Below are 72,089 nucleotides of genomic sequence, written 5' to 3'. Positions count from 1 at the left end.
AAAGTTGATTACAAGATTAAAGAGAGATTTGATTGATATTAACTACACTAAATATTGCTAATAAGAACATGCTAATCTAATTAGACTAATGGGGTATTTATAGTGGGGATTAGGTACATAAATTAGGGTTTACTAAGGGCTTAAATGACGATTAAGTCCTTGAGGAATCGTCGGTCTCGAGGGAGACTCCGGTCTCCTTTTCGCCGGTCCTTGAAAAATATGCGCATCCTTCTTTGAACGAGTAGAAGACGGATTAGCTGTCACACAATCCGAGCGTCCAGGGCACGGGACGGGCGGATTGTGGAGGTTCTGGCCGAGCGGATTGTTGAGGTGGACGGGCGGATTGTGGTGGTTCTGGACGGGCGTCCAGCTGAGGAAGACGCTCGGATTGCATGTGCTGGACGGGCGGATTGTGGGCAATCCGCTCGGATTGTCTGTCAGCTTCTTCCTTTCTTCTTTTCTTTCTTTCTCTTCATAAAATCCTTGAGGATTTCCTCGGAGATGCAAGGATCTTTTCTCATCATTGCCCATCTACTATAGTATGTACAAAGGCCTTCTAGTCTTGTCTTCTCTTTGATGCTTGGTCATTGAATTCAATCAATTTAGCTCTATTTTGCCATGAAAATGCAAGGTTTGCACTCCTTTCCTACCAAGGGATCAAAACCTCAAAGAATATGCAAAACAAAGGACTAGAGACAATAAATGACCCAAATATGCACTAAAAAGCATGGGAACAAGGCTAATTCGGGGACTAAATATGCTCAAATTATGGTCACATCAAATATCCCCGAACCGAACCTTTGCTCGTCCCGAGTAAAGAGGTGACAAAGACTAGGACCGTTATTTAAACTAACCTAATAGCATAGCCGATATGAGACAATTAGCGGGTCTCACTCCGCCCCTTCAACTCACAACAAGACAACCATGAGGTAGGATGCCTTCTTGCAAGGCAAGGTGGGTGTTGCCAAAATGGCGACACATCCAAGCATTAAAGCACACAAAACAAGTAATGGATGCATCTACAAAAACGAATAGCCACTTTCCTCATCTAAGTGGCGGAAATTATCTAAAGGGGAAGCAATTCAAGGGTACACACTCCTTCATAGATGCAATTTCTTCAAACTACTAAGCCTAGAAGGATACCAATAAATCACCTCCAAGTTGTGTCAAGCTAGGGTACCTTTTGTCCTCAATCGTTAAATGCTTTTGTCAAGAATAGACTCCCTATGGTGTTAGAAACACTGGAGGATCGCGGAATTCCCCCTCTTGCCTAGACAAGAAGAAGGGTCGTCCCCTCTCTACCATGCACAAAAATGGATACGGATGATAAAGGGATCGATAGTATTTGAGTTTCATTTGGGAGTTTGCTTTTGTTGATTGTTTTTCCCCCCAATTTCTTGTGGCATATAACATTTGAGAACACTTTCTTTTTGCCATTTCTTCGATGTTTGGCATTTCAATACTTGACAACTTTCAACTTTTCTTTGCATTTCTTTTGAACATTTTCAAAGCTACCCCATATGTAGTGAGGGTGCTTATATTTGAAGCATTAGGAGTCTATTTTTGCTCCTTTTTTTCATTTGATGCAATTTTGCAAACTTTTTCTTTTCATTTCTTGAACTCAAATTTTTGAACAAATTCTTTTTGTGTCCATTCCCTTTGATGACAAAATGTATGGTAGAACATGGATGAATGATGGTTGCATGGTTTCAAGGGTCACCTTGGAATAAACGGTAGCCAAGGAGTTATCACACCACAAGGTACTCTTGACTAGGCCTTAATCCATGGGTCAAAGGATACTAGCATGACACATCCTAGGGTGTTTTACAAGTATTCTAACAAGCAAAGTCTTAAGAAGAAAAAGCATCTACTAGGGCCTATATACACTTGTCAAGCTTCCCAAGTAGACGGTTTCACAAAATTTTTCTAACATGCAACTATATGCCATGATGCAACTAGCATTTATATATCCTAATGCATATGCTTCTACCAACTAGTATGCCAAATAATCTAAATGCAAGTCCTAAATTCACATTGTTTATACCGCATCAATCAAAATAAAGCCACATAGTCATTAACATAAAGAGGAAAAAGGAGATTGGAAAGATCATACCATGCGGTCTTCAATATCCTCATGTCTCGGATGTGGAGTAGTCGATCAATGTGAACAAGGATAGGCAAACACAATATATACAAGTCTACACTACAAAGGAAATGAACTTGTTTTTGGATTTTCAATTTTTTTGATTTTTTCGAAATTTTTTGATTTTTTTTTTGGATTTTTGAATAAAAGTTAAGTTAGAATTTCCCATCCCCACACTAATATGGGCATTGTCCTCAATGGCCAATATGATAGGAAATTATGCAAGTATGATGCATGAATTATATTCTAAATGCAAGCTATACTAATCTACACTACATGGTGCATGGGTTTTTGTTTATGACGGAGAGCATAATTTAGATTAACTCCCGTTGCGTATGCATGTACTTCCCCAAACCAAAATAGACATTATTTCTAATGTCTTAAATTTGGGGTAGTTCATGCACACAAGATGCAATGCATGAAACTATACATTGTCATTTTGGATTTTTCATGTGGGAACAATAAAAGAACACCTTAATGGAGCCAAGGTGTTAGTCATCATGTTGCTAGTGAAGGAAATGTAGATTCATATACAAACTTAACATACTCATATATGTCTAAATAATTTGTCATAAAATTAAAACGGATTTTATGCATGCAAACAATATATCAAAAGAGGAGAAATCATATCCTTACATTGATGTTACGGTTTTATAGGGCACAAAAGAAATCTCCTTTTCTTTTGTTCTTGAGCTTTCCCTTATGGATGAACAAGATCTAAGTGTAAGATCTCTCCCTAAGCTTTATACCCAAGGCTTTCTCTTAATCTAATTAATATTATTTGATCTAGTATAATATTTATCTTGTGAAAAATTGAACCAAAATAGTTGGTATTTTAGCTCCTAAAACCGGGTAGAGGAGAAGAGATTTTGGAGTAAATAATCTCTCTAATTTATCATAAAATGTAGAGAGGTAATTATCTTTCTAACACTAGAAATTATGAATGTAATTGAATGAATAATTTTAGAGAAGAAAAACTCTCTAAAATCTAAAGGAAAACCGGTGGGGAGGGGCTTTTAGGGGAGCCAATGCATGCCCATATTTGTCTTCACAAGGTGAGTAGGCTTGCATGGCTACTTTAGCTTTTCATCATTATGTTTTCTATTTAAAATATAAACACAATTTAACCCTAAAACTCCTCTAATATTTCGGCACTTATAGCTAATATGGAGTCCATATTATTTTTGTCAATTGTCAATATGTCACATGTCACATGTCACATAAATTTGTTATGTATTTTTAACACATTAAAAATCAACGTATTAATAAAAATACGTCACATACAAAAATCGACTTAGTAATTTCATAATTACTAGTGCCAAAATATTTTACCATTTATAAATCACAACGGATTGTATTTATAATAATTCATTCAAATTTAATTGTTACATTAAACAATTTATTTCATCCGAGTAATTATACAATTTGATTACTCAGACCGTATCTCATTTAATCACATTTCAATTCGATACGTAAATTATACTTCCAAAATCGTCCGTCAATTTTCAAGTAATTTAATTAACTCGTAACATTATACGATTAATTAAATAATCAATTAAGAGTATTGCCCTTTAGGTATGACCTAGGGGGTCAACTGATCACCACCGTCACACGACAGTAATGTCAAACTCTAGTCAGCCAATCATTACCGATATATGTTGACCAGTTGACAGTAACAATATTACTTCCCAATTGTATTCATTTTAATGAGACTTAAACATGTGATCATCATGATCAACAGTCGTGATCGCATTATTGTCGGAGGACACATATTCCAACAATCTCCCACTTGTCCTCGACAAGTGTGCGTCACCAATTCTCTTGTCCTATTACTATCTCCCACTCAATGCAAGGTGTCTTTCAGGTCGTACTTGCAAGTGATCATATCGAGAGTGGTTTCCTCGATCTGGAGAATAACTGATTGACCGGATTTATCCACTCTGGATACCTTCCGAGCGTGGCCACGCATTTCCAGTTCATTACTCCTCGAGTGGCCCTGAGATATTGTTATAACCCTGACTAGGGGTGGACAATTCCTATTGCACTCATTCCCTTCGACTAGCCACAGCCATCATAACCCAAAATATGCCCATTTGACCCCATTTACGAAGGTCGTAGTAACACAAATCAAAGTTAATCTGAAACTGTGCCATCTTAGGTGAATAGTCTTTAGTCAAAAGAATCGACTCATTTGAATACTATAGTAGCTCTCGCCACGACCAGGCTATATAAATTTGCCAGAACTCTATAAGCGGTCATTAGGCCCGACATAATGTTCCTAACAGTCTGCCTATGTGATCGACTAGTCATCTCACATGACTCTATGGCACTTGAACTTGCCATCAATCGCCTCACACTCTAGTCACTTCGAGACGTCACCTCATATAAGCGACTATGGGCAAATACTATGTTAATCCGTGTTCACTTTAACGGGGTTCAATTGTCACTACAACCCGTTTGGATATAACAATGTATAAATTAAAGATAAAAGACAAATGTGATTATGAACATGAACAAAAACAACACTTTTATTTCATTTCAAAATCTAACAAAAATTTGGTACACGTTTAAGTCCCATGGAGGTAACATGTCCATCATGCTTAGCTTGCGATAAAGGCTTGGTGAGCGGATCGGCAATGTTGTCATCCGTCCCAACCTTACATAACGCAATTTCCTTTCTATCAATAAAATCTCTTATTACATGATACTTTCTAAGTACGTGTCTAGATCTATTACTAGACTTTGGCTCTTTAGCTTGGAAGATCGTCCCACTATTATCACAATAGAGAGTGATGGGATCATCGGCGGTAGGTACTACTTTTAGACCTTCCGTGAATTGCTTGATCCACATAGCTTCCTTGGCGACTTCCGATCTTTGCTATGTACTCACCTCCGTTGTAGAATCCGCGATTCTGACTTCCTTGAAGCTTCTCCAGCTTACGGCACCACCATTGAGCATGAAAACAAAACCAGCTTGTGATTTCATGTCATCTCTATCTGTTTGAAAACTTGAGTCCGTGTATCCATTAACACGCAACTCATTGTCTCCTCCAAACACAAGGATAGAGTCCTTAGTTCTTCTCAAGTACTTAAGGATATTCTTGACAAAGATCCAGTGACTCTCACCCGGATTTCCTTGATATCTACTCGTCATGCTCAAGGCATACGATACATCGAGCGTGTGCATATCATGGCATACATGATTGATCCGACAGCGGAAGCGTAAGGGATTTCACTCATGCGTTCAACATCATGGGGTTTAGAGGGACATTGAGTCTTGCTCAATATCGTCCCGGTTACCATAGGTACCAAACCCCTTTTGGATTTTTCCATGCTGAAGCGTCGAAGAATCTTATCAACATAAGATTCTTGACTTAGTGCCAATATCCTCTTGGATCTATCTCTATAGATCCGGATACCTAATATGCGTTGTGCCTCTCCTAAATCCTTCATTTGGAAGTGGTTACCTAACCACTTCTTAACAGAAGACAACATTGGAATATCATTTCCAATGAGTAGTATGTCATCAACATACAAGATTAGGAACACAACTTTGCTCCCACTAAATTTCATGTATAAACATGGTTCCTCAACATTTCGAGTGAAACCATTTTCCTTTATTACATCATTGAATCGATGATTCCAACTTCTTGATGCTTGCTTAAGACCATAAATGGATCTCTTAAGCTTGCACACTTTGTTAGGATTTTCAGAATCAACAAAACCGTCGGGTTGTATCATGTACACCTCCTCTTCTAAATGCCCATTTAGAAAAGCGGTTTTGACATCCATTTGCCATATTTCATAATCATGAAATGCGGCGATCGCTAACAAAATCCGTATGGATCTTAGCATGGCTACGGGGGCGAAGGTCTCATCATAATGGAGACCTTGGACTTGGGTAAATCCCTTTGCCACTAGCCTAGCTTTGTAGACATCGTCATGTCCTTCTATGCCATTCTTGATTTTGAATATCCATTTGCATTGGAGGGGTCTTGCCCCTTTCGGCAAATCTACCAAGTCCCAAACTTGGTTTTCAAGCATAGAATCCATTTCGGACTTCATGGCCTCAAGCCATAAGGTGGAATTAGGACTAGAGATTGCGGCCTTGTAGGTGGCGGGCTCGTCACTTTCCATAAGCAACACATCGAGTGTTCCATCTTCCTCGATAAGTCCCACATATCGATCGGGATGGCGAATTACTCGGCCCGTCCTTCTTAGTGGAGGAGGTACAACCGCGTTAGACGACGAAGGAACATCTTCTTGCGTCTCTACCTCGGTTTGTGGCTCTTGAACTTCGTCAAGTTCAAAATTTATCCCACTCTGTCGATTAGAAATGAATTGACTTTCTAAGAAGACAGCCTCACTAGACACAAACACTTTGTTTTCTTGAGGTTTGTAGAAGTAGTATCCTCGACAATGCGAGGGGTAACCCACAAAAGTGCATTTTTCGGATCTTGGGGCAAGCTTATTGTCGGGCTTAGTCTTGACGTAAGCATCACATCCCCAAATCCTCATGTAGGATATATTGGGAACCTTTCCCGTCCACATCTCATATGGAGTCTTTTCGGTGGATTTAGTGGGACTATTGTTCAAAGATCTAATTGCGGTTTGAAGCGCAAATCCCCAAAACGAGTTCGGTAACTCGGTTTGGCTCATCATGGATCGAACCATATCAAGTAGGGTTCGATTCCTCCTTTCGGCAACACCATTGAGTTGTGGTGTTCCGGGTGGAGAAAGTTGTGATATAATACCACAACCTTTCAAGTGTGAATCAAATTCAAGGCTAAGGTATTCACCACCACGATCGGAACGTAGTGCTTTTATCCTTTTGTTCAATTGGTTCTCTACTTTGTTTTGAAATTCCTTGAATTTCTCAAACGCTTCACTCTTATGTTTCATTAAATAGACATACCCATGTCTACTTAAATCGTCGGTGAAGGTTATAAAGTAGTCATAATTACCACGAGCGGTGATACTCATTGGTCCACATACATCGGTGTGTATGAGTCCTAATAGCTCACTAGCTCGTGTCCCTTTACCACTAAAAGGATTACGAGTCATTTTGCCAAGTAGGCAATATTCGCATGTACCAAATGATTGATAATCAAATGGTGTAATCACATTAGTAGAAATTAATCTTTTGATGCGATTCTCGTTTATGTGACCTAATCGACAATGCCAAATGAACGCTTCACTTGGGTCACTTGTTTTGAGTTTCTTTGAATGAATGTTATAAATATCATTTGTCGGATTTGAGGTCTCTAAAATGTATATGCCATTTATGGAAGAAGCTTGGCCAATAACCAAATCATTCCTAGAAATAGAGCAACGATTGTTCTTAATGACAAAACAAAAACCATCCATGTCTAGCATGGCGATTGAAATAATGTTTTTAGAGAGTGTAGGAACATAAAAACAATTATGCAAATACAACTCAAAACCGTTTGGCAAAGCTAGAACATAAGTTCCTTTGGATTCGGCCGCTACCCGAGCTCCATTTCCAAGGCGTAGATCCACATCTCCCTTGCTAAGCCTCTCCACATCTCTTAAACCCTGTAAATGATTACAAAGGTGAGAACCACAACCGGTATCTAGTACCCATGTCGTAGTGGAAGTATAATTTATATCAATAACATAAATTTCTTTAGGAATTGTACCTTTTGGAGTAATGAGTCCCTCCCTTATATTTCGCAAATACATGGGACAATTCCTAAGCCAATGTCCCATGCCATAGCAATAATGGCATTCATCATTAACTTGCTTGAAGTTCTTGATTTTCTTTCCCTTCTTCTTGAACCTCTTGCCCTTTGTAGCAAGAACTTGATTGCTAGAGCTCCCACTAGCTTTGGCATCTTTATCTTCCAGAGACAAAGACCCTATAGATTGTGTGAGGTAGTCTTCCTGAGACGGACTCACACGAGGTCTAGTAGTAGGTGGTTTAGAAGAAGTGATGAAATTAAGGTTTCCATCCGAACCTATCCCGAAATGAAGTTCTCTAGTTGTATCGAAATCGTTGTTGGAGCAAATGTCGTCAAGAACATTGTGATATGAATCAATAGTGATAGGTGCGGTAGCATATGATGGATTCATTGTAAAGAACTACAAATATGGAGGAAAAGGAAATATTAACATTTGTCTTTTAAAATCATACTTGTAAAATATTAACAAGATATGAACATTTATATAGTGACCTCTACCCAACTATAATAAATGATTCCAAGACCCAAATTCATATCGACTTAGGCACGGTATGGCCGATGAAACCCTTGTCAATATAACTCGGTGGATTAACGTTTTAATCGATTCTACTTTTAGAACTCTTGGTCGATAAAATTACTCTAATATTTATCTATAGCCCGGAACACATGCAACTACGGTCGCGAATACTTCCGTTGAGCTCAATCCAAATTTCGAATAAATGTGTCCATGATCCAAATCCATATCAACTTGGGCACGGTATGGCCGATGAAACCCTTATTAACATGAACTCGGTGGATTAACACTCATCACCCACTTCCCCTACGTAACAAGGTTTGTACCCCGGTAGGGCCGAGTGCACTCCCTCGCGAAATAGGTTTTCATGGTTTCTACTATTTGGTAAGGCTATGTCTCAATTAATTGTTTTAGCGAGAGGTCATGTCAATTTATTATCTATCACGTTTTAAGTGAACTAAAGCGGTGAACTACGATAATTCTAATTGACACGGTCGATAAACTCGATAAAAAGGACAATGCATGTTTAGTTATGGCGATTTAGCAATGCATGTGACATAAAATAAAATGCAAGCATAAAAATAAATAAATCCTAGTATGGCCTTTCCTAAAATAGAAAAACTCTTTAACTATTACAAATTCGGAAACCAACTCCATTGGTCCCTTGAACTTCGGTTGAGGCACGCATCTCGAGGTAACACCGTCTTTATGTATCGTCATTCTTGAAGAAATCCATCTTTGGGAACTCCGGAATGAATAAAATTACATAATTTCCTATTATACATTTGTAACTAAAATAAAATAAATCTATTAAATTACAAAACGGTGATACGAGATCACAATAAAATTACAACCGAATCGATATTCCCATACATTTCGGGAAATACCAATTAAAATCTAAGGCCATACTAAGTAAAATTACATAATTCAAAATTACATAAATTAAAATTATGACAATCATAAAGAAAAATGCAGCATTATAATATGTATGAACATGCTTCATTTTATGCTAAATCGCCTTTAAATTGCCAATATCGTATATTACTCGGTTTTTACGGATTTGCGTGATTTCAACATTTTATAATCACAAGAATACATAAACTCATATTTATGCATAAGTTAATTACCCTAACCCTCTTAGGACTCAAAATTTAGTCTTCACTAATAAATTGACCATAATTAACTTAAAAATATAAAATTGTTCATTAATAGTCCAAAATTACAAAATAAGCTATTAAACTTCAAATAAATCAAAAACTTCAAATAAATTTGAAATTTGAAATTTAAATTCATGAACATTCTGGAAAAATATCATGACACTCATAATGTTCAAAATCTTAGGTTAAAAATTTCGAAATTTTCCCGGAAAAACAATGTTGCGGTTTTATCGATTTTAACTAAAATAATCATAAAACATGAAGAAAAATTATATTCATTAACTTTTCAATTTTAGATCTGAAAAAGATAATAAAATGCAACATTAGACGTTTTTCTTGAGTCATAGATTATGTTTTATTAATTTTTCACTAATAATGTCACTATTTATGCTATTTTTCTTCAAAAATCCATAAATCATGCATAAGGACTTCTTTATGGCCAATTATTTTACACACATCTTGTAAAATTGCATGTGACAACATATAAAATTTCTATGACCAGATTCGAAACTTAACTCATATTAACCTATTTTTCACTTTAAATCCGAATTAAAAATGAAAAAAAATCCATTTTTCGAGCATAACAAGTCCAAAAATTATGAAAATTTACAGGTTATCTCAAAATAATATGTGTGACAACATATCCAAAAATTACCTAAAAATTCGAAGTATAGCAAATTTTAGACCAAAAATGACATTTTACTCATAAAATCACATTTAAATGCCATTATTGTAAATTATGAACAATAAAAATCCGAAAAATAACCAAAATATCCTAAAACACTTTAGGACCAGAAATATTAACATGCATGTAATAATTTCGTGATATATCATAATAACACAAATTTTACAAGTTTTATTTGTTATTCTTATAACTCGGAAAAACTTTTAACCAATTTGCATGCAAACAACCGTGGCTCTTGATACCGATTGAAGGAAATGTAGATTCATATACAAACTTAACATACTCATATATGTCTAAATAATTTGTCATAAAATTAAAACGGATTTTATGCATGCAAACAATATATCAAAAGAGGAGAAATCATATCCTTACATTGATGTTACGGTTTTATAGGGCACAAAAGAAATCTCCTTTTCTTTTGTTCTTGAGCTTTCCCTTATGGATGAACAAGATCTAAGTGTAAGATCTCTCCCTAAGCTTTATACCCAAGGCTTTCTCTTAATCTAATTAATATTATTTGATCTAGTATAATATTAATCTTGTGAAAAATTGAACCAAAATAGTTGGTATTTTAGCTCCTAAAACCGGGTAGAGGAGAAGAGATTTTGGAGTAAATAATCTCTCTAATTTATCATAAAATGTAGAGAGGTAATTATCTTTCTAACACTAGAAATTATGAATGTAATTGAATGAATAATTTTAGAGAAGAAAAACTCTCTAAAATCTAAAGGAAAACCGGTGGGGAGGGGCTTTTAGGGGAGCCAATGCATGCCCATATTTGTCTTCACAAGGTGAGTAGGCTTGCATGGCTACTTTAGCTTTTCATCATTATGTTTTCTATTTAAAATATAAACACAATTTAACCCTAAAACTCCTCTAATATTTCGGCACTTATAGCTAATATGGAGTCCATATTATTTTTGTCAATTGTCAATATGTCACATGTCACATGTCACATAAATTTGTTATGTATTTTTTAACACATTAAAAATCAACGTATTAATTAAAATACGTCACATACAAAAATCGACTTAGTAATTTCATAATTACTAGTGCCAAAATATTTTACCATTTATAAATCACAACGGATTGTATTTATAATAATTCATTCAAATTTAATTGTTACATTAAACAATTTATTTCATCCGAGTAATTATACAATTTGATTACTCAGACCGTATCTCATTTAATCACATTTCAATTCGATACGTAAATTATACTTCCAAAATCGTCCGTCAATTTTCAAGTAATTTAATTAACTCGTAACATTATACGATTAATTAAATAATCAATTAAGAGTATTGCCCTTTAGGTATGACCTAGGGGTCAATCGATCACCACCGTCACACGACAAGAATGTCAAACTCTAGTCACCAATCATTACCGATATATGTTGACCAGTTGACAGTAACAATATTACTTCCCAATTGTATTCATTTTAATGAGACTTAAACATGTGATCATCATGATCAACAGTCGTGATCGCATTATTGTCGGAGGACACATATTCCAACAGCTAGGACTCTCCAAACTATGATCAAGATAAAATAAATAAAACAAAGAAAGAAGTAGACAAACCTCAAGAGGGTAGGAGCCTCCAAAGCTTGCTAGTCTTCCACCATATCATCATTGTCATCATTTTCCTCCATAGAAGTGGACTCATCTCCACTCCCCTCTTCACTTCCTTGCTCACTTACTTCATCATCTTCATTAGCCTCTTCTTCCTCATTATCTACCTCTTCATCAACGCCCTCATCATCAACAACCTCATCATCGACATTCTCATCTTCACCCGGTCTTTCACCCCTAGATGTACTTGGAAAGAAGACTTCCTTATCCGCCCAACTAGGCAAAGGACATGAAGGATCAAGTAGTCCTTGCCTATCTAAATGAAATAGGGGTGGATATTGGGCCAAGTATGCATCTACTCGATCATTATAAGCTTGTTTATGCATCTCTCTCATGAGGAGAGTCATGTAGTCATTGCCCACTTCAACATCTTCGGGCTTGAACTCTTGATATTTGAATGGATAGGGTGGTGTGACAATGGAGGAGGAGGGCACTTCAATCTCGCCCCTTTGTTGACGGATGATGTATTCGGCGCCCTTTGAGAGTGGAAGTAGGTAGTTTGTTCGAAGAGCACTCAAGCGGCATATCTTGGAAGGCAAAGTGAAAGATCTAGCATCATTGGTTAGCCACCCATACTTGGTGTCAAGAGGATTATGCTTGACCCACTTGTACTTGTTAATTGTGGCATCCATGTCAATGAGATGACCCCCTTTGATCGCCACATACTTGTTATCTTTGTTGAAATTTGGTTCAAAGTGCTTGGCCAAGAGAGTAACTAGACCTCCATTTACGATAAAAGTGGTGCCTTCCTTTCCACAATCAACATTGAGCCATCTTCCCACCAAAAGCTTTAGAGCATTGTAAGGCTTGGTGAATTCCCTTCCGACATTTAAGGCCGACTCAAGTAGAACACAATCGAGCTTTGTAAAGTGATTAGTGTCTTTTCTTGCAATAATAGTATTCCCGATGACCTTGTGGCACACTCTAATGCCCGGATGGTGGACTAATAGAGCGCGACAAGCATGAAAGTTCTCAAATTTCTTCCCGGAAATCGCCTCCCAAAGAGGAGCGGGGTCATATTTTTCGGGCATCTTATGATAATAAGGTGTATCACTAAGACCTAATGCTTTACTCAAAACATCAAAGGTGATGCGCCTATTCACATTGGCAAGGCGAAACTCGATGTATGTTCTAGTCTCTACCTTAGTCACTTTCAATGAACTTAAGAATTCCAAGGTAAGGGAGGGGTATGTCAATTCTTTTGTACTAAACAAATTTCCCAACCCCATGGCTTCAAAGAAGGCTTTTGTTTGTTCAAGGACACCCAATTTGTTCAAGGCATCTTCACATATGAATTTGGTGGGTAGAATGGCTTTCTTAGCATACTTGGCAAATGTATCCCTATGGGAGTTAGAAGTGAAAATTACCTCCGGATAGTTTGATAATTGAGCAATTTCCGGAGTTGTTGATGTTGTTGCTTCCAAGGGAGGATTTTGTTGTTGTTGAACTTCCAAGTTTGCATTAGCAACCACCATAGCCATTGAAGTTTTCTTTGCTTGAAGGAATTGTTGCCTTTTTGAGAGTGCCTTTGCCTTGAGTGCCTTTGTTGATCCTTTTGTTCTTGCCATTGATGATTATACCAAGAAAAGATTGAAAATCTTCAATTTCCAATTATACCCAAATCGATTTTAGGATGAAAGGATTTGCCTTTGTATTTCAAAAATCGACTCAAAGGTTGAAGATTTTGGTGCTTGGATTGGTTATTGTTGTAAAAGGAGTGATTATTTGTTGTTGTAAGAAAGTTTGAATTTGATTTTGTTGAATTTGGTTGAGGAAATCTTGTTTTTGGTGATGGAGAGGATGAGGGTTTTGGGTAGTGTTTGAATGTATGAATGAATGAATGAATGTGGGAAGGGGGTATTTAAAACACCCGAAATTTTCAAACTGCAGGGGGAAGACGAGCGGATTCCCTTCGGGACGCTCGGATTCTGCTCAATTTGGCTTCAGGAAATCTCGCCTAAAGACGAGCGTCTTTCAGTGAAGACGAGCGGATTTCTGCAATTCAGGACGAGCGGATTCCCTTAAAGACGAGCGGATTCTGTTACAGCGAATTTTCTTATTCTGCACTGGCAAAAAGACGAGCGTCTTCTTTCAAAGACGAGCGGATTCTTTCAGACGAGCGTCTTCTCAGCTGAGATGCTCGGATTCTCTAACAGACCAAAATTTTCAATTTTGCAGCTCATTTGGACGGACGGATTTATCCACAGACGCTCGGATTCCCATAAGACGAGCGGATTACCCATCAGGATGCTCGGATTCCACCTGGTCTACCCGGATTCAGTTCCATCCATGCACTTGCATATCCCGTGTCATTTTCGTTCTTCAAATCCCGTGTTCTTCATTGTAGGGGCACTACGAAGGCATGAATAGCCTAGGTAATTGCTATCCCCACACTAAGCACTACACATCAATAAAATCATTAGTCCCTCCCTCACTTCTCTCAAAAATGATAAATATCTTGATCAAGGCACAAAAATCCAAAAATGACAAAAAATGCAATGTAAGAATTAAAATGCAAGTTAGGGAGTTAGAAATATTTACAAATGGTGGTTTGGAGAGGACTCCACCAAACTCTCATCCTTAGAAAGATGTCATGGGGGCATGTCCAAGGTGTTGTTGATGTTACTCAACACCTTGAAAAAGTAGTCAAAAGCTTGTTCATTGTCATGATAAAGATCCTCAATAGATCTTTGCACTTGTTGTCCTTCATGTTGGTCTTGATCGATAGCATTACCAATATAGGGATTGAAAATCCCTTCAAACTCATCGTCCCAAAGACCACAAACTTCATCTACTTGGTCACTAAAGATCTCTTGAGTTGATAGAGACAACTCTTCCACTTTCTTGTTTTGGCCAATGAGGCCATCCTCTTCATTTGTCATGGGTGAGCTTTTCAAGCTCTCTTTGTCATAATTCCCTTGCTCTTTGAATGGGTCATCATCAACTTTCTTCTTCCATTGGAATTCCAACTTCTTCCTATCATCCTTCCGGCTATAATGATCAACCATAAAACATGGTTCATGCAAACGGGGAGCTCTCATGGTCTTGTCAAGATTGAAAGTTATGCTCTCATCTCCCACTTCTAGAGTGAGCTCTACATGCTTCACATCTGTCACCGCACCCGCGGTGTGCAAGAAAGGTCTACCTAGAATGATTGGAATATTGGAATCTTCTTCCATGTCAACAATGACAAAGTCCACCGGGATGAAAAATTTCCCAACTCTTACGGGAACATCTTCCCATATCCCTAATGGTGTCTTCGTCGATCTATCGGCCATTTGGAGTGTGATATTGGTGCATTTAAGCTCTTCCATCCCTAACCTTTTACTCACCGAGTACGGTATAACACTCACACTAGCCCCTAGATCACATAAGGCTTTGTTGATCGTGGTGTTGCCAATGGTACACGGTATTGAGAAGCTTCCCTGATCTTTAAGTTTTGGAGGTGAACTCCCTTGAAGGATTGCACTACTCACTTTAGTGAAGGCGATAGTCTTAAGCTTCCGGATTGACTTCTTTTTCGTGAGGATGTTCTTCATGTACTTTGCATAGGCCGGCACGTGATTGATTAATTCCGTGAAAGGAATCGAGACTTCCAAATTCTTCACAATTTCCATAAATTTTCCAAGTTGGTCATCAAATTTGGGCTTGGCTTGATGACTTGGAAAAGGAAGTCTAATCACAATGGGCTCCTTCTCCTTGGCCTTGTCTTCATTTTTCTTTGAAAATTCTTCTTTTGATGGTTCTCCATCCTTGGAGTTTTGCACAACTTCTTCTTTGTCACTAGCTTCCACAACTTCATCCTCAACTTGCTTCTTCGGTGCTTCATACCTCGTACCACTCCTCAAGTGGATGGCACTAACCGTTTCATGTCTTGGGGGATTACTTTGAGGTGGTAATTGCCCCTTTTGTCTTTGTGAGCTTGAAGATGCTAGTTGAGTCAATTGGGTTTCCAACATTTTGGTGTGGGCTAGGATGTTGTTGATGGTGATTTCCTTTGCTTGACTATCCTTTTGCATTTGAGTGAAAAACTCATGTTGATTCTTTTGCATTTGGAGGACCGCTTTTTGAACATCAAAACCTTGGTCATTTTGTTGATTGTATGGAGTTTGATTTTGGTAACCTTGGTTTTGGTTGTAAAAGGGTCTTTGATTTTGGTTTCTCATTGGAGGTGGGGTGTATGTTGGTTGTGGGTTTTGAACATTTTGGCTTTTGTATGAGAGATTTGGGTGGAATTTGGTGTTTTCATTGTAATAGTTGGAATAAGGGGTACCACTCTTGTATGCTTGAAAAGCATTCACTTGTTCATTTGTTCCCCTACATTCACTTTGGTCATGTCCCAAAGTTCCACAATTCTCACATATCCCACTTGGGATTGATGAAGATGCTGTCATGGCATTGACATGATGCTTTGGTGATTTTGAGGCTTCTTCAAGTCTAGCCATAGCTTTTTCAAACTTCAAGTTAATGGTATCAATGTGAGCACTAAGTTGAGCACCCAATTGAGTAATGGAGTCCACTTCATGTTTTCCTCCTCTAGTAGCCTTGCGAGGTCTACTATATTGTGAGTTATGGACCGCCATTTCCTCAATCTTGTTCCAAGTTTGATTATCGTCAACTTCGGTGAACATACCATTTGATCCCATGTTGAGAATGTTTCTTAAGTCTTCATAAAGACCGTTCCAAAATTGTTGAACCAAGAACCATTCGCTAAGTCCATGATGAGGACATGAGCGACAAATTCCCTTGAATCGCTCCTAAGCTTCATACAAGGATTCTTCATCTCTTTGCTTAAAGCCCGTAATTTGAGCTCTTAGCATGTTAGTCTTTTCCGGTGGGTAGAACTTTTTGTAGAAAGCTAGAGCCAATTTCTTCCAAGAATCAATTCCGAGAGTAGCCTTATCAAGGCCTTTCAACCATTGTTTTGCGGTGCCAATTAGAGAAAAAGGAAATAAGACCCATCGAGTTTGGTCTTGAGTTACACCGGTTTGTGAGATCGCATCACAATAGTCAAAAAAAGCCTCCATGTGAGAGTGAGGGTCTTCACTAGGCATCCCCCCAAATTGGCTTCTTTCGACTAATTGGATAAATGCGGATTTGGCAATGAAATTTCCGATTAAGTGTTGTGGTGTGGGAGTACCATTGGGTAGGTTCTCCTCGGTTGGTACGGAATGTGATGAAAATTTAGGCATTATGGGTTGATTTTGCGTTGGATTTTGTGTTGGGTTCTCCTCACCTTCTCTTGCAAAAGGGTTGATGAACTCAATAGTATTTGTTTGAATATCTACAACCTCACCAATACCTCTCAAAGTTCCTCTAGCAAGTCTTCTATTGGTTGTCAAAGTCCTTTCAATTTCGTGATAAAAGGGTAACAAGTTACCTTGTGATCTTCTAGACATGCAAAATATCAAACAACTTGAAAATAATTAGAACAAACATTGAGGAGTTTTACTTCCCCAAGGCAAAGAAAGACACAACTAATAACAATTTAAGAAAATCTAAATCAAGTTAACACCGTCCCCGGCAACGGCGCCATTTTTGGTCGGACTCCAAGGGAGGTTTAGTTTTCGGTACTTGTCGTTAGGAGCACCTAGACCAAAACACAATTTACAACTTCACACACAACTCTACAATTAGTAAAGAGGCAAGTAAAGGTCGGATCCCAAGGGACGGGAATTGAGATGAGATTTTCAATTGCAACTAGCGGTGTCTAGGGGTGTCACAATTTGGGGTTTGAATAGAAGATCACTAAACTAAATAGCAATAAAAGTAAACAAGCAAGATGATTAAAAAGGGATGTAAACAATTGATAAAAGGCACTAGGGTGTTATGGGGTCATAGGGGATTCATGGGAGTTGATCATACAAACATATTCTCAAATTATAAGCAAGCAATTATTGTTGTGATGGATCGAGTTGGTTTATGTCTTATAATCCTAGGAAAGTTTGGGTCCCGGAGCCGAATCGATTAGATTGTACAACACCTACAAGTCGACTTAATCTTCCCTACTCAACTACATGCATGGTCTAATGAGACTCGAGTTGGTTTATGTCTTACAAGTCTCATTGAAAAGATAGGTGATGGGTAAAAAATTCAAGGATTCATAGGCTCGCATTTCATCAAACATAACATGTGCATGAGTTGAGATTCACAACAAGCAAGCAAATAAACTATGAAAACATATTAATTTAAGCATGAATCATTCCCCATGTTGGTTTCCCCTAATTACCCATTAACCCTAGCTAAGGAAACTACTCACTCATTATCATGTTGAACATGCTAGCAAGGTTGTCAATCATACCAACAAAGTGAAACATGATGAATAAATGAAGATAATTAACAATAATTAAAAAGGGATTAAGAGAATTATACCTACTAATGATTCCAATAATAAAGCAAAGAATAATAGAAGTACTTGATGAATGATTGGAAGGTTGTCAATCTCCCAATAATAACCCAAATAATCTTCAATTACCTAAAATAAAGGATGAACAAAAGAGAGATTAAGGAAATGAGATTTGTATTAAGACTTGATTAAAAGTTGATTACAAGATTAAAGAGAGATTTGATTGATATTAACTACACTAAATATTGCTAATAAGAACATGCTAATCTAATTAGACTAATGGGGTATTTATAGTGGGGATTAGGTACATAAATTAGGGTTTACTAAGGGCTTAAATGACGATTAAGTCCTTGAGGAATCGCCGGTCTCGAGGGAGACTCCGGTCTCCTTTTCGCCGGTCCTTGAAAAATATGCGCATCCTTCTTTGAACGAGTAGAAGACGGATTAGCTGTCACACAATCCGAGCGTCCAGGGCACGGGACGGGCGGATTGTGGAGGTTCTGGCCGAGCGGATTGTTGAGGTGGACGGGCGGATTGTGGTGGTTCTGGACGGGCGTCCAGCTGAGGAAGACGCTCGGATTGCATGTGCTGGACGGGCGGATTGTGGGCAATCCGCTCGGATTGTCTGTCAGCTTCTTCCTTTCTTCTTTTCTTCTTTTCTCTTCATAAAATCCTTGAGGATTTCCTCGGAGATGCAAGGATCTTTTCTCATCATTGCCCATCTACTATAGTATGTACAAAGGCCTTCTAGTGTTGTCTTCTCTTTGATGCTTGGTCATTGAATTCAATCAATTTAGCTCTATTTTGCCATGAAAATACAAGGTTTGGACTCCTTTCCTACCAAGGGATCAAAACCTCAAAGAATATGCAAAACAAAGGACTAGAGACAATAAATGACCCAAATATGCACTAAAAAGCATGGTAACAACGCTAATTCGGGGACTAAATATGCTCAAATTATGGTCACATCAATACTCCTGGTCAACACCAAAATATTACCAACTAAACTTCAATTTTTTATCGCATTTTCGAGGTTAATAATCTTCTAAGTGACTAGAGATGCTTGAGGTTGACGACTTCGGTCAAGATGTGCTTGGAGAAAAAATATTATTAAAAGTTATGTTTGACAAACTTTTTTTAAAAATGTGGTGTTTTGTAAATAGTTTATTGTTGTATTTGACATAATCTTAAAGTTATAGTCACACTTTATCCTTTTTTTTAATAAAGTGCATTTTTCTAAAACGATATATAATGAATAATGAATAATGAATAATGTAGGGAGTATTATTTGTCGTTTTAGAATGGTGAATATGGAATAAGAAATTATAGAAAATTGACATTTTATAATTATGTATAATGAATATTCTTTGAAAATAAAAAAAAATATTATTTCCACCAATAAAATAACTAGAAGTACCTTTTTTTCATAATTACGTGTTTTGAAAATTGACGAAAAATGCAAAGTATGAAATAATGTAAAACGACAAATAAAAAAATTCGACATATCCTAAAACGATTAATGAAAAGAACACATGGAGTATATGACTAATATCATTCTTCCATGATTTTTCTATTTATGTGCTTTAACATGTGCCCTCGTAAGTTCATTATAGTACGACTGAAAGCCCGATAAGGGAAATGAAAATACTAGAAAATTTGCATTTATACAACGAAGGGTACTTAACTCGGTATGGTTTGATGACGTCTTCTCATTTTTCTTTGGCAGTATGAACTCTTGACAATCCTTTATTCCAAATTACCATATCTTAAAATAGCATGTGTAAAATTCATCATTCACCATGATTGGATTGAGATAGTTAGCTACATCTACGCAATAAATTGCTGCATTTTATTCTCTTTGGCAATGTAAACTTTGGCTTTCTTGTCACTCCTATAGGAAGAAAACAATCCACATTTTTAACTCATAATTTCAACCTCAAATCAATATAACATTTTTCAAAGAAATGCATGAAAAATCATAACGCAAAAACAAAGTCTTTGTATTAAAATTTCTACTCAAAATCATGGAGAATAAGAGCAAAGGTCAAGTTTTAGTAGTACCATACCCAATGCAAGGGCATGCAATTCCCATGATGAAGTTATCAGAAAACATTGCTAGTCATGGGGTAAAAGTAACCCTTATAATAACAGAACACAACTATAAAGGGATGATGAGTCGATCAATGATTGATTTAAGAGACGGAGAAAAGACGAGTCGGGTTCACCTTGTAACAGTCCCAGACGGGCTCGAGCCCGACGACGACCGAAAAAATCATGCCAAAGTTTATGGGTCTATAGCTAAAGTCATGCCTGGTCATGTCTACGACCTCGTGTCTAAGGCCAAGCAAAACCAAGGAGAAAATGATCATTTTACTTGTATGGTTGTAAGTCCCATATTTGGGTGGGCCCCTAAAATTGCTGATGATATTGGGATTAAGTTAGCTTTATTTTGGACTTCTTCTCCTGGGACCTTGATTTCTACTCTTATGACTGCTGAGCTTGTAAATAACGGATTTATTGATCAACAAGGTATATATCATGTCTAGTATGGTGAAAGAATGGTGTCATTGACAATTTCGTATATATTGGTTTTGAACTTGTGTCATATGTGTTACAATCTGGTGATTTTATGGGTTATGTTAGTTGACATCGATTTTTAACATTAGGATATGATTGATGAGCCAAATTGATTAGCTAGCTTCCTATATTGTGAAGTAAGTTTCGGTCATATGGAATCCAACAACTTTTTTTGTTACGAATCATTTGAGAAAAAAAACAAGTAAACTATTTGTCGAAGACAAAGAAAGTAATATGTATACACATGATTGTGTCTCTTGTTATAGACATTAACATTTGGCACATTAGTATCATTTGTGAAGTTTTATATTGTCTTGTATCATCAATCCATGACACATTGTACGTATGGGTAACTCAAATCGATAATATGTCTATTTTTTCTGACCCACATACATAAGGTAGACAAAGTCGTACCCGAGCTAGACGTTAAAGTAACGTTGTTGTTGAAATGAAATTATGCAGGAATCCCAATTAAAAAAGAGGCAATCAAACTACTATCAGACTTTCCAAATATGGAACCAACAGAGCTCCCATGGTACAACCATCTTGAGGGTACTTTAGGCAAAAATGACATGTTCAACGTAGTTGTTACAAGTGAACAAGTCCTAAAACGAGCTAAATGGGTTTTATGCAACTGGTCTGAAGCACTAATCCCATCATTAGCCCAACTCCGATTCTCGAACCTACTTTCGATTGGCCCATTACTTGGTGACACGCAACATAACGAAACCTTATACCCTGAAGACTCGGCCTGCTTCACTTGGTTGGACCAACAACCTTCAAAATCAGTCATTTATGTGGCTTTTGGTAGTTTCCTTTCATTAACCCAAGCCCAAATAAATGAGCTAGCCCATGGTCTTGAACTCTCGGGTCGTCGATTCTTATGGGCTTTAAGAGCGGATATGTCAAGTAATTCAACGGTCCAGCTCCCGGATGGGTTTGAGGCTAGAATCGCGAATTGTGGAAAACTAGTGGAATGGGCCTCTCAAGAAAAAGTTTTAGCCCACTCTTCTATAGCGTGTTTTGTAACCCATTGTGGTTGGAACTCGACTATAGAGGGTATGAGTTACGGTGTACCTATGTTGTGTTGGCCTTGTTTCGCGGATCAACCTTATACTAGGACTTGTATTTGTGAGGGTTGGAGAATTGGATTAAGCTTGGTTACAGAAGTTAATAAGGGTGTTATTACGGCTAATGATGTTAGGAGTAAGATTGACGAGCTGCTTTCTCGTCAAGATTTGATAGAGAACTCGTTGAAAATTAAGGAAACTATTAAAACCTCGGTTAGTCAAGGAGGGTCTTCTTTTGAAGCTATGCAAAGTTTTATCAAGCAAGCACAATTTTGAAGAAAAGTCTAAGGCTCGTTATTTAAGTTGGATTAGTTTAATTTAATTAACTGTTATTGCTTAGATCAATCCATTTATATGTAATGTAACATACTCCGTAGAAGGGAAGTATAACATTTTGTTTTATAACTCTTTTGCAGTATCATATTTGCTACTTTGTATTAGATTATGTTTACTTTGAAAGATGAGACAATTAGCATCTTAAAGTTAAAAATATGCTTCACTAGTTAATCTCACGTATACCATTATCGTATATTAATTTTGTTACTTAGATGAGCTGACATTTCAATGTAAAGGGAGATTATCCCAACACCATGTATTATGAGATCCATCATCAATTTCAGAATTAGCGAATATATAAAATATAGATTCAATAATTATCCCAACACTATATTGCATTAACAAGGCACAATAGTTGTTTATAGGTCCTCCTCATCCATTAAAGCCAAATTGTAAAATTAGCTGATATGAACGCTTTACAAAATTTATAAGGGTCAACCTCTTGCAAACCTGCATATTCACAGATAAAAATTTTGTAACACAAATCGGATCTATATTTAATTCTAACACACATTTAATGACGTAGTTGCTCATTCATGTACGCATTTTACTTATTCATGAACTTTTTTTCATTATTTTTCCATAGTATGCCCTTTGTCTAGAAACCCAAAAAAACTCTCCCTAATTCTCTCCCTCACAAAAGTACTCAAATCTACAAAATTATTCAACTCGTCAAATTACACACAAGTATGGATGCTAATTTTCGTATCAATCAATTAATAATTCTAATTCTTAATTTTATTAATTATATTATATCAAATTAATGAATTAATTTGCACTAATCAAATTACAAATTAGGGTTTGCTTAAACCGTCGCCGGCGTTGGGTGAGGGACGGCGGCCGACGTTGTAATGATGCTCGATTTGTGGCCCGCTGGCAGTGGACTAGTCGACCAAAATTATTCAATTATTCGATGATATTCAAACTGCAGATAGAAGATCATGAAATTCGAGATATAGCTGCAATTAGTGCAAAAAATGATTATGCAATATGAATTGTGATTGTTGTCGTGATGAAAAAAGTGGGTAGGAAGGTATAGTTAGAATAGACAAGGGAACAAGTACATTGGGATTTGGGAAGAGCCACGACTAGAATTTTTCAATGAATATCAAATCAGTTAACCTTTGTTTAATGAATCTTTATCATAATCCATTTGATAGTTTCTTTGCTCGTTTGATTTTTCATTTTTCGTTTTTTTTTTTTTAACTTTTGTACTTTTCTTTGTTAAATTTACACAAGATCGTCCGGTGGCGGAAGGGAAGTGGCGGTAAGGGTGGTGGATGGTGGCTGTTTGGTAGTGGTGGTTGGATGGTGGTAGTTAGAGTGAAAAGATTAAATGAAGAAAGAGAAAGTGAATGAAAGGAGGGTATTAAAATGAAAATCATAAAAATAAAAGGGGTATTATAGTCATTTATGTCCATAAAAGAGTAAAATCCGTCCATGAATGAGCACCACCCTTTAATGACGTCTACTAGTCTTATCTAATCTATATAAAAGTATAGATTCAAAAATTATCCCAACACGATGTAGTATGAGATCCATCATTAACTTCATAGAGATTAAACAAGACAATGTAAAGGGGGATTATCCCAACACCATGTTTTATGAGATCCATCATCAACTTCAGAATTAGCGGATAACTAAAATATAGATTCAAAAATTATCCAACACTATATTGCATTAACAAGGCACAATAGTTGTTTATAGGTCCCCCTCTTCTATATAAAAGTATAATAGAGGAACCACTATCCATTAAATTTGACACGTGTCACACTACTGTTAACTTTTTTTCCCACCTAACCCGAACCCTAAAGATGCTTACATATATTTATATTATTATCTTCCTTAAAAAAAACTATCCTATCTTTCTCTAAGATTATATTTGCCTAAAATACAAATTCCTTAATGTCATACTCTCATACTCTCCACTTAGTCCTACATCAATTTCTGCAATAAATTCTTTTTTTATTATAGTTGAATTTTTATGTAAGTTTTCGGTATCGATAAGTTGATTTATACAAATATTATTCATGTATCATGTTCAACCTTTTCACAAAGGTGCAAATTTTGTCGACGTATTTGTTCATCATAATTTCCATCGACGAATTTAATTAATATTTTTACATTTTATCATTAAAAGGATAAATGTGAATTCTAAGTTTTAATATGATTTTGCCACTCTACTTCATGCTGATCTTTTAATAAATTCTCTACTTTGTAGTATAATTTCACGCAATTTACTGTAGAGATTTTGATTTGGTGCTCAAGTTTGAGTTCATTGACTATTGTGCACGTCAGTTACGTAGCCTACATTTTTGTTGTTGTTGTTATTATTATTATTATTATTATTATTATTATTATTACTATTATTATTATTATTATTATTATTATTATTATTAATTAATTAATTAATTAATATGGAAACGACTGATTCCATGTGGACAATAACTCTTTAGCTCCTCCCATAATATCGCTGATTTAATGTTTGCGAAAATTCCGTAACCTATAAACTTTTGGTGAAATTGTTCTTTAACATATGATATAAGGTTGACACGTGGCATCTCAGTTTTCTACTAAATAGCCTTTTTATAGATTTGTATAGATTTTAGGATATAAAAAGGATAAATGTGAATTCTAAGTTTTAATATGATTTTGTCACCCTACTTCATGCTGATCATTTAATAAATTCTTTATTTTGTAGTATAATTGCACGCAGTTTACTGTAGAGATTTTGATTTGGTGCTCATGTTTGAGTTCATTGACTATTGTGCATGCCAGTTACATAGCCTACTTTTTGTTAAGTACATATTTCCGGCAACTTTTGTGAATTCTTTTTAAATATTTTGTATTGAATCGGATCGGCAAAAGATATGAAATTTTTACATAAGAGATCTTCAATGTAAAGAAATGGAGATTAATTTTTGGGAGTATGCCTAGCTTAATACCGTCTTAACTTAAGACGTTTTACAACCTTCTTTCAGTTCCCCTCTATTATAATTTATTGTGAGAGTCGTCTTAAGTTAAGACGGTCTTAAATACTAGAATAGTGTTAATGATTAATATTGTTCATAAAGTTTTTGATTTTTTAATACCAACTTTCATTTTATTAAAAAAATGATATAGATGTATGATTAAGTTGGTATAGTCATTTTCATATATGGGTAAAAGATTGATGATTATGCACACTTGACTTTTTTATACTGGTCTTCCTAGTCCTTCTTTTATTTCCTGGAAGTCTGGAACATCGGATTTAATAATATATCCTTAAAATATTTGTTCGCATCCTACATTTATAATCTTGGGTTTAATTTGATTTTGGAAGCGCATGTATATACTTACTAGTTTTATGAGGCTATCTTAAATTCGCAGGCTAAAATTGCATATGGGGGAGCATTCCAGTGATCCTTCAATTTGTGTTACCACTCCGTCTCAATTATATGTTTACCTTTGATTAAAATACCACTCAAATACTTTAAAAAAAAAGTAAATAAATAATTGATATGGAGTATATATAATTCTTTTGGTCAATCCATTGAGGCAAGGAATATAATATAACATTCTCTTTTTATAGGTCAATCCTGCATGTCAATCAGTTTATGGTTAACGCAGTGAAGCAATAAGTTAATTTTAATCTAATGTAGATCATTTACGTAAAATGTTATATACTCTTATTACTATAATGATATCAAAATAAAATTATAAAACCTTATCTATACATGCCCGTGCAATTTTGCACGGGTTCTAAACTAGTTATCTATATATAAGATGGTCTTATGCGAGAATGTAGGACTATCTAATATAAGGACTTATATTATTTGCTTTACACGAAAACATGAAGTCCATGAAATTAAAATTCATATGAGTTTATAATTTATCTGATTATAGAATTATTGTTTCGCTAGATATATGAGAACTCCCATTCATGTAAAAACTCCACTTATCTAAGGGGTTAAGGGTAGATAAGTGACTTAGGTGTCATTTGGTTGCCCTAATAAAAGTGGTGAATTGAAATTCACATGAATTGAAAATTCACATGAATTGAAAACATAGAGGTTGTTTATTTGCCCAAAATCATATAAATTGCATTTTCTTAGCAGTTTTCAATTCCTCACAATGGAGGAGTTTAATCACCTAATCCCATTTAGGTAATTGAAAACCCCCGCATGAATCCAACTCCTGAATGCCAACCAACCAAGTTTTGGATATTTCACGTGAATTGACCGCAAACTCTTTGTTTTTTATCTTTCTTTAATTTTTTGAAGTCAAAAATTAAAAAATTTAAAATTAACTGAATTTATATGTATTGTTTTTTATCTATAATGTAATTTTATAGTTTAATGTTTAAGTGAACAAACTCAAAAACTTTGTAATAGAATTCATATTCTTTAAAATAAAACTCAAAAACTTTATTATAAAACTCAAGAACTACACAGGCAGTTGTACCCTTTAAGGTAATACCTCAAATTATAATCCACTTACTGTCAAACTTGGCATGGGAAAATGACAAATTAGCAGGAAAAATTGAGCTTAATTGAACTGAATTGAATTGAACTTAACTAAATCGAACTTATAAGAATTGGATTTAAGTTTAAAAGAACAAGGTCTTAGTATCTTTATCTGATACGAATTTTCCGTATATACGGTATTCTATATCATGTTTCTCAGTATATCTGAAACCGTATGTATATATAAATAAGCGGAATAGATGGAGTAGTATAGACAAGAGCTTATCCGGATCTGGTTGTGGTGTGATGTGAGGTCGCCATCTTAAAGTGGATTATGCTCCGTTTACTACACACGTCCTCATTAACATTCGATCCCCAGGATTATCACAACCGCCGTCAGTTCGGTGTAGGTAAAATAGCAGGTGGGAACAACCAAGATCGTTGGCAAAAGAGTTTAGAAATTATTTTATTGCCTCAAAGATAGAGTGATCATTTTTTTTTTGTCTTTCTGGTTGTATAAGATGAAATTTATATAGTAAAAAACACGAGACAAGAATCGTCAAAATTGGCATGGGAAAATGGCAAATTAGTAGGAAAAATTAAGCTTAACTGAATTGAATTGAACTGAACTTAAGTTAATCGATTTAAACTTAATTGAATTGAACCAAATTATCCGAATTTATAAGAATTGAAATTAAGTTCAAAAGAATAAGGTCTTACTTAGTTAAGTTACAGAAATAAACTTAGTTCTTTTAAAGCACCATCCCATTCTCAATAGAGCATACTCATGACTTCGTGAGGCAGTCTCATAAACTCGTACTAATTTTATTTTTTTGTGTAAATCGGAATGTCCATCATCGAGTATCCCATATAAATTGGCGTGTTGAAATGTTAATTCTACTTGGTTCCCACCAGGGGCGGAACCAAAAATTCTAAGTATCTAGGGCTAAATTAAAAAAAAAAAATATTAACGGTTATTTTTTCTTTGAGATTTTTACATTCAATCAAAGGCTCATAAGCTCACAATTATACATTCTTATATACGGAGTACTATATACAGCTATAGAATATAAGCTCATTTATAAAAAAAATTGAAGTTAAAAGTTTATAATGAAATTCAAAAATAATATATACAAACTTAATTAGATTTTAATTTTTACATCAAAAAATTTAAATATAACTCAAAAATAATAAAAGTTTGAAAAAAATACACATATATAAACTCAGTTAGATTTGTTATAGTTGTACAAGCGTACTGTACAACCGATTGTATAATAATATTTACCGTTAAGATCGGAACTTTCAACTATGTAAAATAAAACAAGACCCAAATCAATCATTTACGATAACTATTTGTTTCTAATAGAAATTGAGAGGGGAGAAATTCATATAGCGATTGTTATATTATTGATATTTGTGCGTGTTTCCAACGATTACATTGATCGATATTTATAGTACTTAATCACAATATTTTCTAACATTAGTAATATAATAACTTATTCAATAATATTGATATTATTCTGTAATCTTCTCTAACCGTTTCATTATTTTCCAATTTCGAACCCATCTTATCTATATAAATTCAGAAGACAATACTCATTGTACAGCGCGCCACGTCATAAATGCAATTTCTTTTTTTTTTTTTTTTTTGAAAATCCAGGTTATGGTGGGACCCATGAGTGTGCAACGTATTTAATTATTCAGATATCCGTCTTTTCGAACATGCGCTAAATTCCGTGTCGCAACAGATTATATAAAATAATCTTATGGAATACTTCTTCGAATTAATATTATGATAAAATTTTATACATTCCGTGTAAAGAAAATGCATAACATTTACGCAGAATTAATTACAAATGCGAGTAAATGTGATTAAATTACATAATTTTTAAAACAAAATTACACAATAAAATTACATAATTTCAGGAAGGAATTACAGTTATATACGGGATCGAACCTACAACGGAAATGAATTACAAAATGAATTACATGTATTTTTGTTAATATTATTGTACCACAAATTCACAACATAATTTTTTAAAACTATAGGGTACAATTTTTTTTTTTTTTCAAAAAACAATAATGACGGCATATGTACTTGGAATATAAAACTCGGCATCTTAATTATCAGCCGCGCACACCGAAATTGGTAGGTGACAATGATAGGAAACCGAGTTAATACAGTCTTCAACAAGCATTTAAAGCTATTTTTAATTTTTTTTTTACTCTAAAAAAACAAATAAATAAATTTTATTTTAATTTACAAGTGATTAAAAAAATTTTAGTAAATTTTTTTTAATAAATTTTTTAATAAATAATTCACAATTGTTATAACAAATATTGTTTAAATAATAAAAACACGATAAGGTAAGTCGAATAAATTAAATAACTTAAATATTTTTTAAAACTAGATAGTACGATGTTGTTGAGCGCTTAGTGAGAGATCTATATGCCGAATATGGTGAAACTCTTACTGATGTTAATCCGTCTGTAACTGGAAATGAACATTCACCCGGTAGTTGTGGTTTTAACGCATCCTATTTACGTGGAGAATGTTCATTTCCAGTTAGATCAGTGATCACTGATATAAAACAATTAGATAATTACAATAGAAATATAAAAATAAAATATTTATCAAAAAACATTCATACCGTCCTAAATACAAACCCGTGCAATTTTGCACGGGTTTAAAACTAGTTTTGTTTAAACAACAAACATATAATTATTTTGAAAAATATATGAAATTGAAATAAATGGAATGAACAAAATACTCCCCAACTTCCAAGATACTACTGCTATTGCCTATGGAAAACAACAAATATAGAGGTGAGCCACTGAGTATAGTCAATGTTAAAAAGCAAAAAAATAAACAAACCATTAAACATATCGAACCTACGTCTCTATTGTGGATAGGGTAGGGTCTGGGTAGGGTCCGCCTAGACCCGGACCCGGACCCGAGATTTTCCCTTTGACCCGTACCCGACCCAGACCCGCAAGGGTCTAAAATTTGAGGACCCATACCCGGACCCTATGGGTAAGGGTAGGGTTTAGGTCTCACCCAGTGGTCCGAGTTTACCACTTTAAGAATAAGATTAACAACTATGGGGTCTATAATATTAAAAAAAAAATCATACTACTTTAACATTATGAGTTTAAATCGCCCTTAATCTTTGGTTGTCGGTCGCGCCTATTAGAGAGGTGGTTGCGAGTCGCGTGTCGTCTTTGTGGTGGTGTTTTTCTTGTGTCAGTGGTGGAGTGGTGGTATTGTCGGAAGAGTTTGGTTGGGTTTTATCACTTTATGGGATGAGGGAAGAAAAGAGACTTTAGTTGGGTTTCTACATCTGCGGTATGAATTGAGAAAAGTGATTTTGATTTTTTTTCTTTAATAAAGGGTCTAAGGGTCGGGTATGGGTCTCATAACTTAGACCCCGACCCGACCAAAATATTTTCTTAAGACCCATACCCGACCCATACCCATTGGGTCCGAAAAATGAGACCCATACCCGACCCATTAGGTCCGACCCCTCGAAGTGCGGGTCGGGTCCCCGACCCACCGCCATCCCTAATTGTGGATAAGGAGTACCAAACCACTGGACTAGGCCCCTTTGGTAAACAATGATTAATATTGCGAAGCGGTTGTAAAAGCGATTGTAATTAGCGAGAATTTGTTGGCGATTTGACTAGCATATTCAATTAGCGAGAATTTGTCAAAGGTGTTTGGTAATTAGCGAGAATTAAATTAGCATTAAATTAGCTAATTCCTTTGAAAATGACAAAAAAGGACATGATTAAATTATTGACTAGTATTTGTCAAAATACATCACACAAACAACTTTAATGACTAATGTCGATTTCTTCTACTAGCCATCAAACTAGAAGTAATGTTATCGCGAACAGTTGACATTTCTTTAGTTCCCGAAGACTCGGTTGCAGGTTGCGAGGAATGATTAGCCACATCTTGTAATACATCTGGAGGTATAAAATCCGGATTACTCTGTAAATTTTGGGTAAAGAAAAATCAAAGCAAAAAACAAAAACAAAAAAAAACAAAACGCATGGAGTATGTACGTATGCAAGTCAATATGTATGCAATACTTTAAAGAAAAAGTGAAAAAACAAGTTTGAGAAAAAAAAACGTACCTTTTTCCAGAGATGGGAGTGAATGAGGAACAATGGAGAAATAAAGGTAGGGTTAAATTTTTTAAAGGGTAAAAAGGTGAATATTTTTTTTCTCTAATCTACTCTTTGAATATCTTTGGGAGCAAAGATATTCTAAAATAATAGATTGCTCAAATCTCTTTTTTTCAATATCTGTTTTCAAACACCCCAAATAGCATATTGATTGGTCAAATATGCTAATTGGGTCAAATATGCTGAAATTTATGCAATATGTTGTTTACCAAACAGCGCCAAAGCATTGTTAATGTGATTTCTCTACACGGAATCACGAAGACACGGATACATATATACTAATTTTGGGTCAAAAATTAATTCGGGCTACAGCCCGAGTAGCCTAGGCCCAGTTCCGCCCCTTGTTCCCACGACCCCCACGGTCACATAGCAACCGCCAACGAGTGTAGCACTGTAGCAGTTAAGTTAAGTGAGTTTAATAATAATAATATAGTACACCGCATACATTTTCCGCATAAAATTCATTCCCCATCCTCAACCCACTTGCGTGCTACTCCTCACTACCTTAACAAAATCAAAGGTTCCACAACACAGAAGACGCTTTTGGACCTACCAATACCAATACAACTCTCTCTCTATTCATGGCTGACCCACCTCCCAATAATCTTCACATGGTAAACTAAGTATTTTATTTTTATTTTTTTTTATTTTCATTTTATCCTTAGATTTATTCCCTTTTTTGCGCTTCTTTTTTTTATATTTATTTATTTATTTGTTTTTCCATTAATTTCTTGATGATTTTTTCTTTGTGGGTTTGTATGTAATTTCATATTTCATGTGGTAATTATACATTAGAGTTTCATCACACATACATTATGAAAATTGTTACTATTTTTGTAAATAGAATAGAGTTACAAATGCAAATTTGATACGGAATTTGAACCCTAACTATGCTTAATTCTTAAATGGGGTCATAAAGGTGAATTTGATATTGACGGGATTCGAACCCAGTTGATGTCGAAAGAGGGTTTTGTTTAATCTACCTAAAACAGTTGGATTATGGGGAATTCAAGAATTTGGGGTTTGTACATTTCAACCTGTCAAGTTATACGATTAATTGGAACTTGGAAGGGTTTTTTGGGTACTTTGATGAGATTGTGGGCGCAATTGGGTCATATTATATTGTTGTCCAAAACCCTTTTTTATTCTGTCCTTTTTCACAGTTGATAAACCCATATCAGCAATCACCTGAACTTTACATTAATTATTAGGGAAACTTATTGGTGAGAGGGACAACGCTAAACCCTAGGATTTTCTACATTACATTATTATTTTCTTTTTCTGTTGTACTTTTTCGTCGTGGATGATCCATTTAAAACCAGTTGGTCTTGTGTAAGACTATTATATGGTACAACATACTTGAAGGGTGTAAAATGGGATTGGGATGTTGAATGTTATACAACGATCTTATTTGAGTTTGGGTTAAAAAATAAGGTGGTTGTAAAACATTGCCTTGGTCTTGAACAAATTTGGTGTCGACTAACATGAACAACATGATAAAAATTGGAAAAAAAAAAATACGAGTATATGAATTTGTTACGGTGTTAAATTTTCTCTGTCACTTTCTGGCCCCTTTCTTTTCTTGCTTTTATTGTTGTGTAGTGAATTAGTGATCATTGTTGAATTTATACTCATTTGAGTTGTGACCCCTTCCTATGTGTAAATTATTGCAATCACAATGTTGTCGCTGCCTAACTCCCAAGGTTGCGGCTTATACTGCCGCAAAATGCAGTCAGTCAGTCACAACTCACAATGACAATTAAGAAGCAGTAGCAATGTGTCACGGTCCAAATTTAGTATCATAGTTGTGATTACTCATGCCCCTTTTTACTATGTTGGTCACACTCAAGGAATTGTCAATCTGTGTAAACCATTTCTATCTAGATACTGAAATAATCATTAAAACAGATGCTAGACGATCTTATTTGAGTTTTTGCGCTACAACTTATATAGAAGAGGACATTTTTATGTTTTTTTCCAAAGCATGGAGCTTCTAGGTAATTGTGTATTTGGAATATTTTGATTTCCTCGATTTTCTTCACTAGGCAAGTGAGAGATTTTCAGTTGGTTTCATCTGTTTTTGCTCTTCCGTCTTCTTAGCTGGCAAGGCTGCATTTTGCTCCTAGAGAGTCGTACTTGGTACTTTTCAACTTTCAGTTAAAGGAGTGAAAAATGTCCCTTTAAGCATCCAGTTCTATCATATGATTACGCCGAGGTTCTTGTAAGAGTCGATGATGATTGTAATTGCAGGATGGAATAATGCGATAGGCCCTCAAGTTTTGCTTAGCTTGTCAAGGTTTCAGTTTTCTTACATTTTGATGTTTACAATGTCTTTGGTTTTTTTTTTTGTAGTGATGACCTTTACTCTTCCCCTTCAGTCATAACTTCCACTAGATTTTGTTGTGTTGGCCTTTACGCTTTCCAGTGAATAGTTATTTTTTGTTGAAATATATCCAGCTACAGACTCCGCAACATGTATTTCTGTTTGCTTTCATCCCGATCCTTATTTCCAAACTTCATCCGGTGGTTGGCAGTATATTGCTACCTTACTATAAAGCCGAATCTAAAGTATGTAGATTAATTGAAGTTGTTCCATGTCTTATACAATAGTCGTGTCATACTCATACTTTTCAGATATTTCACTTATTGTTTTACATGTGTACAAGCAATTTATCTTCTCTCACTAAATTGACTATGCTGTATGCCACTTCATCTTAACCACTTAGTGATAAATTCTCTTGGGAGTTAATACTGCCTTAGCAGTGAAAAAAATGTCTTAGAATAGACATAATTTGATGGTTAATGTTTTACCCCTTACTTCATTGCTTAACTCTATATGTGATGTCTGTTACAATGGTGAAGCATGTAGTAGTGTAGGGACACGCAAGAGCGTGCTCTTTGTCTTCCACTATTTGCCTCTCTTTGAAATGAATCTGTTCATTAGCGACTGGTTTAACTCCTTCTTAAGACAGTTTCTTCTAATGTTTTTAAATTTTACCCAGTATTTTGTGTGTATAATTTTCACTATTGATACGTGTTCCATTTTCCATTAACAATTTAAGGGACTGATTTGATTACACTGTCGTATTTCTGATCTTATCTGACATGCAGGACAAACCTTGTGAGATTTGTGGCTCAACTGGTTATGCAGAATGCATCATAGTTTGCCACAGATGCAAGATAACTTCTGAACATATGTATGGCTTCTTATCTTTTAATTGTTGCATTTTCATGCATTGTTCTTTCTGACTTCTGAGGCACACATGTTTGTCACTACGCATTACATTGTTTGCCGGTGTTCTGTCTGTCATTGTTTAGCTGGAGAGTGATGGAAGCCTTTGCAAATGGCTATCTTTTCCTTGCTCTGCTGTCGGTTTTTTAAAGTTTCCTAATCATGTGCATCACACCTGATTTTTTTTATCAAGTTTTTTGTTGAAATGGTGTAACCTGACTCCTAAAATCAGTAAACGAGCCTCTAAAGTGATTAGATTGTTAATTTGGAGCCAGCTTATATACGATTGCAGATTGATGGGTGTGCTGCTCTGTACAATTAAGCAAGTAATGGTGTAATTAATCCCAATGTATGTGTAAAATGTGTTAAAGCTTGTCTTATGAACTTATGCTAAACTTTGGGTACCCAAGAGCACAAAGTATGGAGTAAGGGTGCAAGTTTGTCATGCGCAATTGATGTACTCAGAGAGTTACCCTGTCAAGAATCATTTTTCAAAAATTTAACAAGGTTTTAATGGAAGATCATTCAACTGGTAAGCACATGAGAAGCTTCATGAGATGCTGATTTTGTGGGTCCTAATTTCTGAGCAGTTCTTTCTTTATAATATGCGGATTCTGGCATCATTGGGTGTATAGTTCATTTGCTTAACTGCTTCCTTGGTCACAGTTCTATTGCAAAGTGAAAGTAATGTATGATCTTTTATTAAGTTGGAAATGGTCTTATCCGTGGGAATTAAATTTTAGCTTGAGACTTAATCTCAGAGTCGGTGTTCGCGACTTGATCTCAGTATTGTATAATAAATGTGGCCAATATCGTCTCAAAATATGGCCATGGTAACTTGTGATAAATAGGTCGCGATTTGGTTTCGTGGCCGAGGTTTATGTCATCGTCTTATCTGATAAAGCAAAATGGCTCACTAAGATGGGTGCGCTTCTTTTGTTGTGAATTAGGAGTCATTCAATGCAATTCTTGGTCATCCAACGATGACCTATTTGTGTTGGTAACATAGGGGTAAGGTTGTGTACGTCCGACCCCTTTACCCAGCTATTTGTAGGAGTCATTGATGCACTAGGAGTGATTGATGTACTAAAGTAATGTTGTTCTTATGTGATAAGCCAGAATCTGGTTCAGTTTACAATGCTGAAGCCGCATTTTAGATACTGCTTTTTCTCTTTATCTACGCTTCCTACAACTTTTGTGTGCTTAAGTTTGTCCAGTGCAGTCCATTGATATTAATTCAAGTACTATGTTTTCTGTCTGAGAGTTATTTTTAAACTTCATATTGCTGCATATCTTGGATGCCCTTCGGAGTTCAGGTAGTAGTTCAGAAACAACCTTTATGCTTCACTTCTTTTTCCTTCTTGTTTTGAACATTGTGAGTGTATGACAAATATTGGGTGTGATGACATGGGAAGAGGCTCCCTCAATGTGACAGTCCTGCATAGCTTTATTTAAACATATTTTATAGCTTAAGCTTGAAATTTCAGTGTATTGACTGTTCATTCCCTTATACAGGTATTGTATGAGAATAGTGCACCAAGGTGACCCTGAACATTGGGTTTGTGAAGAATGCAAGTCAGGAGATCAGACACCTACTCCAAAACTCGGTATCTGTATTTCGATCATCTCTATTCTTTTGGACTTAAGTCAGTCCTTTTAAGTTTAGTTCAAAAAAGTTCACATCTAAGTTCAGAAAATTTCAAATGCTATAAGTTCAGTTCAAAAAAGTTCCGATCCTATTAGAAGTTCTGATCCTATTAGTTTAGTTCAGAAAAGTTCAAATGCTATAACTTCAATTTAGAAAAGTTCAGATCCTCTATATCCAAAAGAACAAGGCCCAAGTCTGGGAAGAAAAACCAGAACTAGAGAAGGGAGTTTAAAATTAAATCTTCATAATCCGAGTACTTTTTTACAAAACTAAATCAATATTTACTACAATTTTGAGAATAAAAAATAAAAATGAAGTGCTTGGTTTGTTCAGACAAAATATAAAAATATACTGAAATTATTTTGTTTATACTTGAACTAGTTTTGTCACCCATGGACGGTTCGAAAGGATGATTCATGTCAGCCGACCCCAAATCATTTTGGGATTAAGGCTCTGATGTTGTTGTTGTTGATACTTGAACTAGTTTTCCCTCTGAAAGTCTGTTTGCCTAAAAACCTAACTAACTGCTCAAAACTTCAGGTGATGTGGCACTTGAGTTACAAGAGCATAACTCTCCTCCATTCAATAGATTCTTTACGTTTTATTCTTTTGCAATGAGAATTTTAATCAAACGTAAAGAATCTATTGAATAGGAGGAACTATTACCGTAGTGCCTCAAAGGTACTTGTCAATGGCAGAGTTGAGGGTATCCAATGTACGCAAGATTACTACCGTGTTAAAATGCAAAGAAGGTGTTGCCATATGACCCATTGTTAATCCCATTGTCAATAAAAAACAACTGCCACCTGTTTATTGAGACTTCTTGCTTTATTCCATCTTTTGTAGCATAAAAAAAGCGGATCTTTGGCTTCATTAAAGATGGAAGCTGATGTGGAACCCGAGCTAAATTGGCTAATTTTATTAATGGTATTTTTATCTTTCTGCAGTTTCAAGCAAACAGCCCAGTGACGTAACAACAAGGTTTAACATAAGGAAACCACCTCGAAACACCAAGGTGCAGTATATTCCCCCCGAGGAGGCTATGGTGCTGGAATCTGGTGCACAGAAGAAAAATTTGTTGTCACCTAGTAAATCAAACTTGTCATGCAAAACTACAGCAAACAGAATATTTGCTTCCAGGACGGAAGCTAGTAGGTCTACAACCATACCTCCTAAACTCTGTGCGAAACGTAATACTCCTGAAATACCACCTGGATTCACAAACCTCCAAAGTACTAGAAGCCTGCCTAACACATTGCAGGATAAAAAACTGCCAGCTTCTAAAGGTATTAAACCCTCTTTATTTCATACTTCCTCTATTCTTTGATTTCTTTATACTTTTCAATATGTGACGGGATTTTGAAAAATTCATATAGAATTCACCAAGTACAAGATAAGTTGTAAACATTTGCTGCCTGCTTTTAAAGAGTTTCAAGGAGTGTGTAGAAGTGCGGATATTAGCATACCATATGTTACTTGAATGTATAATTGAAGTAAATGATTACAGTAAAGGATTTGATTTCTTCAATTTGATTTCATTTATTTTGATCTACTTATTTTGAAACTATTTTGCTGAACTATCTATAACCACATGAAAGTTCTATAACCAAACTTGAGTGTGTTTCTAAAACCTTCTACGGTCCTTGTTCCGCAAGTTTATCTTGGAATTTTTACAACTTTTCTGAACATTCTCGACATTTTTGAATATTTTGAATTTATGATAAAATCAATAGTGGTGTGAATTTTCTTGAACATAAGTGAAATAGGTTGAATAAAACAAGCCCTTTAGCTTCAAATGCGGAGATAATGAGTATGAGCATGTCTTACAAAGAAGACATGATAAGAGTTAATAGCTTGATACCGTTATTGTTATTCGACACAAGGTGGAAAGATTTTTCTTACTGATGCCAGATGCCACCTCATTTGGTCTCTACTCTCTACCTCTTTGGCAGTACTTTTCCGTAGGCAGAAATACAAAAAGATTTAAGCTTAGGAAAATGTCTAGACTCTAGATCATTTCTTCTGACTTACCCCAATTATTTTCTACTTTCTTTATTGATCTAATTACGTAACCTATCTTTTTGGCAGATACTGAAAAATGTATGGTTCAGAAACAGCGAGATCGGCAAGATTCATCCTCAGTTATCGGGCTTTCAGCTAAAAAGGCTCAAACAACAAATGCTTATACAGAAGAGAAAAGTAAGGATCACATTTCTAACTTATTACTAGTTACGGGCACAAAAGTAACTCAAAATTGCTACCCCCTCCCAAATTACCCATATTTCAAAATATGTGAAAGGATTTTTAAATTTGCGTACCGTTGTGGCTTGGAGGTAGTATTTGATTTGTGTTTTTTGTTTTGGCTCTTGTTGCTATTGGTTGCATTTGTGCAATGGTTGTCTGTTGCATGGACATAGACTATAGTAGACAGAATATGCTTCGTTGACTTACAAATGAATATTGAGCAGAAAAGCTGCTGAAGTACTAACTTAAAAACATGTAGAGACTATAGATTTGTGAGTTTGTCGGTTACTGAAAGGATCTAAGCCTTTGTTTAATTTTCTGTCCTCAAGCCCTCGTCATGTCGACACATGGGCACCGTCAAAGTGAAGTGTTGAAGAAACGTAGGTACTTAGTTTCTTAACATAGAAAAAATATTGGGTTTGTACAATATTCACCAAATAATCTTTTCTAGTAATCTAGTTTGCATCCTTTACTTGCCCAAAACAGTCTGCTTGTTCCAGAAACTCTTTTAAATGGCACCGCCTCTGGTTCATTTACCCCTTTTTTGGTAGTATTATTATTCAGCTTTAGGTGCAATATTACTGCTCAACTGGTCTTCATTATTTTTTAGATAAAGGACCTCCTCGACGACTCTATGCTAATAAGGACACTTCAGCTGGGATGGCCGTGCATCTTGAAAAATGCCTGAAATCTAATGCGGAACTGGGAAGCCCAACGAATGTCGGATGCAAATCCCAAGCCGTTGAAAATTTAGAGCATGCCTCTGTGCAATCAGTTGATCATCTACCTACTGTAAGTTCAGGTATGTCTGTGTTGGTCTAGTGTATTAAGTGACCCTCTAGTTACTGCTAAAATGTTTATTATGATGTTTTCCATTCTTACGCATATACTGAGGATAAGTGGTTCTTTTTAAATTCAGCTGGGATGACCGTGCATCTTGAAAAAAGCCCTAAATCTAATGCGGAACTGGGTTGGGGCGGTACCCCAACGAATGTCGGATGCAAATCCCAAGCCGTTGAAAATTTTGAGCATTCCTTTCTGCAATCAGCTGATCATCTACCTACTGTAAGTTCAGGTACGTCTATGTTGGTCTAGGGCATTAAGTGGCCCTCTAGTTACTGCTGAAATGTTTATTATGATGTTTTCCATTCTTATGCATATACTGAGGATAAGTGATTCTTTTTAATCAATGTCTAATATGAGATAATTTATGAGTATTTGACTACATTCCAAGCACAAAGGTTGTGCACTTTGGTTGATGTATGCTTTGTTGATGTATACAGGGCTGGGTGTTTGTGTTGATGCTCAAAGTGAGAACTTTGGTTCGGATGGTAAAAAGCCTTCGAGAGTTGCCTTGGACCTTGATAAATATCTGATAAACCACCCTGCAGAGATTCCTACATGGAAGTGAGTTACGATTTTCTTCTTTGTCATTTTCAGTAAATTTGAATGGAAAGATAAACTCTAGATTCGCCTACTAGCTTAATTTCACAGATACTCTGGCCATTTTACATAAATGTTATTGTAAAACTGCATATATTTGACTAAAATACCCGTACATGAGAGTTTTATTAGCTACTGTAATATATGGTATGAATATAGGTATCTTTTATGGGCGGTCTTACAATATAGTAGGTATTCTAGTGAGATTGTTTGCCATAGTAGCCCTTTTTCTCGATGTATAATGATGATGCTAGCTTTATGTGGGCGTATTTCTGATTCGTCAAATGTTCTCAATAGAGGAAGGATTAATATCACGCATACGGACGATATTTTGCATTGTCGATCCTTTGATGGAATTCAAGCACATCCGCCTTGCAAGGTTCATAGGAAGGTGTATGATCTGTCCAGGCAATTGCCCGAAGCACTTCAGGTTGAGCTACTACCTAGGTTGAACTTCTGGACGAGTTTGTTTGAGGACGATTCCCCTGGTGCACTAGACATTGGTCTATATTTTCTATCTCCTAAAGGGTACCCATCTTATTATATTTATAGTTCCTTATTTGTTATTCTTTGTTGTGTAAGTTAAAGGTTCTAACTTCTAAGGAACTCATTGATGTGATTGCAGTTCCGAGCAAAATTTGACTTCTCTTCTGGAGTTTTTGGATGAACATGACATGCTTTTAAGAAGTGAAATAGATGGAGTGGAGCTTTTGTTTATGTCTTCAAGACATCTCCCAAAGGATTCTCAAAGTAAGTGTATTTTTGAAGGGTCTTTTGTTTCGAAACTACGGAACTATCTAAAAGTTAGTTAGCAAAACGTTAGAAAAGAATGTTAAGGTAGTAAACTTGCCAAATGAGGTATATTGCTAAAACAACTCAAAAACTAATAGCTAGCGTTTCAACGTCTGACATGGGTAGCTCTTTAGTTCACACCCTGATCATTCTCTGTAAATGTTTTACTACAGGAATAAATCAGACATTCTTCCTGTGGGGTTTGTTTCGATCGGCTGAGAAGGCTGTAATAGCAGAGACGGGAGAGGAGTCGGGTGAGGATATGGACATTGATATGTCGGGAGGACATGAAGTGGGAATCATTGATAAGGTGATATCAAAACTAGCAGAAACTCCCGAGCAGGGGCACACAGTTGTTGATGTCATTCCTATCGAGAAAGGTTGCCGTGATGGTGCTAGTCCAATCCTTAGAGATTGCAGTGATAGTGCTAGTCCAATCCTTACTTCTGTAACCTCATTTTTCGAGAAGCAATTGGATTTTGAGGGCGATCTGCAAAGAAGTTTGGACAAATTTCTCATGCTAAAGTAACCCGAAGAAGTTTAAAGACAAGGAAGAACTTGCAGGCGTAGATCATGTTGCATGTGATTTTGCAAATACATTTAACTAACATCACACTCACTCAAGCTGTAGAAAGGTACAACGAAAGCTTATTCGCACTTCAAATTTCCAACTTACCCGTGTTTGTCAGTCAACACTCAGGAAATGATTTGGTCACTCAATTTTATGCCAAATACGAGGATTTTTCATGATATGGTCGAGACTTATGGTTCAAATCAAGTGAGTAACGTAGATCATTAATTCGTATGAGATTTGTGAGTATATAGTAAGTAGAGTTGGCTGTATATTTGAAACTCGTTCTCATGCCACAAGTCTTTATCGCTTCTGTTGTTTGGCTTCCTTGTAATGGCCGTATTGAGCACATTCACATTGCAAGTACAATTGTTTTTACAGCATTTTGTGAATCTGTGATTCTGTGAATGTGCAAGTCTGAAAAAATTAAGCAATGTTTTTTGAGACTTCAGTGGAAGACTCTTTTTCTTATGTATGTGTATCGAAGAAGCCTTAGTTTAGTTGTTAAGACGGATGTGTAGGTCTATTGGTCAAACATTTGAATCCTCCCTCTTCTAGTATTATATACGGAGTACTATATACTCGTGCTTTATTTACGTAGTTTATTTTCACAGTACACTTTATTTAACACCTATTTTTTTCACTTTTCTTCTTTGAGTATCACAGTCACCCCTACCACCGCACATTCATCTATGCTACTCTCCCGTCCTTGTTCTCCAAGCCACGATCCCATCCATGTTAGCCTACAACCCTTCTATGAATTTCACTGCCTCCTCCAAAGTCAATAAAATTATACGGATATTGCCATCGCCCATCTGTCAATAGAGTTGATTCCATGTTTCAATCATCGTGATGTTTATCTCGGACAATTCTCCAATTGATTTGAATTTACACACGTTTAAAGTTTCGACTTTTTCCCTCCTCTCTATACATGAAAATGAAATAAACTAATCAGATTTTACAAATCAACCTAGTATAAAAAATGGGTTTTTTCTCAACTTCTTAGAGCAAGTCCAATGGTGTAGCTTAGGGACTTATTTGCAATTTCTTAAAATTACAAGCTAGTTGCTACACCATTGGAGATGTCCAATTAGATTAGCTTGCCTTAAGCAACTAGCCTCATTAAGCTAGTTGCTTAAATTGGCCCACCATATCATATCAACCAATGACAAATTAGTTTTTTTTTCATAATTTTAATTTTATTAAAATTTAATTAGGTTTGATTTTTTTCATAAACTAGCTAAACCATTGGAATGAATTTGTTAAGCTACAAAATTATTGCTTAAAATGTGATGTGGATTTGTCAAGCTACAAGGTAATTGCTTACCATTGTACTTGCTCTTATTGGCTATTGGTTTATGGCTTGAAAAAATATTTTATTTATGTAGGACCCTCCATGTTCTTAGAGCATCCGCAAAGGTGTGTTTTAACCTCCCCATATCCTTTCTCTTTCATCAAATGAGGAGTCTCATTGTTGCGGGTGGTTCCCCATAATTTGGGGTGCCTCTAGTTTTAGGGAAGGTTCCCAACTAAAAGTCTACAAGCACACACAAACTCTTGGAGCATATGGGGAGGTTCCCAAATTATTTATGTGTATATTAGTATTGTTGGGGAACCCCATTGTTGCAGAGATGTAATTATGAAATGGGGAGGGTAAATGATAAACTTAGTGGAAAATGAGGTGGACAAATAAGAATAAGAGAGATAAAATATGGGGAACCCCATTGTTGCGGATGCTCTTAATACACACATTTAATTACTCTCTCTCCCAATTTCATTAATTAATTACCTCTTTTTCTATTTTCTTTAATTAAACACCTTACATTTTATCTTATTCCTCCACCCAAATTAAAATACATACAATCAAAACCATGCATGAAAATGATAACTTGGTGAAATATTCCAAATACATTAGGAACATGTAAAATTAAATTGAAAAATTACAAATAATCACCGACTTGGAAATAAAATAAGTTTCAAGTCTTAAATTACAGAAAACGAATATATAGTTTATGAAAAATGCAAAAATCGGGAAATTTATGAAGGGCAAAAATCGAAGATTAATAAAAAAACAGACGTGTTTGGTTGAAAATTAATGAAGGACAAAAATCGAAAAATATATGTTTAATGTTGATAAATGGGTATTTTTTTACTATATGTGAGTCCACGCCAATTACTTTCACCACCACGGGTTCATAAAAAGTATGTATCATAAATAAAATATTTAGCATAGTGAGTACACGTTTTAAATACTAAACTATTTAGCTCCTGTAATAAATGATAGCGCCTGCTATTACGACAATATGACGCGTGCATTTTTTGCACGAGTTTAAAACTAGTTAGTAACGAATAACTCTGCCTTTTAAAAATGAAACGAAAAAAAAATTGTTCACATATCGAAAGTACAACTTATAGTAGCGCCACTAGCACCCTCTTCAAGATGCTCCTCTCCATCACCAACAGCCCGATCGAGTCCAAGCAATATAGATATGTCATCCCAATGGTAACACTTCACCGGTAATAGATATGTCATACGGAGCAGTAGCTGGGTTCGCCTACATTATATCATCAGTGTTAACATTTCACCAGTAATAGACAATAAATTTATGATAGCATGCAAAGTGTCGACTATTGATGATATTAGAATAGTAGATCCAACATTCTGAGTCACAGACACCAGTAGATCACAAGAAAAGATAAGGTAAGAGGCTCCTAGGGTAGCTCTATGAGAACATCAAGATCCTGCATTTTTGTTCGCTTCTAAGGGTACACTGATCATACAAGATTCGGTTAAGATGAACTCAAGTTTTTTAACATATGTTTCCAAGCCACCATATTCAGTTTGTTGAGAAAGAGAACACTGATGTTCCGTCAAAGTACTTTGACACTTTAGCCAAAACATGGAAACATTCACACTACAAAAAGAATTAAAACAGTATGATTTTTTTGGCGATCAAATCGATCGCCAAAATCAATTTGGCGATCAAATCGATCGCCAAAGGTCGATCGCGACCTTAGTCGCCTTTTCTAGCTTTGGCGACTAAAGTCGATCGCCAAATTTGGCGATCGAAAAATCGATCGCCAAATGACTAAAATGGCGACGGATGGGGTAGTCGCCAATTTGGCGATCGATTCAAATAGTCGCCAATTTGGCGATCAATAGCGATCGCCAAATGCCAATTCAGTCGCCTTTTTTGGGTGACGTAGCCAGTTTGGCTGAGGCAATTTGGCGACTGATTTGGGATTTGGCGACTACAAATCAGTCGCCAAAATGGCGACTACCTTGTATTGTTCATGTACTCTCATTCCAGCCACAGAATTATCCTTCCAGTCAACCTTGAATAAGACAGTTTTATAAGCTCGGTCACGTCCACTATAACTAATTTCAAAGATATCTTCAACTATACCATAGTATTCGTTGTCATCAAGAGAAGAAATAGTAACCCCCCAATTGCACCTAGCCTTACCTTTACCGTGGTTGAATGTTTGAAAATTAAACCCATTAACCGAGTATCGATTCCACGTTCTTACCATTTTTGAAGGACCAAAAGCCAAACTTCTTATCAAATCATCTTGAATATTCAACTCAATTACATGTTTCTGAAACCATGATGGAAATTGGTCCTCATGTTTGTCCCAAACATCATCCTTACTTATATTAGGATTCCTCTGAATGAAATCATTAACAAACTGTGTTTCGTATGGCTCCAAGAGGTCACAATTAGATAGCACGTAAAGGTGGGCACGATTATACTCCTTATCATCCAAATATCGTGTTTGCCCCTTTGATGAACACCCTTCATCATCTTGAGTTTGAAAAAATTCGGGTAAACTTCCGTCTACTTCATCCGGTTTCTCAAAATTCGGAGAACATTAAAGGGATCGCCACCAAACTCATTCCTCATTAATAAATCACAAGTACGTGTTTACTACCTAAATGACTTGAAACGTACAAAGACAGTCCCAAAATGGGGACTATTCAAGAATTACTCCTAATAAGTAATTCTTGAACGGGTACTAAGTCAACATCAAATCAAACAACAACACAATCAAGTACTAAATTAATTAAAGCCCAATTCAACCACATAATAAAGGCTTCTATCCTAAAGTCCGTAACATAATTTGAACTAAAATTAGTAAATTTAAAAGGTAACTGGTAAGAGGAGGTTACCTAATCAAGTAAAAGCAAAAATGAAAAGAAAACAAGAAGCAACAACTACACAGACGGTGGTGCCTAGCAAAAGGTGACAACCCCCGAAAAGAGAAAAGAAAAACAAAAATAACAAGGTTATTCTACCTCAATTCATCAATAACATGAATTATCAAACTAAATTTATCAAAATCAAGTCCTAAAGAAGGTTCTACTTAGCTAATAGATAATTTCTCTTAATCCAAAAGACGGTTCCACTTAACTAATTCCATTAATGCAAAAGACGGTTTCACTTAGCTTAATATTAATAATAATAAGACGGTTTAATTAGTAATAATAATAATAATAATAATAATAATAATAATAATAATAATAATAGCAATAATAATAATAATACTAATACTAATAATAATACTAATACTAATACTAATAATAATACTAATGAGACGATTTCACCAAGGCCCACCGCACCCTTCCCCCACCGCCACCCACGGCCGACCAAACCCCCACCCATAACCCTAAACCTAAACACAAACCCCCTTAATCATTCCCTTTTAATTCAAACACAAATTAAACTAAATCTAACTACAAATTAATCTAACATACTAACTACAAATAAATCTAACAAACTAACCACAAATTAATCAAACTAACTACAAACTAATCTAACAAATTAAACTAATTAAACTGAAATTAAACAAAAAAAAACTAACCTAATTAAAGAGAGTGATGGAGGCAATGAGAACGGTGGTCACGGTGGTGGAAGTGGTGGAAGTGGTGGTGTGGTTGTGTGGTTGTTGTCGTCGCCTTAATCGCCCGTTGCTGCTTCCTCTCTCTTTTTTTTTTTTTTTTTTGTTTCGAAAGAGTAAAGCAGGAGAGAGGAGTTCCGTGTTTCTATAAAAAAATTTGGCGACCGAAAAGCCATTTGGCGACTACTTTTAAATCAGTCGCCAAAACTGATTATCGGTCGCCAAATTAGATTCCCCTTTTAAAAAAATCAGTCGCCAAATTAGCGACTGATTTCAGTCGCTAATTTGTGAATCAGTCGCCAATTTGGCGACTACCAATATCAGTCGCCAAATTTCGGTCGCCTGTTTTAGTTTTTCTTGTAGTGTCAAAAAATAGTGTCCAACACTTGCAGAAGAGTCAAAGATATACAATTCCGAGCTCACAAACATTAAAATTAGGAAGGCAACAACAAAAGAATCAATACACCTGGATCAAACAGTAGCAATGTGCTTATGGACGTGCTCAAGAAAGGATGTAGCAAAGGCTATGCAGCTGAGATGGAAGACCAAATTGGGGTTTATAGCACCAGTATCAGATGAAAGGGTTTAGAGTCTATACATATAAGGTGACATATAAGATCGTCTTCGATAATGTAATGGAGTTTCGAACACGGTAGATTGAACTTGTTTAATTGTGGGTATATTATGTTATTTTTTATCCAATCGAGTAGTGTGTTTGGCAGGATTGTGGTGGACGTGGTGATGGTGGTTGGTTGGTTGAAGGCGGTGGTTTTTTCGATCTTTATATTATGTTGTTTTTCTTTTGTTTTATTTCGTTTAGTCTTTTTATGTTGTTGTTTGCCAGTTTTTCTTTCCGATTCGCTGTCCTCTCTGGATGTGAGAGTCTTGTCCCCATCTTTTGGTGGGTTTTGTCACTCTTTTGGAGAGTTTGCAGATCCCTATTTGCTCAAGCGATGCGGAAGATCATTGCTATACTGACGCGTTATATGGTTTTACAAGGTCTGTCAGATGGTTGGTTACAATCCTTTGGGTCAGATGAACTCCTGTCTCGTCAAAACATTAGAAGTCTTGTGTAAGCCCGTTTGAGGCGATTTATTAGAGGATGTGCAGAAGCGTCTCATGTGCCCATCAAATTTAGAGATCTTTTTTTGATCGAGATTGTAGTTTATTTGGTTTTAATTGTTTTGTTTCCGGTTAATCTTGACATATGTTGTAGATGTCGTATGACTTATTATTATGAATGAAATGATTTTCCACCTCAAAAAAAAAGTTACAGATTTTCTAACATGTACCCTGAATATTTCATGATAAATTAAAGTTGAAATTCATATTCTTTTAGTAATTAATCAGACTATAATATTTAGGTCTTAGTTTAAATCCAGGTTTTATCTTAAACTATCATACTTTGTGTTATAAATAATAGAGAGTTATAGAGACAATAAATAGACCAGAAAGTGTAATCAGCTTTATTCATAGGAGGGGTATATATAGTACAAGAGTACAATGTAATATGGTAACAGAATATCTCCTAAATATATGGTAATATATGGACATCCAAATAATATCTATAGATATTTCATAACACTCCCCCTTGGATGTCCATCATCGGAGGAAAATGCCTCGTTAAAACCCCTACTAGAAAAAAAACCCTATGGGACAAAAATCTAGTAAAGGAAAAAGAGTACATTAACTTCAAACACGCATAACAAGCTGCCTCATTAAAACTTTTCCATGGAAAACCCAGTGGGACAAAACCATGGCTAAGGAAAAAGAGTACAACGCGTGTCAACTCCCCCTGATGGTTACATAACTTGATAAATCTTGAAATGAACCATGCTTTGACGTAACTTCTCGATCGTTGAATAAAATCCATCGTAGTTGATAAACTTGATATCTTCAAATCCTTGATAATTTCAATCTTCATATTTCTTTAATTCTCACAATCTGGGTGTAGTCATTTGTGATGACTCTTGGATCTTCATTTCAAATAATATTTTCCACAATAGTGATAAGGAACTTCTTGATAGATGACATAACATTATATGTTAAGAATAACTCATCTTAATAATCATAGCGTATCAATGCGCTTATTGTGCTACCTCGTTAAAACCTTGCTAGGAAAAACCCATTGGGACAAAAAAAACCTAGCCGAAGGGAAAAGAGTGTAGCCATCATTCCTTAATTCTTTATCTTAAGGAGAATCAATACGATAATTATTGAATAAATAAATCATCCAATACTTTTGAGCGATTTTCTTTGCTAAACCACATATGTATGAATTGGGATTCTCGTTGTAGACTTTGACTACATTATTTTGCAATCGTTATGGTACTTCTGGACCATAAACTAATTTCACATGTTTAACATGAAGCTCATTGAAATCATTATTCTCATATGCTCAAACTTCAGGTTGAGACAATAATATTTTCCTTCAAGTAACTCTACAGGAGTTTGAATATCCCATTTTGGAAATAATCACAATAACCTTTCAATCGTGTCGTAGAGGTTCATAATCATGAGTCGTTCCCAAAACTCAATTGATCAAACATCATCATTTGATGATCATTTATAAGAGGCTCCTTCAGGGAATTTATCCTCGTAGGAGTAAAATATATTTCTCCTTTTAACACTTATCAAAGTATAGCAATATTATTAATTATGTGCATGCATATGATATATAAGTAATTCTAAACAACAATAAAAACATGCAATAATGTATAATGTATATATAATAACACTAAGATGCAAATAATAAACTTATTATCTAAAATGCACATGATGATGACTAAAAATGCAAACTGTACAATTTCTTTTCCAATAATCATAATCTGAATTGACTTCAGGTCAATGAATGGACTTCGAGTCCATGAGCTCATTCATAATCATTGATTATGTGTCGACAATAAAATTGGACTTGTTTATAAGATCCCCACTATCTAGTCCATTAAATTCCGCGCGCAAATGCATATCGGTTCCTTAAATATATCGATATATAATTTCAACATCTCGTGATATTGTCAGTACTGAATCAGTGATATCTGAATATATTTGGTACCATTTCTTTTCTATATAAGCCATCTATTATCATTCAGATATATATGCCACTTATGGGACATCCAACTTTATTTACTCCAAAGGAGTACCAACTGCCAAACTTGCCATTTTCTTATTACTAGAAATATGTGAACCGATATGACTCTCACACTATATTTCACGTGTGCTTTATTGTTCAATTTGGCAAGAATGTAATTTTTCATTTCATATTTTTTCTATGACTAATGTATAGCTCGCTATACCACATATAGGGCTAAACTGTCTATAATTAAATCATAGATTTTAATGTAACATATCACATTTTGATAAGGTAATAAAAGTGGTATCATAATACATCTTCATAACCAAATGAATACCATCATTTCTAATTCCATGAACCTCTACTTGATGTATTTCATATTGAAAACAAACCACCGAACTTCGGTTCGGTTGGGGATAATTTACTTGTTTGTTTTTACCAAATTTTTCCTTATCATTCTCCCCCTAAGGTGGTAAAAACCATAACCACCTTAGACCTTAATTTCTCATATCACCGATAAGAATTTATATGGGCATTTTTGTATATTAACAAAATCTTTTGGGGAGTAACATATAATGCAGTTGGATTTTAAGTGTGCTGAATCACAATGCCCAATTCGGAGACTAACGATTCCATATAATAATCAAACTGTGATCTCCAATATTAAATATATTCGGTCTTCGTGTAATGTCTTGCCTTTAATAAATTTACACGAGAGAGTTTCAGCACTTATATTTTTCTTAAGATAAACTTCAGGTTTATCAAAACGGGTATAATAAGAACCCGGATGGCCTCACTATGTCACATCTGAATTATTTCATGTCAACTTTCTAAGAATCCGGCCAGATAAATGATGTAACATCTGACATAGGACACAATAAGTGTCTCATATAAGTAAGCAAGACTCGTCAATATTCCAATAAAGAATATATTACTCTTTGAGTATTTTCATATGACTTTCATGAAATATTCACTTTCATGAGATATTTTCATTTCTTTCAATGAACAAATTTGGCCATATCATTAAGCTCAAGTAAGGCTTCTTTACTTGGCTCATCAAATGCCACATTATTAGGCTCAATTAAGGCCGCAACATTAGGCTTATCATAACGCCGTATTCTCGATCTCTGCTACAGACAGAGTCTTTATGAGATGTCACATTCACTCAAACAATGAATCAAATTTCATATCTCATTATACTGTTCAACTTCAGGTGAACAAGAATCAATTCGCAAATAAATTTGCCTTCATAAAGACCGCTTTAAATTGAACAACGGTTCATATACTCAGAGACGTGGACTTCTGGCCACTTACACTTATACAATATGAATATATTGTACGGATGAGACGGTGTTAAATTAGTACACACCTTTAAAAACTTTGAACTTTCCAAAGTCATAATATGGACATATCTCTCATCCCTGTAAAATAAATCTTTTGGAATTTCAAATCCAAAATTATAGGATATGTCCTTTTTCTAAACTTGTTTATTAAATATAAATGGAACTTCAGGTCCAAGCAGTAATATACCCCACTGATTAATTTCACATATACATCATAAAATCGTTATACGTAAATAAAGTTGTCAATAAATATCAACTGCATGCTAATAAGCTTGTTAAGTACAAATTATACTTATGAATCATGTATACTCCGTAATAGTTTGTATATACAACTATTTATTTACTACAAAACATAAGCTTTATTTCGGCAACCTGGCATCACACGCACCACAATTTATAAGACCAAAACATCTCTCCAACAATTTATAACTTAATACGGAGTAATATATGAACTATCATGACTATATACATTAATACATGTGAAAGATTGAGGATCACATACCATGTAGTGTAATTAAAATTCATACAGTAACTAGCCCTAGCAACTTTGGATCTTAAAGATTTAGCGTATGGCCCATTCTTAAACATTGATTTAATAGTTCATGTTTTCTTGATGCCGTCTTAGTATACAAGAAATAGCGAAAAATTTTAATAACCCACAAACATCAATCCTTTGACAATTGTGATATAAAACACATTAACCTTGAGTGCTTATACAGATGTTAATCCCTTGTTTAACATATCATAGACAAACAAAGTATACATGTCAAGTTGTAGTAACGATATGCTGCGATGGCCAATGGGTAGATACAATTCAATTTGAGTAATAGTACTAGATGAATAGATGACTATCATAACCCTCAAATAATACTCTAGTAGGAGTAGATTATAGTTAGAGTAACTTACCGATATGATCTATAATAATTATGATTCGTATATAGAAAATATGATCAAATAATCCTTTTGTATTCAGCAGTAATCGATGATGCGATTCTCGTCAGTCAATTATAGATATTGATATTTGGTAAGAGACGAATAAGGATAACCAAGGGTAAATAAAAACAACAAAATTCTAACAAACGCACAAAATCTACGTGTTGTATACCAATTAAGACTTAAGCATGTGTGATATTACAATTAAATGAAAAGTTGAACTCTAAACACGCACCGATCGATGTGTTCCTCTTTCATTTATGAGATGTAGATTATAACTGATGTTTTGTATTGTCGCATAGGGTTTATTAATTATCGTATGAATGATAATAATTACGTTATAATTATAATACAGTATAAAAACCGGACGTACCTTTATAAGCTGAATAAGAGAATAAGATCTGATATAAACCTCCAGATTATCAGATTTGAATAATAAGTAATCGTTGTCAATTTTATTGCCCAGTCGGTTAGGATTCGTGCTGATAACGTGTTATAAATAATAGAGAGTTATAGAGACAATAAATAGACCAGAAAGTGTAATCGAACTTTATTCATGGAGGTATATATAGTAAAAGAAATGATGTAATATGAATAGAGAATATCTCTCCTAAATATATATGGTAATATATGGACATCCAAATAATATCTATAGATATTTCATAACACTTTGAATTTTATATTCAATTTTCACTTTTTACCCCACTACTTTTTGTTGACCTTTTCCATTTTTATCTCAAGAGAATCTTTTTATTTTTCAATTTGAATTTCAAAAACAAACAAAAAAGTAAAGAATTTTCCGAATTGCCTCCTAAAATTCCCAAAATCACCAATCTAGTTCACTTCATTGGTCATCAGTTCGCTTCACCTCCTCGTATAACTCAAAAAACTAAAAAAAGCAACAATCTTTTCCCTCCAAAAACCAAAAACTAGCGAAAAATCTTACAAGGGTATATCAAAAATACCCTAAACTAAGATTTTTCGTTCGTATTTATTGTTCTAACTATCCAATTATAATCTGGGTAGTTGAAATTTTCTTCATTTAGTGAAAAAATTAGAGGTTGAAGGTACAAAAATGGCGGAAAATGGAGGTAGTAGTAATTCAGAGGGAAGTCAAAAGGAAAGGAAGAGAGTAGGGTTAGTTTATGATGAGAGGATGTGTGATCATCATACTCCTGATGGTTCTGATCATCCTGAATGCCCTGATCGAATTAGGGTTATTTGGGATAAACTCACTGTTTCTGGTCTGATTCATAGGTTAATTTTATTAATTTTACTTGTATTTTTTTGTTTAATTTGGTTGTGAGTTTATGATTATCTTTTGTTGTTTGAATTTTATAGTTTGATGCTAAATATGGTGCATTAAACGATATTTAATCTTGGTTATGATTTATGTTTTTACTTTGCTGTTTGATTTTTATCGCGGGGTAAGGGGGGTCGGATGTATGCAGCATTATCCGTGTGTCATCCATGCAAAGGGATTGTTTCCGAATGACCTAAGATGAAAATTGCGTTGGAAGGACTCCTTTTTCACAATAGAATGAAGCGCAGACACTATAGTGAGCAAAATATGTGAGGAAATTTGAACAAACATATAGAATTGAATTAATAGAGAAATTAGTGTTTAAAAAAATGGGTTGGATTGAGGAGTTATGTGGAGCCAGGGTTTTCTGTAACCCATTTATAACATAGTCACTGTTTCCTTTGAATCGGCCTTAATCCCTAGATTTGTTATTTTTACTGTTTGGCAAGCTTGTGTCCTTTTTTCTGCTCTGGTTATTACTTGTCGAGGCTGCACTGTGGCTGGCATGCCAGTTTTCATTTGATTTAATTGCGACTTTATCAAGTATCATATGTTACCATTAAACTCCCTTTGTTGATGGATAAACTTCCTGGAATTCCTTGTTTGGTTGTCCATGAATAAACTAACTAGTTGTTACTTAGTTTTTGTGGTCATCTTGTTCGTGACTAAGACGTTATTTATTCATGTGCATCTTAGTGTGCTACTTCATTCCCATGCAGAAGAAACCAAGAAGTTATTTATTCATGTATGGAGGTAGTATATTAAAAGACATTAATTCAAGATCATTCAATTATGTGGGGCGAATAGCACTGATATATAAACCGAATCTATGATGCCATGAGGCAAAAACGGAAGCTAAAAAGAAGAAATGCAACATAATCTAACAGATAATGCGGATACTGATATTCTTTAAGTGTTAACTACCGTACTTACCAAAAGTGTTTTTTTTTTTTTAATAATGGAACTGATAGTCCTATGGATTGTTAGAAATATGTTCTATTAATTTCGAAATAACCTAACCCGGTAGCTGAGATGATCTACATTGTGCATATTAATCATGTTTGATTTCTTCTCTTCAGGTGTGAGATCTTGAATGCCAAAGAGGCAGAAGATAAACACATACAGTTAGTTCACTCCAAGTATCATGTTGATATGATAAAAACTATAAGCTCGAAGCAATTTGATTCCAAAAGAAAAAGGATTGCTTCTCAATTTAATTCTATTTATCTAAACAAAGGTTCATCAAAAGCTGCCTACCTGGCTGCGGGCTCCGTTCTGGAGGTAAACAAGTCATATCTCAGCAAACTACTAAGCTTCGTCATTTATTGAGTAGCCTCAGATGTCATAAGTTAAACTTTTTATTGCTGTCTTGTAATACCATGCTGATTACTTGAGTTTCCTGTCATCCCTTGCTCCATTTAAAAACTAATAGTTTACTTTTCTGGTTTTATAGAAATACATTTAGAAATCTACAAGAGCCAACTAATCAAAGAAAACTAAATATTGTAGATCTTATGCTGATGTAAGTAAACAAAATAATACCTTATGCCTCTGCATAAGAGGAGCTGATTGAGAACTTATGTCTCAAACCTTTACCCGTCTCAAGTCTCAACATAACTGGCCAGTGTAGAGTTTTTTAACTTTTTAGGCCTGCCCTCTTTTGAGGTTATTCTTAAAGTGGTTACTGTTGCTTAGAATTTTAAACTTGAACTGAAAGTATTTAATCGCTTTGAGTTCGGAAAGCATTTGCCATATTTGTTAAAATCCCACATAAGATCTACTATAAGAAATGGGTTGTCTGTAAACTTTTTTTGTAGATTGATATCTTTGACTTGGATGTTATATTATCATGACCCCTCCCTTCCCAACTTTAAGCAGATTCTTTAACAGGTTCTGGAGCTTTGTAGCATTGAATAGTCAATCTGAGAAAAAAGTTTCAAGTTTGCTTGATATTCTATACCGAGTCCTATTATGCTTTTTTTAGCTTTACCCTTGTTATATTCGTACGCTGTTTCTATTAGATCTATGAGAAGGCATTGACTAGTTCAATACGCTCCCATGAATAAAAATGAAGTGTTTTCAGAGGGATACTTTAGGCACAAACTCATATTTCATATAGCCTTGTGCTGAGATCGTAGAGATGCGTAGTGTTCAGATTTCTGATGATGACCTTTCCTTATCACATGGTACAAGGAAGATTTAACAGGAAAAGTATTTTTTGTATTACTCCTATCTATGAGAAAATATTTTGGAGATACAAAATTTCCAACATAATTTACTAAAGTGAGATACCGATCAGATGAACAAATTGTGTCTTTAATCGTACTCTTTGTTTCAGTATTGTTATTGCCTAAGTTAGTATGTTTCTGTAAATAGGCTGCAGAGAAAGTTGCTCAAGGTGATCTCGATTCTGCTTTTGCAATTGTGAGGCCTCCAGGGCATCATGCTGAGCAAAATGAGCCAATGGGCTTTTGCTTTTTCAATAATGTGGCTATTGCAGCCAGTTATTTGCTGAACGAAAGAGTGAGTGTCCATTACCCATGTTACTCTAGCTACATTATCAAATTTGCGCTTGTTATTGGACTTAACAGTTGTCTAATGATTCCCATTGGCACGTTCATTATTTCAGCCAGAATTAGGTATCCGCAAGATCTTAATTGTAGATTGGGATGTTCATCATGGTAATGGCACTCAAAAAATGTTCTGGAAGGATCCCCGTGTTCTCTTCTTCTCAGTACACAGGTAATCCTCAAATTGGTATTGCACAATGTATGATTGCTTAAATGAAGGAATGCTTTGAAATGGTTTAAGTTATTTTGCTTCCGTGGATTAAGACTTATAGGGCCTTCTTGTTGGGTTCAAGGTTTATTAATATTATTATTATTATTATTATTATTATTGTTATTATTATTAATTGTATTCTTGATCCCCATTTCTTCAGGCATGACTTTGGGTGTTTCTATCCTGGAAGTGATGATGGGTCTCATACTATGATTGGAGAAGGGCCTGGGGAAGGATACAATATTAATGTTCCTTGGGAACATGGTCGCTGCGGTGATCCAGACTATTTTGCAGTTTGGGAACATTTGCTAACTCCAGTTGCCAATGAATTTAAGCCAGACTTAATCATAGTTTCTGCAGGATTTGATGCAGGTTTGATAAGCTAAATGCCTAATTATAATGAAGGTTTTTCATAAATTGTTGCTTTGCCTCTTCACAATCTCTAGTCAAGAAAGTATAAAACTAATGGTTGATCATATTTATGGTGCGACGCTTATCCCAATTACTTCTGATTGTTGCTCGTTTATGTGTTTTTAGCAACTCTGTTTAGAGATACACTTATCCCATTTTAGTATTCTTTATCTGTGCAATGTAGATTTGCAGCACCTTATTTGCCCTGCATCTTGATCTAGTGACACAATTTAATATGTAAAGTTAATGTTTTACTAGATTGTTGCATTTAATGTAAATTTTCATTTGGCAATGATGTGTATTAAGAGAATAAAATGGCTATTAACTTTGTTGCACCCATTGGTTGATGTTAAAATTTACTTCATGCAAATCATGTATGGAAACTTTTCCCACCCCGTCATACAACATTATTGTACATAGATGCGCTTAGTAATTGGCACCTATTATGTATGCTATGCATAATGATTATCTCAAATTGTTTGCAACAGCTGTTCACGACCCTCTTGGTGGCTGTTGTATTACCCCATATGGATACTCCATCTTGTTGAGCAAGGTCAGTTTTTTTGATATTCTGATAAAAGGTAAAACATTCACTAGTATGCATTATAAATAAAAAAAAAAAAAACTGGAAGCTGAATGGGCCATTTGTTTATCTTTATTCCAAATTTATTGTCTCCATTTGACTATGGTGGGAAACCTCTGTCAACTTTGTCACCTATGCATAAAAATACAATGTAAAACTTGACAGGTTTGATTTATAGACTATAGTTCATAAAACAATCGAGGAGTATAAAGTTGTACTATTATATTGTAAGAAAATATTGCCGAGCGTCAACTTTATTTGACAATCAAGGGGTTTAAAATTATCAGCTGATTATGACTGCAACAGTGTTCCATAATTGAAGGATGTAAAAAAAATATGCTATAGATAGCTTGTCTTCTCGTTTTCGCGTGTCTGCTGATCTGTTCCATCTAATAACTCCCTGGCTTTTTTTTTTCATTTTGTGCAGTTAATGGATTTCGCTCAAGGTAAAATTGTGCTTGCTTTAGAAGGTGGATATAATCTTGAGTCATTAGCACACTCAGCTCAAGCATGTGTGCAAGTCTTGTTAGAAGAAAAACCAATAAATGGATCTTCTGATGGAGATCCATTTGAATCAACATGGCGTGTCATAGCAAATGTGAGTTCTTGTATCTATTTGTTTTGGGACCACCTTTTGGTACTGCTATCACGTCTAAAAAGGCTCAAATGAATCTTAGGTCCGGCAAAACTTGAGTAAATACTGGCCAAGCCTTTCTGATGAATTGCCAAGGAAGCTAACAAGCCGGACAGCTCCTCCATCTCAGGTACCCCTCTTAGTCCCTCTGATTCTTGACGTTTTCCAATGAAAAAGATATCGCAAAATCAAAGTACCGCATACCCTCCTTGTAGATGGAGATGATGTGTTCGATTCTAGGTAAGGGAGCTATTCTGGGCGTAAATGTACTTAAGAGTAAGATACAAATACACACGAGACTGTTTACAAAATAGTTCTAAGTAACGCCCGAGCTGGTCTCGGTCTTTCTCTCTGTGGACTTGAGGTCCGTGGAGCCACTCCCTCCTTGGCTTGTACCTGAAAGCAAGAGCAAACTTAGCCTCGGGGCTTTCGAAGAAGCCCCTCCGACGCCGTTCTCTTTAGGTTACTTTGTGTCGGCCTGATACCTCTTGAGGAGTTACCTTTTACCGGCTTTAGTAGTGAGAGAAAGCCTTTTAGAGAGTGGGAGATTAGGTTTAGAACCTGAGATTGTGTTGTTTTGCATGGTGAACACTAATCCCTATTTATAGGGCAAATGGTGAGGATCTCGAGGTGCTTACGTGGCGGTTCCCACGCAAGCCTCTCTCAGCTCACGTCATGGTGCCGATGTGTGTCGCGGAGTTGGCGACTTTTGTTCCCTTGGACCTTCATTCTGGTCGGCTTCGAGCCGACCAGTAGGTTGGGAAATGCTTAGGCCGACTTGTATGATCCCTTGGGGTGTGGTCGGCATTCATCTCAGCATGGGCGTTTAGATTTTGGGCCTGCTGGATCAAGGAGCGATCCCTTAATTAGGCCTTGCCAAGGGATTGGGCCGTAGATTCGCGCCTCATCAGGAGCTATGTCGTCACATCATCAAAGCACTTGCTTGAAAGAAATTGGTAAGTATCAAAGAATCCGCCGAAAAAGGAAATTTGGAAAGGATACATGAATCTACAAGAGTAATTGATCTCGGGACTGTTATGAAATTATTGTCTGGCCACCTCTATTCGATCTTTATTGTATCACATTGTGAGAGATGACTCCTATACATAACCGAGGGACTTCTGGAACAAATTTGAGAAGAAAGTAGTGTAACATAGATGGTAACTTTTTTAAAGGGCTATATATTAAACTGAGTTTAAGCATATCTGTGAATGAATCCTGCGTACTATCTGCCCTAGAATTGTTTTTTTAGCTTGCGAAGTGCTGAATACAGCTGCTCCACTTGAGAATGCTGAAATGTCTGATTTTAGGCTTCCTTTTGGCCAACACATATTCATGAATAGAAATGACTAACTAGGGGTTCACTTAAGTGGGTCTAAAGTTTTTTATTGAATACTATTTGGCTTAGAGGATAAAAACATGAAAGGGTTTCTAAAAATCTCATGTCCCGTCTTCTGACTAGTTTGAAACATATTGTAATTGTAATTGAAACATTCATCACTGAGTAACGTTTATGGGATCTTCCAAAAAAAAGCTGTTTCTGCTATTCTGTGATCAATGTTATGATACAATGTGATAAAACATGTAACGGAGTTGAACAAGTTATTTGATTTGAAAGGCGTCCTTTTTTTTCTTTTCTTTTTTGGCAAGTTTAACTTGGTTAATATGCTTGGGGTCATCAGGTATCTGTTATAATCTTATGGGCATCTTCTGTAAACAGCTGTTGATAGAAACAAGCTCTGATTCTGAAGTCGAAAATATAGATGAAGCTGTCAATAGTATAATACAGCCTCTTTCAGAATTGAAATTCAGTGAGGGTCAAGGTACAGATTTACACTTTTTTTAACAGCACCATCCATAAGCTTCCCTTTTTTTTGTAGCGAATAACTTTGTTGAAGAACAGATCAGCTGGAGACAGCTTCATCTACGTGGAGGAAGGAGCTTAGATTATTTGATGTCTGGTATGCAACCTATGGATCTAATATGTGGACACCTAGGTTCCTCTGCTATATACAAGGAGGACAGGTAACTACAATAAGCCTCTGACATTTTCTTAACAGATACGAATTGGACTGTGTTTTTTGGATTTTAATGTTGCCAGTTTGCCGCCACATGTTCTTGCGAGTGTTGACGGAGTTCTGTTGCATGTTCTGTTGATTAAAAAATAAAAAATAAACTTGCATGAGATAGTCTTACATATAAGACCAACCCCTGAACTAAATACAGTAATTAAATATAGGGTTTTTTGTCAAAAACTACCTTATATTTAGGTGTATTTGTAAAAAGACTACCTTATATTATTTCTTTTGTTTTCAACTACCTTTGTTTTCTTTATTTTTGGTCAATAACTACCTACGCTAAGAATTTAGACATATTTGGTCTATTTTCCAGCTTTAACATATCTCACATGACTCTTTTATGTTTTAATCTTACTAAGGCCCGATTTTGGGAAGTCATAAAGTACTTACGCTAAACTTTAGTAGATGTTTGTAGTTATTATTGAAATGTGAAATTTATTAATTTTGCTTATCTGAAGTTAAATTTTGGTTTGGACGCAGTTGATCATTGTTGTTTGATGTTAAGAAAGTCATGTGAGATAGGTTAATGTCACTAAATCGACCAAATCTCGCCATATTTTTAGCGTAGGTAGTTTTTGACCAAAAAATGAGAAAACAAAGGTAGTCTAAAACAAGAAAAATAATATAAGGTAGTTTTTTTACAAATACCCCTAAATATAAGGTAGTTTTTGACAAAAACCCCTTAAATATATGATGCATCCAAGTATCTGGGCTGGTCACACATATGTGAGGCCATCTCATTCAAGACTCATTGAAGATTTGCGTATAATTATATCCTCGCACTAGCTTTAACTTTTGAAAATATTAGGTGGAAGGTATGCAGAAGTCGTGCGCAGGTTCTATGGATAAAACCCCACCAAAAGAAACTTTGTGGAAGAGTATCTCTCACAGGTTATTCTTTGGCCGTGAATTTACTCGTACATGGGGTCCTGGAGGAGTTGCTTTCCTTCATCCTCAAAGTACTTCACAGGATAAATCTCACATTTGCATGTATAGAATTACGTGAGTGATTCTTTTCCCTTTTAACTTATTTAATAATGCTAAATTTCTAGGTTTAGGATTTAGAACTTAATTTGTGGCCATCGTGCAGTTCCGCGCTGCTTATGGTAATTGGCTTCCATGTACTTGGGAAAACTCACTACTACTTCTTTTGTGCAGGTTAGAGCAGTTTAATGATGTTTTGTTTCAAGAAAACATCATGGATGACACAAGTTCACCCCTATTTGATTCCGAAGCTTTAAACACTATCAAGGATACCGGATCTTTCTCCCCAGAGGGTATTGAGGTGTGGAACACAACTTTTTATAGCCTTTTTCTTTTTTCATATTCTTCTTGAAGTATCAAATGTTTCAATTCAAAGTTGTTCTGTCATTCAAGAATTTGAAAGCATAAACTTTATAACTAAAGCCCGACTTCACCATATTTCCGCGTCATATGCTGCACTAGATTCTAACTCGTACTGCTGCTATTTCATAATCTCCTGCCTATCTGGTCATACAGTCTTACTCAAATGTTGAAGACTCTGAGACTGCTTTTGAATGACGCACAAATGAAAATTCCTTTCAGAAGTGCACTAGATTCTGACATTTAAACAATTTTTTTACGTTTCTTAATTTATCATTTTTTTCCGGCAAAAAGACCCATGTTTACCTTCAAGTTTCTGAGTTGTACCAAAATGATCGGTGGTAACATTTAAAATACCCTCCCCCTCAGGCCTCAACTACCGTTCAGGCGTTCATGCATAAATTACCGATCTGAAAACAGGCATAAACAAATGGCTTGATTTTAACTGTATGCATTTGTGAATCTAATCCAAGAAGCTATTGATCTCTATTCTCCAGGAAGGATGGTATCACAACGTTGTCTTGCTGGGCGAGGAGCAAGGCATCCCCATCTTAACTATGACGTATGTTTTACGTCTCCTTCAACTTACAAACATGATCACACGAATATGTTGTCTTTGACATAATGAAGTTCTTCAATTTTTCGTTTTTCAGGTGTGATCTTAATGACCTAGAAGAATTCAAAACTGAAAAGGTACCTCTAGTTCCTCCAGCCAACAACTATGCTAATACCTTAATTCGAGGTCTCTCAGGAAACGGACCTCTTTCCCAAGAAGAAGCATCAGCCTATGTAGCGGATGCTGCTAGAAAACCCCTCTTGTATTAGAGGGGCCTTATTGCTAGACCTAGTAAACCGACCATTTGGTCGGGTTAGGTCTGATTATTGTGGACTTGTGAACATTTAAGATTGCATCGGAGACACTACTTCACTAGTATGAATCCTGTACATATTTGTCAGTTTGCTACAGAGACGAAGCTTAGGGCTACTAGTCCAAAGAAGCTTATGTTGCTGTTTATTGATGTGAAACACTCTTTAATTTAGTAATGATTTGGTTATTAGTGAGCTTTTATCTGTCAACATAGACTTTGAAAATACAGCATATACCGTTCTGCGGCGAGAAATACTGCCACATGATGACCTATAGTTTCTGGGATGATCAGGGTCAGTAGATTGGGGATGAGATGACGCCTTGAATGGTGAATTGGTATTATTCTGTTTTCGTAACTGTCTGAATTTAAGCCTTGTTATATTTGGATGGTGGAGATTAGACAAATTGAGTTATACCCCTCTGGAACTTAGGGGATTGACCCAACCAGTCGAGAAAAAGGATTATACATCGGATGTATTACATCAAACTTCATATATATTTGAGTTTTTGTGTATTTTTTTCAAGTTTTATAAAGTTTAAAAGTTACATGTTAATTTTTTGACGTCAAAACTCAATTTTTTTTGAGCTTATATGTAATGTTTTTGAGTTATATTGTAATTTTTTTAATTTTATGTTGAAAAGAATGAACTCAAAAACTTTCTAATAAAACTCATAATTTTTAAAACAAAACTCAAAAACTTTATATTAATGTTCAAAAACTATATCATCTGATGTAGTACATCAGATGTATAATCCACTTACTGCAGCCAGTCGCAACAAGTAACATTGTGACACTAGCTGATTACATAAATATTCGGAGTCAATTGTCAGCGGTTTCAAGTTCACCATAGGGTTTTTTGTCAGAAATTACCTTTTATTTATGATCATTTGTGAACAACTACCTTTCATTTTATTTTTTGCTTTCAACTACCTTTCATTTCTTCATTTTGCGAAAGACTACCAAAAATCCACTTCCGGTGAAAAAAAGTCAACTTTCCGGCGTTTGACTTGTGGGAAATAATCTGTATACTTCCCTTTAACATGAAGGATTATAACGATATAATAAAGATGATCTATGGTCATAAAATAAAATACATAAGCATAAGTAAAAGGATTTAGAATTAACCTCGGGTCCTTGCAAAATTGGCCTAAGAACAATATCAAAATTGATATTCACCTATTAGTTGCACCCAAGACGATCTAAGATATACCCTTTGATTATGCTAGAAATCAATCTAAAAATTTTATGTAAATTTTAGTGTCTTTGTGTTCTTGTGATGAGAAAGATGAGGCAAGGTCAGAAAAAGAATATCTAAGATATACCCTTTGATTATGACCGTGACCTCTTGGTATGTGTACCCTCACTATTACCACTATGACACATTAAACTTGTTGATTATTAAATACAACTGATTATATTTAACCATGAATTAACAGATTAATTCTTTCAAACTAACCTTATATATATTTAATTAAATATAACTTATTATATTTAATTTACGAATTGACAGTTAATTCGTCTAATCTTAATATTATTTAATTTTCATTAAATAATTATCTCATCAACACATTGACTAACTTTTTAGTCATTTTGGGCATCAATGTAATTATATTTCTATAACCACATTTCTCAAATACGTCCTATAGGTGTGACCTTTAGGGACCAGTTGATCACCGCCATCTGTATGATAATAACGTCAAACTTTCTAGCAAGCCAACCGTTATTAGGTAAACGTTAATCAACTGATTAAATATACAAAGTATACCCTTGTGAACCTGTAAGAGATTTACAAATGTTATCACACTAATTTGTGGAGGACACCAGCTCCAACATGACTTGCTCTTTTCTCCCTTTTTCACACATATAACTAATATTTCTCCCTTTGTTCACCCAACAAAATCCGAAAAAGCTCCTCTCCATGCCCAACACCTTATCAAAAGTTTGTTGAAAGTAATAACAACACATCAACCATCTCAATCTCCATCTCCATCTCCATCTCCATCTCCGTCGTCACCTTTACTACCACTTTCACCTTCACCCTTACATTTCAACAATCTTATATACTACTCATGATTCACAACCTACTGTCCATCTAAGTTATATTAAAGTACCTTCTTTCTCTCTTCATGGTACGATGGTGGGTATACGAAACTAATGAGATAGTAGCACACAAGTGATCCTAAGAGTGAATCCATGATTATTTTCTAATAGTTAACACTATGAGTTAATTTTGCCAAGAAGGCTATAATAGATCATTATTGTTGAAGAGTTATTTACCATGTTAAGATTAATATCAATGATGATTTTGTTTCGGTGATTAGGACTTTGATTCGGGTAAGAGATAGACAAATTGAGGTGATTAATGTTGGGTTTAATCAATCTTTATCATCGATTATTAGGGTTATGAAGTAAAGAGTTAGATTCAACATGAAATGATAAGTCAACGCCGGAAAGTTGACTTTTTTTCGCCGGAAGTGGATTTTTGGTAGTCTTTCGCAAAATGAAGAAATGAAAGGTAGTTGAAAGCCAAAAATAAAATGAAAGGTAGAGTTGTTCATAAATGACCCTAAATAAAAGGTAATTTTTGACAAAAAAAACCTTCACCATATAAAGGATTACCAGTTTACTCCAAAACCCGGATTGAAGGATTTTCACATCATTACCATGACCTAGATCATTAATTCTGATCGTAAACTCTCTATTGTTGCCTGGGCTTAGATTTAAAGCATTCACAGCTAATATCGCGATATCAACAAACTGACAGACAACATAACTGATAACTATATTACACTATTTGCAAGCAGTTTCAGCTTCGGTGTATCCAGGATTACCAGAACTAGATCATTATCCGCTAGGTGAGTTTCCATATACTACAGGGAAAAACGCACCCGTCACTCCGTCAGTTGTATGAGAAAACCTCGATCATGTTTCAAAATTCCACTTATATTTTCCATGAGTTAGGAGGTAGTAGCACTTGCCTTCAAAAAAGAAGGCTTAATAAATTACATTAAGATACTGTCATACAATGTTCCTACAAAACCCCACTGGACAGTTCAGTTGTTTCAGTATGCTTAAATACATGAAACATAGCCACGTAGGCGTGTACATACTATCTTGCTGTGAAGTGCTAAAGAACCGAAAATTCTCACAGATGTCAGACTGATTAGCTCCAAAGCCATATTTTGCACATCGTCCAGACTGAGGATGAATTTGCCTATATAAAGAATAAGCAGATGCTTTTTTCCTACATTCTTGCGGTGCCTGTTTCTATCGATCACCTATTCTTCAATGAGGCATGGCCAGTGTCACTTAAATGCTTATAGAGTTGGTTTCTGTAACAAGATGGCAAACACATAAGCACCTGCCAGATCTGAATAATTACGGAATACATCAGACATCTAACTAGTGAGGCACAAAATTCTCGAAATTACCTTGAATCAAACTCCAGCCCACACTTCTCGCACACAGGGTCAGCATCCTTCTAAAGTGGAAAGAATCGGATTAGCAAAAGTATGAATAATTCCATGCTTTTAGCATAAATAAAAGAGTTTGTGTCATGTCAAACACGAGACATACGAAACCCACAGCCAAAGTGAAGTGTGAAAGTAATATAGGTAGTAAGCTGGTTGTCCACCATTCTCGGAATCCATCTCTAGAACTAATTCTACCCACGGGTATGCTTAAATCTATACAGATTAACCAACTTGATGCAACAAAGTAAGTGAAGTAAATGATATAGTTCCCAAAAAAACTTTTCCTCTCATATATCTGCTCCTACAATCGAAATAATTGTCTCTATTTTGCTTTTCATAACAGGCATATCATATGAATGCTTCTAACCATGAGCTTGCTCATAAGTCATTAGACTGAATTCTGAAACTGAAAGGTTTCTTGCCGGACGATTTACTTCCGGATAGATGATTTACAATGTTTTCATCTCTAGCCAAAGACTTGTTATTCTTAGGATATAATTATGATAAAATAAAGCAAAATGACACATTAAAAAATAAAAAGTAACAGCTGCCATCCAGGGCAACTGAGCAAGCCTTTTTATGTCGTTAGCATAAGTGTAAGGCTGCATATATCCAACCACTCCTTGCCCACCATTCGAGGGAACCCTAGGGGCATAGGGTTAAAGTTCTATAGATAAATACAACATAAACATGTGAAGAATGAAGAGTGACATCAAATAAGCGTAAAACATTAGAAAACGTCCACAGTATATAACTTCAACTCTGATATAAGACGGCTTGTATAAATAAGTCAACAAGTTTTCTAAAACCGATTGCTCAAAAACTAAGCATTCCGAACCCACAAAAATGTCAAGCCCTGCTAGCTAATACAATGTGAAATTGTTCAAATGATGTATACCGGATCAACAAGCAGAATTACATCCCCGACTTACCTTATTTTTCCTTCCTTTCGATGAGGTCTTGGATTTGTCCTCTTCATCTCGCTTATTTTTTTTAGCGGCAGCTTTCTTACCACCCTTTGCTCTACCTCGTCTATCGCGACTTACGTCCTCATCATCTTCATCGCTTCCAACATTTGAACCACTAGGCGCCTTACTATTCTCACCTGCGTCATTTGAACCATCGGAAGCTTTGCCTTTCTCTTTCTTAGCTCTTCTGCTTTTCCTTATAACTTTTTTCTCCTCCATCACTTCAATCAATGGATCCTTAAAACTCACATGTAGTTTCTTCTCACGCCTACGACTAGAGGTCGTAGCTTCAGGAACGCTTACATCCTCAATAGAACCAGCCGCGGGCTGTTCAATCGCATTTGCCTCCTCTTCATTACCAACACCATCTTTGTCATCCGAAAATACTTCATCTTTATCTTTTGCCTCGTCATTTCTCTCCTCAATTCCAACACATTCCTTAAACTTCTCGTTTAAATCATCTCCACAATTTTCTTCATCAGAATGAACTTCAAGAGTATCATCCCCATCCTGAGAACTTTCAACATCTTCCTCCGCAGACACAAACCCATCAACAATCGGACCATCATTACTCTCATCACTCACTTCCAAATCCTCCTCCTCCTCCTCCTCCTCCTCATCATCATCGTCAATCTCTTCAACTCCTTCCAACTCAGCATCCTCCTCCTCAAAAACCCTCCTCAACTCAGCCACCTTTTCCTTATGCTTCCTCGACTGCTCATGATTCTTCCATTGCTTATCCGACTTAAACTTCTTCCCACAAGCAGCACAATACAACTCCCTCTTCTCCTCCTCCTCCTCATCCTCGTCTTCCTCCTCAATCCCAAACACCGCCTCCTCATCAACCCTAGCCCACTCCGGCTCTTGATACGCCATCGCCCTCTCAAGCTTCTCCCGTTCCCTCTCCTTCTTCCTCTTCATCTCCTCCTCTCGCTTCTTTTCCCTCTCTTTCTCCTTCCTAATCCCCATATCAATCACCCTTTTATCCCTCTTCCTAACAAACTCCGCTAACCCCCTAACCGTGTCATTAAATTCCCTCTTCGCCTTCTTCCTAACCTTCTTATTCTCCTCCTCCATCACCCGCCTCGACCGTCTATTCTCCCCCGCCATCGCATCGTACTTATCCACCCAACCGAAGTCCATTACCGTATTAAACCCTAACCAATACCCGTAAAACGCAGTCACCTGAGTGTAATCACTCCCCAATCCCCCCATTACCGGTGCCTCCTTCACTAACCCTAACCCTAACCCTAATTTTCGACAATAATTCACCTCATTAGCATAAACACTATTAAATACATCCCCATAAACCTTATAAAATCCGGTTTCCGGATCATTATAATCCGTATAACAAGACGCCGAGAAATACGAGAATAAATCCGGTATCGAACTATTGTTATTATTATTGTTATTTTTATTATCATTAATATCCGAAAATAGGATTTGGGAGCGGTGAGAATCGTACCAGGAGCGCTCTTTCGGGTCGGATAAAACCTCGTAAGCGTGAACAAGTTCTTGAAACGATGCCGTAGCGTCTGACGTGGCGACGCCTGATTGGATGAGTTTGTCAGGGTGACGCTGTAATGCGAGTTTTTTGTATGATGATCGGATTTCGTCTGGTGTGCAGCTTTGTGGAAGGCCTAATACTTCGTAGTAGCAACGCTTTTCTGTTAACGTCGACATTGGTTGGTTTGATTTTCGACGGTTTGTGGTGGGAGGGAGGATGAATTTGCGACGTTTTTGTTTTGTGTTAGGGAGAGATAAGTGATGATGCGACGGATTTATTGGGGAGCTGCTTTGCCGGCTTGCCCCGTACTCTGGGGTTTTGGATTGAAAATAAAGAAGAGGGTATTTATAGGTTGAGAGCTTTCTGTTTTTACACCCAAAAAAATTTGTAATATAATTTTGAATTACCTTGTAAGATTTGGGCAACTACTCAAGTATTAGGAAATTTTTACTTTTTACGATGGTTTGACAATAATTTTGTTTAGAATCGCTTTATACTAGATTTATTGAGTTTGTGTATTCAAAGTGTTAGCACATTGAGTTTGTGTATACAAGTTCTTATTTGAACAATTGTATGTGAAACAAATCTAAAATGTCTCATGTATACTTCAACATATTATAGCATTACATAATGCTATAATATGTTGAATTTATTTCATACTTACAATTATTTTAAGAAAGACTTGCTAATTTCCTCAAAAAAAAAATAAAGACTCGCTAATTAGTTTATGTCCTAGAACAATTTTACCAAAGGTTAGTTGGATTTTAGACTTAGAGTTACAATACAACGCACATTTGGTAGTAAATATTTAAACTTACTCTGTATTTCTTATCCCACAACATACATTTATTTTGAAGTTTGGACCTTCTCCATTTTCTTTCTCATTACTTTCCATTATAAAACTTTAACCGTTACATTGCTACAAAATAAAATCGAGACCGTTAAAAGAAAATGGATTCTACATTTCATCAAAGTTAGTTAGGAGTTGCGAATAAAGTTGATACAGAATATTGTGATCATAGACTCATGTTCCTTTCAAGTTTGAACAGATAATAAATTTATAATCAACCTAAAACACTGGGTTCACAAATAAAAGGTTGAGAATTGAGACACGGCAGCAAGGTAACTGTTTAAAATCAAATGAGCGATTTCCTTGGGATTTTTTCATTTGAGTTTGGGCAGAGATTGAAGTTCATTCTCTAAATCTGTTGGTGGTGCCGAGATACTCCACCACCATTTTTATGTTTGCGATGGCAACTATAATACCTCGGAACCACTTAGCTTGGTACATTAGTGCTCGTGGTGGGTTAATGCCATCGTACCCTTGGTTGACATGTACAGGGTAATGCGCCTTCACATCTATAAGAGAAAATTACTTTGATTTCAACCATGCCGATCACGTTCCAATATGGATCAAAACTTTCACTAGCTTCAACTATCGTCAAAACTTTGTAACGAACATTTAGAACCATGACTTTTTTGCTTTCCCTCGGTCACTCTAATGTCAGCATACCGGAAACTACAAATAATGCTCAACAAATTTGTAAACCTATACACCAAGCCCCATCTATGAGCACCAAAAAGACGTACAGATGGGTAAGAATGTCAAACCAGTCATGTCATTCTAAGCCACCTCAGGTAGGGATCCTTTATTGTCGATTGAGATGCTTGCAACTTCTCCGTGTTCATCTTCTACCACTCCGTTGAACCTCTCTCTGAGGAATTCTACAGCCATGAATGTCAGAGCAGAAGCCGGAACATACCATATAACCCGCGGAACACTACCTCTGAACATTCCCTTTGGCCCTTCAATCATCCACATTCGATGCATAGCATGGAACCAACCTTTGTACCTAGCCACGCAATACATGAGCTGTTATGGTTAAGAGTACGCTTTTCACTAGTTATCATAAATGATAAACCAACGCCTCACATACAACATTTTAATAACTCCTGCCTGTGGCTGGGTTTGCAGCTTTACCTCGGTGTAACTCCAGATGACCCATTATGAGAACAATGTACCCCAGTGACCCATTATAAAACATCGTTGTAAACTGTATTGACACTCTTTTACTTCACAATACAAGAAGCGTAGTTGTTTCATGATATGAATGCTTCGCTTCGTACAACAACAAAAATACACACATGTATACAATATGAATTAGTGGTAACAGGCAGCCACATCCATTGTTCAGCATAAAAACAAAAACTTATATGGGTTTCTAGTCTCTAGCAATTGATATAAAGGGTTCATCATCTAGCACGGCGAAGTTAAGTAATATTGCAACAGTTTTTTTTTGTGCAGCTCCCTCACCCCCTAATATGAGGAATTTTGGGCTGGTACTTGTGGGTTCATGTTTCAGGTGGTGAGATGGTCGGCCTAGCTGTTGCTAGTAACTTGTTAAGGATAAGCTAGAGTATATTCAAGGGTTTGAATGCCTTCGTATCCCTCAGGTTTTACTGTAGATGGCATAAAACAAACTAAAAACCACCAAACTATCCACCCCACACCTCAAAAAGAAAAAAGATGGAGGCATTTGAATACTAAGATATAGTTAAGCACATATATGCATGAAGTTCACACAACTGTATGTAAGTGATGGGTGTAAATTTGGACTTGGTCTTACTTTAAATCTGGCCCTTGTACTTGCAATCTAGTCTTGATGACGTCTAAAGGAGTAGTCACATATGCGCTTAACCCTGCAATGTTTTACAAAACTGATTTATTGGATGTAAATTGCTATGTACTTTTAGGAGACACTTCGAAAATTCAAACTACAGCTAATGACGTAAAAAGAAACACAATACAAACCTCCAGCAACTCCTCCCAGCAACAATCCTTCTATAGTACTATTGAGTTGGTAATTGCCATTAGGTGACCACTTCTTTATTCCATAATCTGTCAAATCTTTCAACGCTTCATAAAACACGACCTGCACATTTGCAAAAAGGTTAATGTTGCAACAAGGCGTAACCAGGAAATCAGAACTAGGGCATATAGGACTCGCACATTAGTAATATTTTCATAATCAAAGACACTCTTTAATGGAATCAAATTTATCAATTGTAGAATCTCCCCATTGTTTCCCAGATAGTTACTAGTATTAAAAGACACTTTGGAATAAAGCAGTAGGCCATTGCAATTCTTAATACATTATGGATCTTCCAGGTTTGCCAGTCCCCCATGTAGCTTTCCCCTCCGTCTAAAAGCAAAATGTGAACAGGTAAAAAAATTGAAATTTGGAGAACATCCAAACTCGTCAAAGTAGAATATTGGTACTCTCAATCATAAGAAAAAAAATAGAAAAACAAAAACAGAGAAATACTACCGGTCTGAAACAAAGTCGAAACTTGTGAAAGCAGAATATTGATACTCTCACACTCATACACATCACACATGCAAGCAAATGTGGATAAGGGTAGAAAAAATAAAAATTAGACAAATACTGGTCCGAAACAAAGTCTAAACTTATGAAAGCAGAATATTGATAGTTGATACTATCAATCATACATGAAAAATAAATCATAAATCACACACGTGCAAGCAAAATGTTTTTAAGTATACATTGTGTGTGTATGTGAATGCGGTGTAAAGCATTTTGAGTGCAGTAAAAAAGATGCATAAATCCAAAAATATGGCAACCTACCATCAAACCAGCAAAAGGCACATCCCTAGCAAGTGTCGACCAATACCTGCCAAAAAAAAGAGAAAATAGATATAAGGAATTAAATAGTGTAAAATGTAAATAAATTTTGCAACATCTAGGCATTACACGAACAGAAAAACACAGAGTACAAAGTAGCTAGAATTAAACTGACATGTAAATTATAAGCCTTAATTTTGTTCACTAATTTTTCAAACAGGATAGCAACAAAAATAAATCTCTAGAACGGCAGAACATAGAGCCGAAGGTATAAGGGGATCTAATTTTTTCATCCAAAAATATACAAGAGATTCAAGTAAAAGGCTGGCAAGCAAAAAAAATAAAAAAAAAATTAAAAAAAAAAAAAAAAAAAAAAAAAAATGAATCCGTAAGTGTTCGTCTTTAATCTTTATGCCAGTAACTAGATTGTAATATAAATAAATATGAAGTAGAGAAACTTCAGTGGGAACCAACAGCGTACATACCCGGCATATAGACCCTTTGGCCCCTGTTCCTTTAATATTGAGCTGCCAGCGTGAAACATTCCATTATAATAGCCATACATCTGCACTTCAGGAATTTTACCACTACGTGCTTTCGCGATTACAGAGCTCCAAGAATCACTTGTGCCCTGAACCTGCATCCTTTGCTTCATCACTTCACAAGGAACATATACGAAAGAGCCAAGTGTGTCTCCTGAAAAAAATAAAAAATAAAAAATAAAAAAATGATGCAATTTCAGAGATCAAAGCACTTAATAGTTTTACCACAATCAGCGGCCATATAGCCACAAACTCCCACTATTCCAATTTTCTACTTTGGGCTGATCCTTTGAAATCTTCCCATACGTCTTATAGTTCATATGGCAAGTGTTTTTTGGTAGATAATGACCGTAGTTCTCTTAGCTATAAGCAAATAACCCTGGACACCTAACTCTGTGTCCAACCCACCCCAACCTTCACCCCACTCCCCTCCCTCCCTCACTAACCCTGACAGTCTCCCTTCCTCAGCTTCAGCAGAAAATCATTTCCCACCACCATAGCCTATGATATCCCTCCCGTCAGCCTTAAACTTCCTTAGGCACCTGTCCGTTTCTTTCCTCTTCGTGCGCACAAGTTAAAAAGCCTAGATAGAATCCCACAAAAATTCATCTCATCTTCATCTTACTCTTTAACCTTGGAAAGTAGATACACCAGTCACCAACCATAGGTGCATGATTTTAATCATTTATATTGTCCCCGTCGAGGTTGAAGAAAGACAGGAAAGAGTTGTTATGGTGACATAATTTTTCACTGAGAATGTCGTGCAACATTAAAGCCTCGAGGGAGCGCACACGCAGATACGTGGGGCTTGCACAGATGTAGGTTATGTGGATTATGTGTGTAACACCCCATGTTAATCTAAATTAACTAAACGTCATTAAAGTAACTAATTATGGCTGGTAACTAATTAACTTAATCAATAATATAATTAAACCAAACATCGGGATCTAATCCAACTATCGCATGAACACGAAAGGAG

The 72,089-nt window shown here is 35.7% G+C and overlaps 5 protein-coding genes and 1 non-coding gene across 10 annotated transcripts in view; 4 read left to right on the top strand and 2 right to left on the bottom strand.

Moving 5' to 3' along the window:
* The first annotated feature begins 16,543 nt into the window (after nucleotides 1–16,543).
* LOC141654178 (small nucleolar RNA R71) lies at nucleotides 16,544–16,650 on the top strand. The gene has a single exon (XR_012547744.1). It is a non-coding gene; the product is annotated as a small nucleolar RNA R71 (small nucleolar RNA).
* Nucleotides 16,651–20,102: 3,452 nt separating this feature from the next.
* On the top strand, nucleotides 20,103–22,330 carry LOC141652151 (UDP-glycosyltransferase 83A1-like). Its single transcript, XM_074459774.1, has 2 exons — nucleotides 20,103–20,705; nucleotides 21,216–22,330. Exons 1-2 carry the CDS (start codon nucleotides 20,201–20,203, stop codon nucleotides 22,097–22,099), a joined length of 1,389 nt encoding a protein of 462 aa, XP_074315875.1. The 5' UTR covers nucleotides 20,103–20,200; the 3' UTR covers nucleotides 22,100–22,330.
* An 8,868-nt stretch (nucleotides 22,331–31,198) lies between these two features.
* LOC141653265 (PHD finger-containing protein 1-like) lies at nucleotides 31,199–41,117 on the top strand. 4 transcript variants are annotated; one of them, XM_074460976.1, is made up of 12 exons: nucleotides 31,453–32,934; nucleotides 33,046–33,091; nucleotides 33,907–33,992; nucleotides 35,543–35,634; nucleotides 36,623–36,961; nucleotides 37,764–37,874; nucleotides 38,530–38,721; nucleotides 38,839–38,994; nucleotides 39,203–39,326; nucleotides 39,660–39,890; nucleotides 39,988–40,112; nucleotides 40,328–41,117. In XM_074460976.1, coding segments are annotated over exons 3-12 (1,728 nt in total). In that variant the 5' UTR covers nucleotides 31,453–32,934; nucleotides 33,046–33,091; nucleotides 33,907–33,990; the 3' UTR covers nucleotides 40,684–41,117. The 4 variants fall into 4 exon arrangements, with proteins under 4 accessions (XP_074317076.1, XP_074317079.1, XP_074317077.1 ...); XM_074460975.1 differs by lacking the exons at nucleotides 31,453–32,934; nucleotides 33,046–33,091 and adding an exon at nucleotides 31,199–31,409; XM_074460978.1 differs by lacking the exons at nucleotides 31,453–32,934; nucleotides 33,046–33,091; nucleotides 38,839–38,994 and adding an exon at nucleotides 31,286–31,409.
* A 10,594-nt stretch (nucleotides 41,118–51,711) lies between these two features.
* On the top strand, nucleotides 51,712–61,169 carry LOC141653262 (histone deacetylase 5-like). The gene is made up of 14 exons (XM_074460973.1): nucleotides 51,712–52,230; nucleotides 53,356–53,557; nucleotides 54,653–54,799; nucleotides 54,906–55,018; nucleotides 55,218–55,429; nucleotides 55,957–56,021; nucleotides 56,479–56,649; nucleotides 56,729–56,815; nucleotides 58,406–58,508; nucleotides 58,589–58,710; nucleotides 59,572–59,765; nucleotides 59,922–60,048; nucleotides 60,605–60,669; nucleotides 60,761–61,169. The coding sequence occupies exons 1-14, from the start codon at nucleotides 52,049–52,051 to the stop codon at nucleotides 60,930–60,932; spliced, it is 1,962 nt and encodes a 653-aa protein (XP_074317074.1). The 5' UTR covers nucleotides 51,712–52,048; the 3' UTR covers nucleotides 60,933–61,169.
* A 2,732-nt stretch (nucleotides 61,170–63,901) lies between these two features.
* LOC141653261 (DNAJ protein JJJ1 homolog) lies at nucleotides 63,902–67,252 on the bottom strand. 2 transcript variants are annotated; one of them, XM_074460972.1, is made up of 3 exons: nucleotides 65,382–67,252; nucleotides 64,408–64,457; nucleotides 63,902–64,308 (listed from the first exon to the last, which is right to left on the bottom strand). In XM_074460972.1, the coding sequence occupies exons 1-3, from the start codon at nucleotides 67,098–67,100 to the stop codon at nucleotides 64,251–64,253; spliced, it is 1,827 nt and encodes a 608-aa protein (XP_074317073.1). In that variant the 5' UTR covers nucleotides 67,101–67,252; the 3' UTR covers nucleotides 63,902–64,250. The 2 variants fall into 2 exon arrangements, with proteins under 2 accessions (XP_074317073.1, XP_074317072.1); XM_074460971.1 differs by having other exon boundaries at nucleotides 64,408–64,454; nucleotides 65,382–67,238.
* A 1,034-nt stretch (nucleotides 67,253–68,286) lies between these two features.
* LOC141653260 (uncharacterized) overlaps nucleotides 68,287–72,089 on the bottom strand; it is a 7,769-nt gene continuing 3,966 nt past the window's right edge. Inside the window, exons 5-9 of the mRNA XM_074460970.1 lie at nucleotides 71,054–71,264; nucleotides 70,572–70,617; nucleotides 69,737–69,857; nucleotides 69,552–69,624; nucleotides 68,287–68,777 (exon numbers count right to left, since the gene is read on the bottom strand). Coding sequence (XP_074317071.1) covers nucleotides 68,549–68,777; nucleotides 69,552–69,624; nucleotides 69,737–69,857; nucleotides 70,572–70,617; nucleotides 71,054–71,264 — 680 coding nt within the window. The 3' untranslated portion in view covers nucleotides 68,287–68,548. The remainder of the gene's footprint in view (nucleotides 68,778–69,551; nucleotides 69,625–69,736; nucleotides 69,858–70,571; nucleotides 70,618–71,053; nucleotides 71,265–72,089) is intronic.

This window comes from Silene latifolia, chromosome 4, assembly GCF_048544455.1.
Source record: "Silene latifolia isolate original U9 population chromosome 4, ASM4854445v1, whole genome shotgun sequence".
Lineage (NCBI taxonomy): Eukaryota > Viridiplantae > Streptophyta > Magnoliopsida > Caryophyllales > Caryophyllaceae > Silene > Silene latifolia.
The sequence above is the reverse complement of the archived record's forward strand: the minus strand, read 5'-3'. Positions and strand labels throughout refer to the sequence as shown.

Coding starts and splice junctions, on each gene's coding strand:
- LOC141653262 (XM_074460973.1), top strand. CDS start 52,049: ATGGCGGAAAATGGAGGTAGTAGTAATTCAGAGGGAAGTCAAAAGGAA. Junction 54,800..54,905: donor GTTATTTGCTGAACGAAAGA/GTGAGTGTCCAT, acceptor TCATTATTTCAG/CCAGAATTAGGTATCCGCAA. Junction 59,766..59,921: donor ATTTGCATGTATAGAATTAC/GTGAGTGATTCT, acceptor TCTTTTGTGCAG/GTTAGAGCAGTTTAATGATG.
- LOC141653265 (XM_074460975.1), top strand. CDS start 31,377: ATGGCTGACCCACCTCCCAATAATCTTCACATG. Junction 35,635..36,622: donor GACACCTACTCCAAAACTCG/GTATCTGTATTT, acceptor ATCTTTCTGCAG/TTTCAAGCAAACAGCCCAGT. Junction 40,113..40,327: donor TCTCCCAAAGGATTCTCAAA/GTAAGTGTATTT, acceptor GTTTTACTACAG/GAATAAATCAGACATTCTTC.
- LOC141653261 (XM_074460972.1), bottom strand. CDS start 67,100: ATGTCGACGTTAACAGAAAAGCGTTGCTACTACGAAGTATTAGGCCTT. Junction 64,458..65,381: donor CGAAAGGAAGGAAAAATAAG/GTAAGTCGGGGA, acceptor TTTCCACTTTAG/AAGGATGCTGACCCTGTGTG. Junction 64,309..64,407: donor GGGCTGGAGTTTGATTCAAG/GTAATTTCGAGA, acceptor ATCTTGTTACAG/AAACCAACTCTATAAGCATT.
- LOC141652151 (XM_074459774.1), top strand. CDS start 20,201: ATGGAGAATAAGAGCAAAGGTCAAGTTTTAGTAGTACCATACCCAATG. Junction 20,706..21,215: donor CGGATTTATTGATCAACAAG/GTATATATCATG, acceptor GAAATTATGCAG/GAATCCCAATTAAAAAAGAG.